A 71,872-nucleotide genomic window follows, 5' to 3' on the forward strand; every position below is an offset into this window, starting at 1 on the left:
GGAAAGGGTTCACTTTCCCCAATGATCTAGTAGTAGTGTGGTTTCCCATCAAGTATTCTCACCAAGATATTGGCTTTCCTGGTTGCAGAAGAACTGTCTTTGATTTGGGGAAGGAATGAGCCAATTTCTCTTCAGTTGCTAGGATGGGGTTTGAGAAATAGTGGGTCTGGTTTCCTTCTTCTGTTGAAGACAGAAGACACTCTGTTGCTCATTCCTCTAGTTCTAAGTCACAAACGAATTTGCCTTGTTACCATACTTTAGACTCCTCTTTTGGTTGCTTTTGGCATCATTTCCAGGGTGTATAGTTGCACTTGGTGGGGGAGAAACAGAGAAATAGTTCTGCATCATCTAGTCCAGACTGAACACTACAATTTTTCCCCTTTATTGTTGTGATGAGTAAGGCTACATTGTGGCATTTATACAGGTTCTTACAATATATCAAACATATCGTGCATGAATTCACCTCCTGAATCCTTCTCCTTCACCACCCCCGCCCCCATTCCCGGAGCAGTTTCAACAGGTATCATTTTTGCATTTACTTACATGTGTATACATTTTACTGCATGATATTCACCCTCCTATCCCCCTTTCCCAACACCTCCCCCTTCCCACTGGTGCCAGCCCTTCTCCTTGGGCAGGACTTGTTCTATCCTCCTGTTCTCTGATTTTGTAGGAGAAAAGAGAGGAAAGATAAGATGAAAGACATGACATTTTATCTTAAGATAAAGGTAGCTATTTCCATGTATGTATGTGTTATAACCCTAATTGATTGATCTCCTCTAATTTTCTTCATTCTTATGGTAGTTTCAGTCAGTTTAAGACGTCTATATTCCATCTTGTATAGTGGATATATCAACCTTATTCACATTCTTAGTTTCCCTCCCCTCTCTTGCATGACCTCCCCTTAGTGTGACCAGTATTTCATAATATTGCTACATTTGTGTTAGGTCTATTTTATGTCTCTTATAGAAAACATATTGCTGAGTTCTCTTTTTGACGAAAATTCAGTGTGAATGATTCTGTCTTTGTTATAATTTTGATTTTTGTACTCCTTTCCACTATCTCATTTCAAGTCTTGTAATTTTCTACCCACTCCCTGGATTATGTTCATTAATTTGTTTTCTTTTCCTGGTTTCAGAGGTCTACAAGAGGATTATACATTCCTATCTGTTTCTGTGTGGCACATAACAAGTTCCATTTGATGGTATTCACCTGCCCTGTTGATATCAGGCACGCATGGCCTGAGATATGCTTGGCAAATGGAATATAAATCAAAAAGATTTGTTTTAAGGATCATTAAAGTTTCCTCCAGTGCCTTTCCCCTTTACCGTGAGACTGAGATAAAGGCCTGTTCCTCCAGCCGGGTTGTGGAATGAGAAGATATGAGGAAAACATCTGTCCTAGCTGGCCTGCAGCCCACATCTGAATGAGAAGTAAACCTTTGTCATTGCAAACCAGGAGGTAGGGCAACTTGTTACTGTAGCATAGCTTCACACAAGCTGACTGGTCAAAAGCAATTCATCATATTTAAAAATTTTCCAGTGGCTGTGCTATTAAGACTTCTAATTATATTTATCTTTCTTAGTAAGTTCTTCAGTATATCTCTTCTCTTCAAAAGACATGGACCTCCCACCTTCATGATGATTCTCACCCACTAAGATTTGTTTAGAATCTTAGTCCTAGATAGTTGTGGGTACACTTTTGTTTTTGATTCTGACTTTTTCATATTACTCATGTATTTCCCAACATAGTCTTTAATTTATTTATCTTCTTGCCAGAGTTCTTCCTCCAAGAGTTTTTCAAAGAGAATATTCTAGGCTGGGGGGTGTAGCTCAGTAGTAGGTTGTTTGCCTAGCAAGTGCAAGGTCCTGCGTTCCATCTGCAGTGGTGTTGCAAAAAAAAAAAGCCTATGCTCAAAGAGAATATTCAGGGTCTCATCTATCTGATACTATCCTGTATTTTGGTCTTAAATATAGGATACTTTAAACAAAATTCTAGGTTTGAAGTTTTTTTTCTTTCACCTGTAACACTAAAAATATTACTTCTTTTTTTTCTTTTTTGTATTCAGGATCACTGTTGAGAAGTTTGATGTTGATTTGATTTTTGTTCACATGTAGTTTATCTGAGTTTTCCTTTTCTTTTTCATTTTTTTGTGGCCTGGGGTTTGAACTCAAGGCCTCATGCTTGCTAGGCAGGCTCATGTAAGAGCTTGTGCCACTTTGCCAGTCCTCTTTTTCTTTTTTGAAGTGGGGATTGAACCTAGAGTCTTGTGTATGCTAGGCAAGGGCTCTACCACTGAGTTAATGCCCCAGCACTTTTTGACTTTATTTTGAGATCAAGAAAGGTCTCACTAAGTTGCCAAGGCTGGCCTCAAACTCTTCATCCTCTTGCTCAGCCTGCAGAGTGCTAGGGTTACAGGTGTGTCACATGCCATAATGGCTTACTGCTTGCTTTTGATCCTAAATTACTTCACAATGTGTCTAGATTTTTTTTAAATCAATCTTGTTAGCACACCTGAGTCTTTACTCTCTAAGGCCTTTCAACTTAAATTTTGAGAGGTTTTCAATCATTGTTCTTTGAAATCTCTCCTCCCCTTCATTTTTGTGTCCTCTAGGCTTTCTATTAAATTTATATTGATATTTCTATTTCTGTGCACCATATCGTTTCACTTTTCTTCTATATCTTTCAACTCTTTATCTCTTTATAATACTGTTTAGCATCAATCTGATCCACTTCACCTGTTTGTTCTTTAGCTGTATCCCTTCTGCTGGTCAACTCACCTGCAGAATTCTTTGTTTCAGTTCTCCATACTGGAATTTCCAATGGCCTCTTCTTTATACTCACCACAGGCCCCCAACATCTATCCTTATCTCTGAGAATCTTTCTTACAAAGTTATTTTAAATTCTTGTCCTGTCTAGTTCTTTAGTTACACAGGCTTTTCAATTTCTTATCTTTTTCAAATTAGCACTACACTCCTCAGGTATGTCCTCATTTTTGCCTGTGAATGTGTCCTCCCCAGAAAGGGCAGCCATTGTGGCTGTGCCATAGATTGACAGGGAGATGAGTCCTGGGCTCCAGCTCCTGTCTCTCCAGGGCAGTGTGGGGTGTATGGGTGGGAGGGTGATTAAATATAATTTAGTTGTATTTAATTTCAGTGTGCTCAATGTGCAGAACTTTGGTCTAACTATTGCTCATGGATCACTATCATTCCCTTCCTCCCACCAGCTGATTTTAATCCCGTAGGAGGCTGCCTTAGGTTTTAATCCTACCGGGGATTTTAATCTATGGGGTGTGTGTGTGTGTGTGTTGGGCTGCAGGGGCCCTCGAGTTCTGACTGACCTGCTGTACCCACTGTCAGTTGCTCCTCACCCTATCTGGGCTCCTCACCTGCTGACTTGGGCTGTCTTTGGCTTATGCTGCTCTTTTCTGCAAGAGGTGGTGACAAAGTAAGCAGGGGTCCATCCTCATGTCCTCTCTTTTACATACTTTCTTGTTTTTCTCCCTCTTGCTTCATCATGTCCCCAGGATTGGGGAGGGAGCCATTGGTCACTGATAGTTCAATTACCTTTCTACAAATAGAGGTGGTATTCTGATCTTTCTTTCCATCCCCTGTTGGTTGTGATTTTCAAGCAATTCTTTCCTTAAGTGGGATTGTCTTTTGAAGGAGTGGGCAAAATTTGGGGAGTGGATACACTGTTTCTGAGACGAGAGTACCCCAAGTGGATGAGGGAGGGCAGCTGAAGCAGGAAGAGAGCTGTGTAAAGTTGGCCAGGATAGAGTACCTCTGGGAGCCAGCACAAGTGCTGTGAGCATGAATCACCTTTCCTCCACATGTTGTGACTCAGTGCTGAGTGAGGAACCTCAGGAACACTAGTGGGTGAGGTATGGGAGATACTTGAGGAAGGTTGGGGCTCAGGAGATGCATGCAGCTTCAGGGCAGGACCACTCGACTCTCCTCTGCCTCTGCTCAATCCTTGGTTTGAGAGAATCCATGGAGGCAGCCTAAGAGATGCCAAAGAGATGAGAGAGCAGGAAGGAAACTCTAAGTCCCCAAAGACAAGTGACATACAAGGCTAAGAAGTCTGGTTCTTCATTTTATCCATCCATTCACTCACCTGCTTATTTTCAATAAATATTTATTCAGGCTTCCACTGGGCACTATTTTGGAGGTGTGGGAGACTGCTGTGGAGAGTAAGCTTCAAAACCCTTCCTGGTGGAGCTGAGTCTAATAGGAAGGGCAGGATCTGCAATGTTTGGGGGATGCTGGAGCAGGATCCAATTCCTCAGGGAAGGGCTGGTAAGAATCCTGATGGGAAACTGAAGTACTGGGAGAGGAATCACCTTGAACTGTGGGCCTGATAGGCAGGGAGTACACTGACATACATATTGTGCCTCGCATTATAATAAGTATTCAAACTTGAACATGGACCCACTAACTGACTGACTACAGCCTGAGGTGGAAGCACCTTGACATAGACTAAAAGAGTAGAAAGCCACAGGTGAGGTGGGCACCTGAAGGCCCAGGCCTATGGGGCCAAGGCTGCTTCTGGGCCTCATCAGTACATCCCTGCCCTGGTGGGTCTTTCTCCAGGACTAGCCAGGACGGAGCCTTTGTGAGAGGGCACCGGAGCTTCTAATCTGGAGGAGGGAGGCTCTGGAGAAGGCAGAGCCTGATTCCCAGCCCTTTTCCCCCAAAGAGACCAGAAGGGCCACTATGGGGCACAGCCCCTACCCAAATGCTCCGTACATTGAGTCACTGTGTGACCTTGGGAAGTCCTCCAACTATTTCACTTTCACTTTTCTCTTCTGACCACAAACTAAACATCCCTTCGGGACACTGCCCCCAACCCTGAGATTCCCATGTAGAGTGAGGACTCAATCTTCATCCCCTCCAGCTGCCCCTCCCCATCTTCAGAGCGCTGGGTGAAGCCCTCTGTGCACCTTTCATATGACACATGATTGAAAAGGGCACTCCGAGCCTCAGCTTCCCCAGGCACCCTTCCTGCTGTTGATTTGCAGCTCAGAGTGGGTTGACTGCCAAGCCAGTAATCAGGAGGTAATAGCCTAGTATCGGATGAGTCCCCAGAGCTGGCAGCCGAGGCTGGGAAACGCCATCCTTATGCTGCCTGCACCACTCACAAGCAGGAAAATCATTGTGTAAAGCAGGCTGGCTCGGATCAAACCTGGCTTGACACAGCACGGGGCAGGGATTGCCGGCCCCTGGTCACATGTGGTTATTAGCACCTTGCTCGGGGGCGAGGTTGCCCAGAGTGCCAGGCACACTGTGATTCATTTGCTGGTGCAGAGCAGATGCTGTTCCTGAACCTGCCGGGGATATCTCTGTCGTTGCTTCCTTGCCCAGACTCCCTGCTTTTCCTCTTGTTCTTCCCCATCCCCTGCTCTGGCTGCCTCTTGCCTTCCCCTGTCCGTCCATCCTTGCTGAAATTCTCGCAAAGTACTGATTTTATTGAGTGCGACAAGTGGCAGTTCATTAAAAAGTGGGAGCAGATGGGGACCGGATTGTGGAAGAAGATTAATGATGCACACAGATCACTAAATAGGGCCAGGTTTGGGAGTAAACACAATCACTCCGGCTCCCTCTGAGTGGGTAATCCTGCTCTGTCAGATCTGTCCTTGTTAGCTGGCTAACGGTGCAGGGCCCAGGGGAATTACTGAGGGGAGCGTCAGCTTGCCGTGGTAGAGGTGGCTGTTCCCAGCCAGGACAGCAGGGTGGGTGGCTGGGGTGTGTGCAGGAGGAGGCACTGTTCTGGCTGAAGGGTCTGTCTGGGCATCTTTTAGAGGGGGTGAGGGGGAAAATGGCAGCCTTTTTAGGCTAGATCTGGACATAGGAATTGCCCCTTTACCCCCGGGGGTGGGGTGGGGGCTCCTCATGAACTTCCAACACCTGATCTCCTGAGTTTCCTGACTAAACCTAGTTTCAGGGTACAGAGGCCTGTTGCTTCTCCTTCTTGTAACCACCCCTTTTTGTCCTCTGTGTCTTCCAACTTGGAATAGAATTCTGGGCCAAGACTTAAGAGCCTTGGTTGTAGGAGGGAACCTGCTCAGAAACCAAGGTGAGCCGCCTACCAAGAATCCTGTGTGTGCTATCCAAAAATCCTTCTAGAGATCACTGGCCTAGACTAGACTCCTGCCTATGGTTTGGGACAGAATCAGGTGGTCATTCCTGATCCTGAAGGGGAGGGACAGTTACAGCAAGGCTAACACTTCTTTGAGTGACTCTCTGGAACTCATGTTAATTTAATAAATACATACTGGGGTACCTATTAGGTGCTGGCCAGGGTTGACAACTGGTTGATGTCTCTTCCACAACCCTTCCCTGTTTTCCTGTGACTGACATGAGAAGTTGTTTCTAGAATTCATTTTGGATCTTCTCAGACTCCTTCTCAACATAGCATTGTAGGTAGTCACTAATGGTTTACTGGCACTGGCTGGTGAAATGACCAGCCAGTTTCTTAACCCCTGTAATAGACATTTTGGGAAGCCCAAACACAAACTGTAGAGGGGAGCAGAAATATTTCAAGATGAGACTTTCTTTGATAAAAAGCTGATCGGAAGAAGGGGTGGTATTCATTATGGGCATTTGAACTCAGGGGATACACTTGCTAGTAGATCTTCAGCCTGCATATCTCAAGTCCTCTGCTGGAGAGGAGGAAGAGGGGGAGACAGAAAATGACTGTACCAGTTTCTCCTTCTCCATGTCTCCAGTTCTCCCTACAGGGAAGACATGTGGAATGTGGCTATGACCAGAAGTCCTGGAAGTCTCCTTGATGTGCCGGGACAGGAAAATTTGTTCAGCCTGCTCTGTGGGTGCCTTGCCTGGCAGGGGAGCACCCTGCACCTCTAGGGAATGCTTCCTGGAGGTAGCATGAGGGATATCTGACTACAACAGCTCATTCCATCACTGTTTTTGCTTCATCAAGTGACTCTGGCCCTAGGGTCCCATTGGCCTGGTCTCTTGTTGCCATGTAGCTCTTGACATGTGATGTGAGCTTATGTCACCCATCCCTCCTCCACCAATATGGTGAGCAGAGCTGATGCTTGTCTCTCACCCTGGACAGAAGGTTCTAGGCTCTCATGTCCTCTTTCCCAACCTCTCATCTCCATGCCCTCTCTGTGGCCAAGGGTTAACTTCAAGGCTTGAACCCAAGACTGGTGGGAGTGGGAGTCCCAGGCTGCTCGTGGAGAATAGACTGAGCAGATATCCTTTCTCTGGCATCAGAACCAGGCTTCATCTTGACCCCCAAACCTCCTTTTTCCTTGGATTCCCTTTTTTTTTTGTTGTTCCTGGACTCATTATCCTCACAGGTCCCTGCACTCACAACCTCAGAATTGTCACTGATTCTCTGTGCTAGAGACTAAGGGTTCCCCCCCAGTAGCCCACTCTCTTGTTGGAGCAAGCTTTCTCTCACTCCTGGTTATTATTGAACCCAACTGGGGCTAACTGGGGGCAACTGGAGATGCAGAAAAAACAAAGGATAGAGAGACAGACAGAAAGTTGGGGCCAGGTGTGTTGGGCACTCAGGTGGAGATGCACAACCCTCATTGCTTCTTTTCTCTGTTATTCTCTTCATTTACTCTGCTTCTTTTCTCTATCTTTATTCTTTAAGGCCTTACTCCTTTACAGTAAGTAAAGTCTTCTAAAGTCTTCTTTAAAACCTTGCTATTAAAGTATTCTTTCTATTCTTTAAAGTCTCTTTCCTTAGACTCACTCTGTCCCATGTTTTCTCTTAGCTTTTCTTTAGCATCATCTCTCTTAAAGTCTTTGTCCCCAGACCTGCACTGTCCCATGTTCTCTTTTTTTCTTTTATTTATATGTGCACAAAATGTTTGTGTCATTTCTCCCCCCTTCCCCCACCCCCTCCCTTACCTACCCCACCCCCTCCCTCTCCCCCTCTACCCCCTCGCTGCCAGGCAGAAACTATTTGCCCTTAGCTCTAATTTTGTTGAAGAGAGAGTATAAGCTATATTAGGAAGGGTTTTTGCTAGCTGAGATAAGGATAACTATACAGGAAGTTGACTCGCATTGCTTTCCTGTACATGTGTGTTACCTTCTAAATTAATTCTTCTAAAACTAACCTTTTCTCTAGTTCCTTGTTCCCCTCTTCTATTGGCCTCTGTAACTTTAAAGTATCTGCATTAGTTTCTATGTGTTGAGGGCAACAAATGCTATCTAGTTTTTTGGGTGTCTTACCTATCCTCATACCTCCCTTGTGTGCTCTCGCTTTATCATGTGATCAAAATCCAATCCCCTTGTTATGTTTACCCTTGATCTAATGTCTGCATATGAGGGAGAACATACGATTTTTGGTCTTTTGGGCCAGGCTAACCTCACTTAGAATGATGTTCTCCAGTTCCATCCATTTACTTGTGAATGATAAGATTTCATTCTTCTTCATGGCTGCATAAAATTCCATTGTGTATAGATACCACATTTTCTTAATCCATTCATCGGTAGTGGGGTATCTTGGCTGTTTCCATAACTTTGCTATTGTGAATAGCATTGTAATAAACATGGGTGTGCAGGTGCCTCTGGAGTAACCTGTGTCACAGTCTTTTGGGTATATCCCCAAGAGTGGTATTGCTAGATCATATGGCAGATCTATGTTTAGATTTTTAAGAAGCCTCCAAATTTTTTTCCAGATGGTTGTACTAGTTTGCATTCCCACCAACAGTGTAAGAGGGTTCCTTTTTTCCCCGCATCCTCGCCAACACCTGTTGTTGGTGGTGTTGCTGATGATGGCTATTCTAACAGGGGTGAGGTGGAATCTTAGTGTGGTTTTAATTTGCATTTCCTTTATTGCTAGAGATGGTGAGCATTTTTTCATGTGTTTTTTTGCCATTTGAATTTTTTCTTTTGAGAAAGTTCTGTTTAGTTCACTTGCCTAATTCTTTATTGGTTCATTAATTTTGGGAGAATTTAGTTTTTGAGTTCCCTATATATTCTGGTTATCAGTCCTTTTTCTGATATATAGTTGGCAAATATTTTCTCCCATTCTGTAGGTGGTCTCTTCAGTTTAGAGACCATTTCTTTTGTTGAGCAGAAGCTTTTTAGTTTTATGAAGTCCCATTTATCTATGCTATTTTTTAGTTGCTGAGCTTCTGGGGTTCCATTGAGAAAGTCCTTGCCTATACCTATTAGTTCCAGAGTATTTCCTACTCTTTCCTGTACCAACTTTAGAGTTTGGGGTCTGATATTAAGATCCTTGATCCATTTTGAGTTAATATTGGTATATGGTGATAAACATCCCATGTTCTCTCTTTAGCTTTCTTAAAGCCTCCATGCTCAGACTTGCACTGTCCCATGTTCTCTTTAGCTTTTCTTTAGCTTAGTTCTTCTAAAGCCTATGTATAAAGTTCTCAGTGCAGACTTGCACTGTCCCATGCTCTCTCTTTAGCTTTCTTAAAGTCTTGACCCTCAGATTTGCTACCAATTCCCCTTTGGCAATTCTCCTTCAGCAATTCTCCTTCAGCAATTCTTTTCTCTTCAATTCATTTTCTCCCTTCATCAGTCTTCCTCCAGCAATCTTTCCTTCCAAAGCCTCCCACACCAAAAGGCCAAAAGCCAGAAACCAAAGCCTCAAAGCAAAAGCCCCCAAAGCAAAAGCAAGAGCCTTGTGTCCAACTTCAGTGAGTCTTTTATATCCAGTGGTAAACAGGGTGGAGCAGCAGTTCTTGGGGAAGGGTGTAACATTGTAACAAGAGGAACCTGCATTCCTGCTTCTCTGAATGTAAACAACTTAGAAGAAGCAGCTGTTCTGCATTTTCCTCTTTTGTGGCTGGGGCTGTGCCAATCTCAGCCTACATATAAACATCTTAGGAAAAGCAACTGAGCTGCATCTCACCTTGCTTATGTCCAGTTCTCATAGACTTCTCATATCCACTCTCCACACTCCTTTCTCCTTGGTACCAAATCCTGAAGGTATTCAGGGCACAGTCCGTCCATCTTACAGACTACATCTTCTACCCTCCCTTGCAGCTAGCGTTGGCCCTTCTAGTCCATGAGACAGGAATAAGATGAAGTGTTTTAAAAGCTGCTGGCTCAAGGGAGAATTTTGTCTTCTCCCACTTTCTCCTATTGTCTAAAATGTAGAAATGATAGCAGCAGCTCCAGCAGCTATTTTGGTCCATGAAGTGACCTTGGGGATAGAGCAGAAAGAGAAGGAGCCTGGCTCTATGATAGCCTGGAGCTGCCATATCAGCCATGGACTGGCTTCTTGTCTCCACATGAGACACTTGATTTTGGGTCTCTGTTATATTCAGTCACCCTGAATCCTAAGTGATGCACTCCTCTTTCTGTTTCATGCCCTTTGCCTAGAGAGTAGTGAAGTCCAGTGGTCTCTCTCCAGTATGCCTCTTGCACTCTCCTAGCTGTTCTCATGGTTTAGGTCTTGTCATTTCCCAAATCAAGGAACACTGATTTGGAAACTAGATCCCCACGGTCTTCTAAACAATGATCAAACACTTCCCCTGGCATCCAGAACCTTCCATCACTGGGTTTCAACTTTCTCATCTTATTTCCAATGACACTGATGTCTGCAACCCTCAGACACACCAAGCTTTGCTTCCTCTTCCTTTTCTCTAATCACTTCCCTAGCTTGAGATGCCCCAGATCCTCTGTCCTGCTGGTCAAAATTCTATCCATCATTCAAGGCTCATCTCAAAGTTGCTTCTTTCATGAAGTCTTCCCTGTGCTGCTGGGCAGGAAGTGATGGTTTCTCCTTTGTGCTCCCATAGAAAATTACTTGGAGCTGCCAGGATCTACCTGATATTATTGTTATGTCTGTGGCCAGACTGGAGCCTCTGAGGAGCTGTGCTGAGTCATATTCAAATGGTCTGGCCCAGGCACATGTAGGTGGGTCTTTGGTGAATGCTGATTTATCAGGGTAATCCTCACTTCCTACCTCCGGCTCCCTCACAGGCAGGACCCATGCAACTGCGCACAAGTCCCTCCTGAGGTGGGGCTGGCCCAGACCTGGGTTTTGCTCTCCTCAGCTCTCCCTCTCATTGTCATGTGGTCACTTCTTTGCACTGGCTGCCAGGAAGGGGGATGAGTAGGAGTAGTGACTGGGCTGGCAGATGGACGGGTGCTGCCACCTGGGGAAACAGAGATGTCAGGGTTGACGTGGGGAAGCTGGCTGCTCATTAGATCTGCTGAACTGCTGTCACAGGTGCATTCCCCTGCAGTGACAGCTTTGCTTCTCCCCACCTGAGTCCTGTGTGCTGGTCACCCCACCCTATCCCCTGACAGCAGTGACCTATAGGGCGCTGCTCTCACTCACTAACCCAAAGGCCACTGAGTGTCAGGGCTGTCTCCACAGAATACAAGGCCATTTGTCTTTCATGAGGGATGGCCCCTCCCTCATGGGACAGATTATGGCTTCCTGTCTCATTGTGACTGCAGTTGTCTGTGGAGGAGCTGGGGCGAGAATACTGGCTTGGGTCGAACTTGGCCTTGGATTTTGGGGGTTTTGGACCCTCTTGTGCTTGCAGCAATGAGTTCTACCTAAGTGAAGTCTCAATTAAAACAATAAATCATTACCAGGAGAAAGTGTAGTGGGGCCACAGAGGCTTGAATCCAAATTTGAATATGATAGACCTAATAAATTACAGTGATGACATGGCACTGCTTATCAGGGCTCCGGGGACTAATGAGTGTGTACACACCCAGCTCAGGTGCAAGTGGCTTGCATGGCCACATTTGGAAGGATATGTGTTCTTCAGAAATTTTTCACTCTTAACGGTGCACAGTAATATAGCAAGCAAAAGCTGAGGCTTTGAAGTCAAACTGCCAGGGTTCAGGTCTGAGCTGAGCTCAACAATCACTGAATTTGAAATTTTATGGACCTCTGTATTCTTATCTGTAAATATGCATTTACAGACCTCTCATGGAGATAAGATGATATAGTAAAGCACTTGGCAGAGTTTCCAGCACACGGTGAATACTTTGTAAGTTATGATTATTCACTAGAATGTAAGCTCCCAGAAGACGGGGATCGTATCCATATTGGCCATCTCACATCCCCATCCAATGAGCTGGGCCTACTGCATGCTGGAATCTCAATTACTGTGGATGGAATGAATAAATGTGCACCTAGAGAATCAGCTTCATGGAGTTCAGCCAATATCTCTTCTGTCCTCTCTCATCTCCCATAATACTTGCTGTAGCACTCCGCATGCAAGAGCTGCTTAAACATGAATGATACATTTAAGGGCAAAGTGTTCTTGCAGTATAGGAAAGTATCTTGTATATAATAAAGGGTACTAAGTGGTCTCAACTAAATGATGCCCCCTGAGGATTTCTCAGTCTTCCCGAAACTCTGCTGGTTCTCTACCCAAGTCACCTCTCCTACAACTTGGCAGCTTGACCCAACAGCTTGTGTCACAGAAGGTCCAGGCCTGCATGTTGGGAGATTTGGGTTCTATTCCCAGATCTTCAGTGCCACCCCTGCCACACACACAGAGACTTTTGAGAAGGGTATTGTCTAAGTTCATTCCTGCTGCCATAATCCACTCATGAGGGTGAAGCCCCCATGACTTATCACCTCCCAAAGGCCACGCCTCTTAACACTATGACCTTCTACACTGGGGCCCTAGGGACCTGGTCAGAGGGAGTCTGACCAGGTGGGAGTCCTGTCACAAGCCACCCTCACTGTGGCAGGGCCCCCTGCAGTGCTCTCCCACAGATTCAGCTCTCAGGGAGTAAGGCTGTCCTTCCTGGCCCCTGGACCACAGTCATGTGTGTACTTGACTTGTTCCTGACAGGCACAAAGAGAGTGGAGGTTCCTGAGCGCTGTTTTTGGGGACAGAAAAGCAGAACCACACATAGGACCAGAGTTAGATCCTGAGAGAGCCTGATAGCTCACAAACAGAATCTTAGAAGATTGAAACTGAAAGGAACCTGGTCAAGCCCTCTGACCAGCCCATTGCATTACAGACATGCAAACTGAGGTCAGAGTTGGGGGCAGGAATTTCTTTAAGAAGATCAAGCTGGGGTGGATGGTGAGGACAGTGACAGAGTGGGGCTACAGGCATTGGGAGAGGAACAAGATGGATGATGGGAAATGGCAGGGAGTGAAAGAGTGGGACCTTACCCAGAACACCCGGTGGGCTATTCATGAGCTAAAACACTCCATCCCCAAGAATTTGCAACAGGAGGTTATTGTTATTATTATTAGAGACAGGATCTCACTATGTAGCCCAGGCTGGCATCCTGAGTGCTGGGATTACAGGCATATACCATAATGCCCACTTGGCAGGAGGTTATTACTGGTTATTGCTAATTGTGTTTTATGATGGAAGAAACTATGGCTGAGCTTTCAGGGGTGGCAGATGAGTGGGCAAGTGGAATGGGAGGAGATGGTGGGGCTGGATGGGAAATTCTACAAAAAAATCTGCAGGGCTGGATTCATGTATTTGTGTATTCTTACACCCTGGTGGCATGGGCATGCCAAGAAGTAAGGACTATCCCTGTCCTTTGAGGATGTCACTGTCCAGAGAAGATGGCAGAAGAACTCTCAGGTGAATACAATGCAAAGTGGGGAGTTAGCACTGAAGAGGGATGTGCGTGCACTGTGCTGTGGGAATCCTGTGGAAGCTGTTGATGAATTTCCTGATGATGGGGGCAGGTGCCAGGAAAGGCCTCATGGGGGAGGGAGCTTTGCTCTTCTTGGTTTTTAGAGTGTTGATTTAGGTCAGTAATTTTCTAGAAGGAAGGAGAGCTTGCCCTGTGTTTTACCATGCTCACACGTAGGATTTTTATCTCTTGAGTCTGTATTCATACCTCCACATCACAGAGGGAAACACTGAGGCTTTCTTGAGGCGACATGGATTGTGACTTTCCTACCTCAGTCCACTGAGTCCTTGTGGACGAGATGTTTTGGTGCTTCCAAACTGTGGACTGTGGTGAACAAGAGCATCAGCACCTTGGACGGGCCAAGGGGCCTGCAAGGTCCAAGTGTCAGACAGTGAGATGGAATTCGTGCTCTGGTCGACAAAGTGTCTTCCCCAAACCCAAAGTATCTTGCCTCATGGAGTGGACACTATCATTTGTAAGATGATGTAATTTGGGGGGTACAAATGAACCTGAGCTCAGACCACTGGACAGAGTGACTACTGTGCTTAGAGACAGGTCTGCTCAAGCAGAGGGGAGGGCGTGGGCTCGGGCCATTTCGTCCCAATCATCCCAAGGACACACGATCTTTGAGAGGCTGAGAAAAGCTTAAAGCCTCCATAAAATGCAAACACAGTAGCTGAGGGGAGGTGCATTATGAGTCAGGGATGCGTTGATGCTCTGGAGTGAGGTGGTTAAGGGCCAGAATAAGGGTCCCTGTGGCAGCTGAGGAGTGGCAAGAGAGGGCCTGGAGTGGGTGAGGTGAGGGTTGGGAGTTGCTGAAGACAAACATAACAAATTTGGCCCCTTGTGGAAACAGTACTGGAGGTCTTGCTCAGTGGAATGGGTCTTGCTCAGTGCGTTCTCCGCTCCTGAGAAATTCATAAATGAGAGTGGTCACACAGACACACACAGTCAAGGAGACATTGGGGAGAGAGGAATGAGTGCACATGCATGTACCTGTTATTAACATGTGCAGGAATGAACCAAGGACCTACTTGTACTTCTATCCACACACTTGCTATTGGCTGGTCATCCAGGGTAGCATCTGAAGGTCGAGAATAGTGATGATGGTGATGGTGATGACTTCAGTTCGCCAAATCTTATGTTCTGTTTTCCTTGATCCCTTCTAAAAGTCCTGAGAAGGAGAACGTATTCTCTCCATTTCTCGGTTGAGAAAACAGAGGCCCAGGGAGGGTTAAACAACTTGCCTTGGCTCATACCATTAACTGGATCAGATTCTAATTCCAGGCCCAAAACCGCTTCTTCTTCATCTGAGGTGAAACTGGTAATTGCAGCATTCCCCCCACCCCGAAATCTATGGCCCAGAGCAACTTCTCCAGGGCACATGGTGAGTCAGGCTGATGCACTTGGGAGGGTTTCTCTAAGGAACCCAGGCATGGAGAAGGCTAGATTTGGGTTTGCACTTTGGCACCTCCTCTCACAGCTCTGTGATCATCAGCAACTTAATCAGCTTCTCTGAGACCACCTGTTCTCAACTGCAAAGAGAATAGCAAAATGTACCCCATAATTTGTGTGGAATAAAAGAGGAAACAGAAATGACCTAATGTGGTGCTTACAGTTACAGAGAATTCTGATATCTTGAGTGTCCAGAACCTGCCCTATTCCCATGGGAAGAAGGCTACCAGTGAGGTAGTGTGCCCTTCTTTGGAGGAAGGTCAATGGTGGAGGGGTGGTAAGGGGACTTCAGAAGGGCTTTCCTGACCTGGGAACCTGACCTCTTTCTGTCCCAGGGACCTCATTGGTGGAGATACAAAGCAAGAACCTCATGGAGGTGTCTTATTCCACTGAGGCTGCTCCCCAGGCAGTGGTAGAGTCTTTAGCGGGGGCAGACTGATGGGGTTCTGAGCCCAGAACCCTAGTATAGGGGAAGAGAGCCCCTCAGGTTCTGCTTGGGGCTCTGCCTACAGTTCCCTGCCGTCAGCAAGCAAGACAGGGCGGCCGTGTGGGCACCGGTGCATGCAAGGTGATTACCCCTTTAATGTTTAATGTGCTGAAAAACCATTAGACCCCGAAATGGACAAGTTCTCAGTTGGTAACTTTAATTATTGTTAAGACTCGGTCACGCCTGCTTATTAGCAATTATACATGGCATCTCCCAGGGTGTACTGGCCTTCTCCTTCTCCTGGGGAGAGTAGATTGAAGACTGCTGCTTCCTTTTGCCTGGAGAAAGAAAGCCACCCAGGTGGCTCCCATTTTGCTCGTCTCTGAGCCTGGCTTGCTTGGGACCAAAGAGGGCTGCCTGTTTCCTCTCAGAGGCAGGAGGGAAAGATCTTTCCAGAAGAATGGGAGGGTCCGAGGGGGTATTGCATGGCAGGATGCCCTTCACTAGATGGTTTCACCTCCACTGTCTCCCTTCCTTCTATCATCATCTCCATTTTGCAGATTAGGAGACTGAGCCTAGAAAGGACACGTAGTAGCAGAAACCTCTGAGCACCTGTTGCCTGCATTCCCTTCTTGCAGAACGGCCCACTGAAGCCTTGGCCTCAAGTGCTAGGAAATTCCAGGTGACCTCAAACCTCTCTTTCCTCCTATTCCATCTCTATAGCTACTTGGACCAGGATGGATCCCCTCTGCTGAGCTGGAAATAGGGACACAGTCAATTAATCAATTGCCTGGTGAACCTGGGAGGTGATGTAGGACAAGAAACACAGTAGAGATGGATGCATGGGAGGAGAGAGAGAGAGAGAGAGAGAGAGAGAGAGAGAGAGAGAGCCCCAGAAAAACACAGCCTTTGCTACAGACTCTCTACCACTTGAAGACCTGGCTGTTCCCCTCAGTTTCCTATACATATTTCCTTATCCTCCCCATCAAGTCCCCCTCCACCCTTGCATGACATGGTTTCCTATCCTGAGTCCCAACAACCTGGTGGCCAGCAGGGGATTAGTGGGCTCTAGTGTCCCTTCAGACTTCAGAGGTTAGGAGGGCACAGCTGTAGGATTCCATCCAGGAAAAATGGGGGCACCCCTTACCCCTGACGGTCAGAGTCCTCAAACCCTGGGAAATCTCCCTGAGGGGCCCCCTCTCTCTCACCCAGTCCAGGAAACGCTAGATGAATGCTTGAGGCAGCTCTGCCTCTAGTCCTGATTTTTAAGAAGGGGAGGGGGAAAAAAAAAACAAAAACAGAAGGGAAAAAGTGAACATGAGTAATGGGCCTGGAATGAGGCATACGAGATAACACTGAATAATAACGCGTCAAAAACTACAAGATGTATTTTTTTTATTTCCCAGTGGAGCTTCCATTGCGTTAATCCATCACTGTACAGCAGGCAAGATTATGCTCCCCCCCAAAAACTCTGGGAGATAAATGTGAGTAAATTAGGGTTTATTATATTATTTGGGGTGATATAATTTCCAAGCGGGCCTTATTAAATTACTTCCTCTGGTGCTGACACCTCCTGCCTCACGGTCTCTGCACCTTCGCTCCACTTTCTGTGTCTGCAGTGGCTTTGTGTTTTAATGTCTGGGATCATTTGTTGTGGGGTGAGTGCTGTGGAGAGAGAGCTGGAAAAAGTGCTGAGTCACGAGCAGCCATTGGGGACGAGCTGCTTCCTTGCCAGTCTTTCTCTGATCATAGACCCCCCTCAACATCAAGGCTGGAAAAAAAAATTGAGAGGTGTTCAGTCTATAACCCATATAGCTGGGGAAACTGAGGCCCAAGGAAGAAAAGTGACTTGCCTTAGGTCATGCAATTGGGTAGGGACAAAGTTGAAACTGGCAGCCCAAGTGCTGATTTCCAGGCCAGGCTAGGTTCTCTGTCTGAGCTCCTTTTTTCTGTTTGGCCAGGCTTTTGTCTAAAGCCTGCTTCAAGTCTAACAGCAGAGGCCCTTGGAATTTAGGGTCTTAGTCATCTAATAAGAGCGACCCAGAGGGAAATATAAGAGAAGACCTGTAATCTAGCCTTCTAGATTACAAATGCCACAAATGCCTATGTGAGTTTAGGTGACTGACTTCGCCTCTCTGAGCCTTTATAATAAGTATATCATTCTTATAGCAGATTAGTAATTTTCAAACTTTTTTTTTTAACAGTCAAACCTCTTAAAAATGAGATGTTATTGAGTAAGCTCAAACATGTAGAATATTGAAATGGTTAGTTAGGTGTACTTATCACAATTAAACATTTAAAAAAGGAAAGAGTGAACAACAGGAACAATGTCAATAAATGCTTGCAACACCACAACTCCTATTTAGGATACCTCAGCTCTGTAGGTTGGAAATCTGGCATGGCTAAGAGTATCCACAAGGCCAACCTCAAGGTGGTGGTGTCCCAGGGGAAGAATTTGGGGTAAGAAGTATACCTAATAGGAGAGGGGATCCTCCACTCAACTCCCCAATTACTGCTCTCACTCTTATCCAAGACTCTTGAATTCAATGATAAAAAGAATTTTGAAGAGGTTCAAAGGTGAGACTCATAAGGTAAGGGCACAACAAAGATTGATTTAATAAAGCAGAATAAAGCTGGGAGAAATAAGAGGGGTAAGAGAGCATCCTGTAACATGCAGACGGTGGGAGCAAGGCCTCAACATGTGGTCCTTCTCCCAGGTGTGTTGGTACCATCTCAACTGAGCGGGGGAGTTCAGTTTAAACTTTTCGTAGGGAAGTGGTCACCTAGCAACTTTCCAATTCCTCTGCTATTGTAGTGTTTTGATGTTGTCATCCAAGCCTGGAGACACTTCACAATCAAAGGGTCTTGAGACATGGTGTCTGCTTCTTATGGTCTTTATGAGCATTCTTTCTTAGTCAAAGAATTACTAAACCAAGCACCTTCTATTCTCAGACCAAGTTATTTATCTGAGGAAATTGTAGCTCATTGATCATCTACAGGAAGGGGAGTGTGATGGAAGGAATGCATGCATGTGCTTTCTTTCTTTCTTTTTTTGGTGGTACTGGGATTTGAACTCAGGACCTTGCATTTGCTAGGGAGGCCTATACCACTTGAGCTAAGCCCCTAGTCTGCAGGGGGAGCTAAGAATCTTTTTGATTTCTTAAAGGATTAATTTAATCATAATCTTAGCCTCTCAATCTTTAGTCTCTCAATCCTTAATCTTAGTTCCTGACTCTGGCTTTCTTGCTGATATTTTATGATTTCCATGTCACCTAATCCTAACTGTCCTGCTTCCGTGGGCTGAGTTCCTATCTGGAGGTTCTGGAAGGAGAACCACTTTTAAGCTTGTTCATATGTTGGCAGTTGTAGGACTGAGGTTCCCATTTCCTTGCTGGCTGTTAGTGGCGGGTCACTTTCAAGCTCCCAGAGACCACTCTCAGGTCTTGTCTATGTCCCCACTCTACCTGCACTCCTCTAAGACATGTGGACTCCCTCTTACATGGCAACCTCTGGGTTCTCTTTTGAGACTAGCAGGGGGAAATCCTCCTTTTATTTTAAACATTCGTATTTATTTATTTTTGTGGCACTGAGGAGTGAATCCAGGGCCTCTCACATGCTAGGCAAGTGCTCTACCATTGAGCTACATCCCAAGCCCAGAAGCTCTGCTTTTAAAGGGCTTGGTAGTTAGGTGAACCTGGATAATGTCTGTTTCTTAAGGTCAACTGATTTGTGACTTTAAATACATAACCAATTCCTTATAGCAGTCCCTAGATTTGTGTTTGATTGCTCTAAGGGTAAGGAATCTTGGGGAGCAGTTTAGAAACCTGCCTACCATAGGAAGTGTCTTTAGCATGGGATCTGAAGGGCTACTAAAACTTAGAAGGGTGCAGATAAACAAAAGGTAGATGTGGGAAGACAGAAGGAGCGTCTGGGACATTCCGGGGGGCCCTTTGGACCAGCATCTCCTGGGAGAGGCAGAAATGTCTCTTTTGCTCTCCTAAAGAACATGGTTCCTTTCTTCACTCCATGATTCTTCATCCATTCGGCAGATCTTATGAAGCATATGCAACGAGTCTGGCCTGTGCTAGATTCTCATGGCAGAATGGTGACCAAGATGGACTTGATCTATGTCCTCTGAGGCTAAAAGTCATCTGGAGGATGACAAGAGGGGAGGAGATTCCTGTGCACAGGGCCTGCAGTGGGAAGGAAGGTGTGGGTGGTCATAGGATTCCTAGGAGGGCCCCTAGTCCCAGGTCCTGGTTTAATGTGTGTGTGTGTGTGTGTGTGTGTGTGTGTGTGGAAGCAGGAGCTCCTCATCCCTGTCCAGGAGCTTACAAGGTGGAGAAGGGACAGAGACCCTGTGAAGAGCTATTCAGGGGATGCTTGTGTACCCTTTGCTTAGGAGGAAGTCTGGGCTGACACTGGGGGAGCCCAAAAGCACAATTGTGGGGATGGGGAGCAAGGAGGAGGCAAACAAAACTGTTTGATCAGTTCAACCCCTGGAAAAGAGCTAAGTGTCTTTTTGCTGGCAGCTGCAGCAAAAGGTGCAATCATTAGAAGCTGGCATTTTGCATTAAAATTGTCCCCATCAGCCAGTGACATTTTCTTGTTCCTTCTGGTCAGGAGACCTTTTAGTGCCACAGATTCAAATGACTCAGGCATCAGAATTTCTTTCCCTCTGGGAGAGAGAGGCAGTCCAGTCACCCCGGGGTGGGTGTGCATATTAGCCAAGGTTAAAAAAGCAGATGAACTAAGAGCATGGCAAGGACCCAGGGCTGTGCGTGAGGACACAGCAGAAAACAAAAGTGAAAACTGTCTTGTGCAACAGAAGCATTTTGTTTCTGAGGATGACAAGTCTGGGTGTCAGGTCCAGCAGCTCTGTGCTTTGCACATACATTCATTACCGTGGAGAGAATGATCTATGCAGAGGGGGTGTGTGTGTGTGTACGTGTGTATAACAATGACAGAAGCAGGCAAGTGTGCACACTGCACACACACGTGCAGGTAGCCACCCATTTGTGCCTGTTTATGTGTGAGCTGCACAGTTCACAGTGCTGTCATTAGGTAGTTCTCCTAGAAGGCAGTAGCAGTTGACCCACACACATCCCCCAGCCTTCCCCATTTCAGTAAGGGCATCCCAGGTGTCAAGCCCCAAATCCAGGAGTCCTCCTTCCTCCTGTCTTCAAGTTCAAATGCATCCTCTTCAGATAGGTCTCTCTGGCCACATCCATCAAAATAGCTCCCCTGCCCCCTCCATCTGTATTCTCCTTCATAGCACAAATCTCCTCCTTTCCAATATTATCTCCATGGAAAAATCATCTCGTCATGAATTGATGGATATGAATAGTGTCCTTCCGCCCACAGAATGCGGTACCCTGATAGCAGAGCCATCTTTCTCATTTACTTCTGTGCACAGTAGGCACTCAGTACAGTAAATGCTTGATAGGGTGACTGATGAATGTGTCCTTATGCTGCCTCGGGGCTGATTTAGGTTGTGGGGGAGTAGGGCTATTGCCTCAGTGCAATGAGAAGCTTATGAGGGAGCTCCTTGTCACAGACTGAAGAACAATGCTAGCCGCCCACTCCATGTTACCACCCAGTGCCATATGGTAGGATACAAGGCTTGTCAAGGGCTGGCCCCACCAGCCCTGCTCAGCCTCTGTTTTCTCATGTGCTGTGTTCTTTCACACCTCTCCACTGGCATGTGCCCTCACTATAGCCTCTCTTTCTTGACTGGATATTCATTCTCATCCTTCCAGCCTGAGCTGAAATAGCCATGCTCTGTGAAGTCCACTTCTCAGACAGAACCAAGGCCTCCTTTGACCATGCTTCTGGGGTTGGGGGGGGTGGGCATTTTGTGTGGCTAGTTGTAGTTCTGACCACTGTGGTTACACTTGTTTTTGTGTCCTCATAACAGACCTAAACCTCTAGCAGGCAAGACTTGTAAGTTGGTATCCCTACACCTGACATAGGGGTGCCATGGAATGCAAGAGATGCTTGACAGTAGACAAATGTGGGAGGTCTGGCAGGAAGGACTCTTTGGCATCCTGGCCCTCCTCTCAGCCCCTCTGACTTTGGAGCCACCAGAGGTTGGTCCTTGTGATTCCTGGGCTCTGTTTAAGTACCTCTGCCTTATCCAGGAGAAGATGTTAAGTGGGTCATTGTCCCGGGCAATTGGCCAAGGCCATAACTTGTGGGGCACCTTCCCCAAGCCTTGATCACCAGGCTTGGACATGGGACTCAGGCCACTAGAGGAGCTTTTGTGGATCTTTTCTCCAGGATCCAGATGGGTTGTTCTGGGGAGACCGCCACTTGCAGGAAGAAGTAACACTTTCTGAGAGGCCACAGCTGGGTAAGGAGAAAAAAGTGAGCCCCAAAGATTCCCCTTCACAGTCTATGTTCCACCAGCGATACAGAGAACAGACCCAAGAGTGAGGGTCAGGTCAGGCCCTCTGGGGTGGATCAGCATGGGCTGGCCCACGCTGAAGGTTCAGGGCAGGTTGGGCCAGCTGAGGTGGATACCAGCCCTGGGCAAGGTTGAGCTTCTGGGCTGTGTGTCTGCAGCAGAGAGTGCTAGAGGTATACTGCAGGACAGCACCATGAACCTGAAGTTCGAAGCTGTGAGTTTCAGTCTGGCTCCTTCATGTCCTGAGCACACAGCCTTGAGTGAGAGTCTGAAAGTCATCAAAACCTCAGTTTTCTCATCTGCAAATGGGGAACCTAGACATTAAGTACTGTGCTACTCGTATCTCGTTTGATGTCTGTGGCATCTCTGTGAGGCAAGCACTATTACCTTTTCCACTTTTTAGATGAGGAAACTGAGGTTTAGATCAGCCAATTTGCTCCAAGTCACACAGTTAGCCAGTGCTGGAATCTGAACCTGAGTTCTGTGAAGCTCATGTTCTCAGCTCCTGCCTCGCATAGACTTGAAAATCCTGCCAGGTCTGGTTCTAGGATCAATGAGAAGTTCTGAAGCAGTAACGACTAGCCACACGGTTGAGGGGCTCAGCACAGTTCTTATATAATACCGTGGGGATGCCAGGGGTTCAGGCTGTCTGCTTTTCCCTGGCACAGTTCCCCTCCCCCTCCTACCTCTTGCCAGGCTGCCCTGGCGGGGAGCAGGCACAGACTGGAGCCCTCTCTGCCTACTTCTCCTGCCACTAAACTTTACACTGGGTTCTGTCATTAGCCCAACAACAAGCTCCCTGTTTGACAAGCCCTGTCCAAATTTGCTTGGTGAGAGCAGGAGCCCATGGTAAGTAAACGGTTTTCTGTTGATATTTGAGCACTAATGAAGAGGCAGCGAGCGAGGCCCATTAATAACTGAGGAGATGATTGTGTTTGCAGAAGGCCTGTGTACAGCGTGTCAGCCTGCCCAGGCTCGGCCCGCCTCCTATTGATTTCCCAATAAGCCGAGTGAGCAAGACTCTTGTTCTCATCCCAGGTGGGGCCTCCTCCATATAGTCCCAGGGTTGGGTCTCCTTTCCCTGGATGCTGGGACCCTGCAGAAGCATTTAGCCTGGGTCTCTAGTGAGGGGAGGGGCTTCATTTTGTTCTTCAGTAATTCACTCAGCATAGAGCATCTTTTATGCATGGGTCACTTTATCAAGGACCAAGTTCTTATTCTTAGAAACAGAGCTTACCAGCCAGGCATGGAAGCTCATATCTGTAATCCCAGCTACTTAGGAGGCAGAGATCAGGAGGATAGTGATTTGAGGCCAGTTTGGGCAAAAAGTTAGGGAGACCTCATCTCAACCAATAAACTAGGTGTGGTGGGGCATGTCTATCATTCCAGCTATGTAAGAGGTGTAAATGGGAAGATCTTGGTCCAGGCTGGCCTGGGAAAGAACATGAGACCCTATTAAAAAAATCGCTAAAGCAAAAAGGACTGGAGGCATGGTTCAAGTGTTGTGGTAGAGTGCCTGCCTAGCAAGTAAAAGACCCTAGCAAGAGGTACGAGGGGGAGGAGAGCTGTGGCAGGCAGAAGCAGACAGCTCGAGCCTCCAGGCCTCAGCCGTGCTGATGCACCAGAACTGTTTTAAGCCCCTCAGCCATGTGGCCAGTCATTACTCCTTCAGAACTTCTCATTGATCTAGAACTGGGCCTGGCAGGATTTTCAAGCCCGTGTGAAGCAGGGGCTGAGAACATGAGCTTCACAGAACTCAGGTTCAAATCCTGGCACTGGCTAACTGTGGCTGGGTGCACATTGGCTGATCTAAACCTCAGTTTCCTCATCTTACTTCACAAGATACCAAAAGCATTAAGTGAGATAGTGTGGGGCCCAGTACCACCAAAAAGCAAAAACAAACAGAACCTGCCTTTGACCTTAGCAGGGGCCATGGTCCACGACACTTGTGGGAAGACGCATGCATGAAAGTTGATTCTGTCTGCTTGGACTTCTGGCCGTGCACCAGATGGTACCCTGGCATTACATACTGCCCATCAAGGGCCCTCATCTTGAGCTGACCCACTGCCTTTGATGGACAATGACAGGCGGCATTGTCTTTCTTATGTTGTTCTTACCCTTAAATCCAACAGGCTTAGCACGGGAACGTCTTGCTTTCAGTTGGGAGAAAGGGTTTAGAGCAGAGCTGGAGGCCCATCTGCCCTCCCAGCTGGGAACATTCCAGACTGAGCTTTCTAGGGAGATGTGGCAGCAAGTCTTAGGCGAGGGCTCCAGGAGGGCTACGAGGACCCCTAGCCTGAGCCTGGTTTGGGGGTATTTTCTAGCCTGCCTTTCAGAGGACTAAGGATACCTAAGGCAATATCTTGCCTGATAAGTTTATAATCTGATGGAGGAGGCTGACCTGTAACCAAATGATTGATTGGAGAAAACAATTATAATACATTTACAAGTGTGAATCCAGGGCTGTGGGAACAGAGAGGAGGGTGGAAGAAGGCAGGGAGGACTTCCCAGAGAAGGTGACACTTAAGCAGATTCTCTAACGCTGGCAATCAGCATGTAGAAGCCACAGTGACTTCTCCCACTGGCAGAGGAGGAGAAGAGTGGAATCTGCCATCATTGGCTGCTGTCTTGTACAGAGACCCAGACTTGTGTCTCCTGGCCAGGGTAAGTTTCATGGGAGGGCTTTCTCAGGAAAGTCTTCGAGTTGGGATTGGGGTCTGGGGATTGTGGCTGGGGTGAGATATCCCTGAAACATCTCATCCTCTTTGATGGGGTGTTGGTGTCCACAGCTCTTCTCCCACTGAGCACTTCTGGGAAAGGATGAAGGAAGTTGTGGGGTGGCAGCTCTGTAATTAACTGGGAGATTGGTTTTCTCTTTGGAATTTGGGGTCTTGCATGCAGGTTCCCACCAGTGTGCTGAGATTCTGTTTTCACCCAGACTGTCTTCCTGTGGAGGTGGACTTGGCATGAGCTGTGGACACCAACAGAAAGTCACTGAGACATGGGGACAACCACTCTGAGAGTGAATTGCAATTTGGGGAAGAAAGAATTGGATGAAGCACGTGAGGAGACAGACATCTGGGGCATTAAGTGAGGAAAGAAAGACAGAGACAGACACAGAAAAAAGAAAGAAAGAAAGAAAAGGTCTAAAAATTCTTCTGTAAAATTATCAACTGGAGATGAAAAAAACGTAGCCTCAGCCTGGGGTTGTAGCTCAGTGGTAGGGTGCTTGCCTAGCATGTGTGAGGCCCTGGGTTCAATCCCCAGCATGTACCCTCCCCCCAAAAAAGTTGCCTCTAATTTCCTAAAGCGTCCATCTTTTTTTTTTTTTTTTTTTTTTAATTTTCAGGGAGAGGAGGTCAGAGCAGGAATATGGAACTGATGCCTGGTGCTGTCATCTGAGACGGACCCCCTGGGGGCCTGATTGCTGATGTGGGACCAGATGCTGGGGGTCAGCCAGCTCTGGAATCACTATGCAAACCACTATTAGAACTACCAGCTCTTTTGGAACCTGGAGAAGGCTGCTAGGCATATACTGCTGAGAATAAGAGGAAGAGATCTGAGACATGGTAGAACTCGCACAGTCACCCAGGTGGCCAGGTGGTATGAAGGAGAGGCTGCTGTTTTTATACCCAAAGTGCTGACTAGTGCATCCTTCACAAGGGGGCTGTTTGCAGACCCAGAGTCACTGATGTGTCTGTGCAGCACTGGCTCCCTGCCCAGGAATGAGCATGTGGCAGTGTGGGAGGAATGACTTTCTCCCTCATTCAGCATTTTACTGTGTCCCGTTATGAAAGAACTCCTCACCTTTTGGGAACGTTGGTAAGTGTTGCTTCTGCTCTTCGGTCCAAGTAGGCTGATGAGGCGGGAAGAGGAGCCTGCACAGAGTGGGCTGGGTGCCCTTCCTTTCTCTCCAGTCAGGGCTTTCCAGCTTGCAAGGAGCCTGCAGAATTCCTCTCCTCCTCCTTGGGGCAAAGTTTACCCTTACACAGAAAAGATTGCAGTTTTGAGTGCAAGGGTCAATTCTGAGAGTTAAGAGACCAGCTGTGGTTGGAGATCTGTTCTGTGTGCCAACCCAGGCTTCTCAGTAACACAGCTGATGGTTCTGTCTGGTCCTATGGGGAGAACTGTCCTTTGAGCCAGATGGCAGGGAATGGTCCAATTGGGCTGGGGTAGATAAAGTTTTCCAGGAAAGGAACATGGCATGAGTGAGTGGTGGAAGTCCCCAGAGAAGAGAACTAGCAGACAAGGCTGAAGGAGGATGGAGGCCAGCCAAGGGGACCTTGGACACCAAGCTGACTTTGAACTTTATTGATCAGACATATAGGAAGCCACTGAAGTGTGTGTATGACAAAAATTTAATTGAAAATGTCTAGAAACTTGGCTACTGACTAGGAGGGAGGTGCAAAGGAGAGTAAGGTGTTAGAACTCTGGTGTGTCAAGTGGAGCTGCATGGGAAATGTGGATGGTATCCTGAGCTGGTACTAAAGAGAGGAATTAGGTAGGGTGGGAAAAAGGCATTGGCTTTGGTGCCACACTTTTGAGGCCTGAACTCTTTTCAGGAAAACCAGAATTCAGGATCCAAGCCTTAAGGAGGGAGGCTGGGCTGACTCAGGAGGTGAGGGGAGGATCTGGGCATTTAGATAGGAGAGCTATAGTGGTGAGAGAGAGAGAGAGAGAGAGAGAGAGAGAGAGGGAGAGAGAGAGAGAGAGAGAGAGAGAGAGAGAGAGAGAGAGAGAGAGAGAGAGAGAGAGAGAAAGGTGATGGATGAGAGGGAGGAGGAGAAAGAGGAAGAAGAAGAAAGAGGAAAGAAGAGGAAGAGGAAGAAGAGGAAGAGGAAGAAAGAGCAGGAGGAAGGAGGAAGAACGAAGAAGAAGAAGAAGACAGACACAGCATTGAAGAGCCCTTGCACACATGGAGCTTAAGGACAGAGAATGGTGGTGAAAGGAGCAGCAGGGAATGACCAGAGGGACAGGAAATCAGAAGGTGGCAGCTCAGTGTTGCAGTGTTACAAAGATCAAGGTCTGGGAGTGCATCGCATGAAGTAAGGGTTCAGTACTCTGTGTTGAACTTAAAAAGGGGATTGTCCAAAATGAGAAATGCCACTCACAAGTCAGAGTGTGCAGACCAAGAATGGCTCTTAGATGTGGTCACTGGGCGGGCATTAGTGGCTGTGATCATATTAATAGCACAGTTGAGTGGGAGTCAGGCTGCAGGGGCTTGAGGGACCAACTGGTGGTAGAGAAATGGAGGAGCCAGGAAAGTTGCCTTTTGGAGCTGGTGAGGGAAGGGGAGAGAGGACCAGAGCTCAGGAGTTCACAGGAGAAACAGGTATGTTTGTGAGAGGAGTGGGAAGTGGGAGAATGGGACATAGGATGTGGATACATAGCTTATGGCTTCCTCACTGGACTCTATCATGGGAACTCCATGTTTCCCTTCCTCCTGGCAGGGGTGAGCTGCTGACCAAAGGGCACCAGTGGTGGAGGCAGCAAGCTACCTTTGCTGAGCTGGGTGGCTGAAGGTTCTGTGGACAGCACAATGGATGTGGGGACAGTGAGACTCATTGGGAAGCAGTTGGTCCTGTGCCAGGTCTGTTCCTCTTTATGTGTACAGTGTCCTTCCTCTTCATTCTGTGCTACTAAGGAGCTTGGGTTTGTTCCTTTGCAGAACTATGCACAGGGAGATAGTCACAGCTGCCCACCTGGTGTTGCTGCAGGTACCATAGACAGCTTCAAGAACAACCAAAAGTCCTAGTGGGGCAGGAATGCTGAGAGGGATGAGGCAGACCCACAGTTGGAAGTACTTTAACTCACTCACAGTTATGTGGGAACATTCATTTGGATTTTTCAGTCCTCCTGTCCTCCAGTTCCAGGCCTGCCAGGCCTCTCCTTGTTCTTTGAACACTTCACTGAGCCCAAATAGTGCTAAGTACAAGAGCTTAGGCTCTTGTTCTCTGACTCTAAGACCCCTACCAGACCACAACACAGTGGGACCCAGGGGCTTCAAACCTCCAGCACTCATAAATCGAGCCTTTATATCCTAAGTACAAGCACTGTCCAAGGGTCTAAGCCTGGAGGAGCTTCTGCATCACACATATGGTTCTCCATTTGCCCAAACCAGCCGGCTCCCAGGAAACCAGCCCTTTTCCCAGTGACCTGGGGTCGCTGGAGCACTTAGCCAGACACCCTCTTTCCTTAGGATAGTTCTGGTCTATGGGCCTAGATTTTAAAGCCCTTAGTTGAGCAATAGATGCCCCTGACTTTGAGTCTTAGCGAGTAGCGGTTATGCCTTTCAGTTCTTCTTCCCCAAAGACTCTGGGGTGTGCTACATGAGTTGAGCTTCTGCCCAGCAGTCAAAGGATGAGGCAAATTTTGCTAAAAGTACAAAGTAAAAAAATCAGAAACCAAAGCTCAGATTTTGATGTATCTTGATCTCCTCAACAATGAACTTCCTCTAGCGTCATCTTTGCTCAAGTGAGAGGGTTCCTCAAGTGACCTAGAGCAGGACAACAAGGTGGGTAAGATGAGAAAACTTACTGAAGAGCTGTGAGTGATGGAGTCTATGGAGTTGGGGGAGAGGCAAAGGAGAAAGGCTGCAGAGAAGTGAGACCTTAACAAGGATCACTTTCCCTCACAACATTTTATTTTGAAAAGATTTTAGCATGCAAAGGAATTGAAAGAAATTTTCAGTGAACATTCACCCCAACACCTAGAATCTACCATTCCCAATACATGCTTGTTTTATTGCAAGTCTATGCATTCATCCCTTTATCCATCCATCAGTTAGCTTTACTGATGAATAGCTTTACTAATAATTTTCTTCATACCATAAAGTTCACCCACTGTAAGCACACGGATGAATGATTTTCTAGTAAGTTTACACCACTGTGTAGTCCAGTTTTAGGACAGCGCTTCCACCCCCCCACCCCCCAGAATCCCTTCGTGCCCACATGCTACCTCCAGCATGAGGCATTCCCCATCTGCCTCCAGCCTCTATGGGTTTGCCTTTTCTGGAAATTGCATGTACATGGAATCCTACAATCCACTGTTTTGTATGCTTGCCTTCTTTCACTTCGCATAGCGTTTTGAGGTTCATTTTTGTTGTGTGCAATTGTAGTTTGTTTGCTTCTTTGCGTGGAGTAGCATTCCATTGCATAGGTGTACTGTGCAGTGTTGGTACATTACCATTCAGATGGTCCTGAGTTTGGGGCTATTACCAGTCATGCTGCTGTGAATCTTCCTGTCCAAGTCTTTGTGTGGAGTGAGGGAGGTCAAAATTGGCAACCCCCAATGTACTGTGTTAGCGTATTTCTGGATGGTTCTTCACAGGTGGGTTAGATATGAGCATGGCCTTGAAAGGCTGTGTTTTGTATAAAGATATTCACATCTAATAAAAGGCAGATTGGGTGGGCTTTTCTATCAGATACCTGTTAGGGAAGATCTTTTCACAGGAAGAAGAGATTGGGTTATGACAGCTGGCCTAGATGGAGAAGACCAGTGGTGCCTGCTACCTGGAAGACTGTGTGAGTAATATGACATTGCCTTTCTGTCCCCATACTCTTCTATAGCCTGTCTTCACCTCTCTCCAGAAGTCCCAAATTTCTTTCTGTATAGTATGTAAGTTTCAACTTTTTTGAATCTAATAATTTGTATGTTGCTCTTCTGTTTTTGTATGTTAATAAACTTGTATGCTTTTCTCTCCACAAATCTGCCCATTGTCAAGTTATTTTGTACACCAAACTTATTAAAATGTCAGAGAGGAGAGAGAAAATTTAAAGCTTCTCTACAGGACTTGCTGTTTCTTTGCAGGGTTGTAAGACCACATGGGAGCTGACCAGGTGGTCAGAGCCAGAGAGAAGCATTCCTGGAAGGATGCACAGTATTGCAGAGGCTCAGAAAATGAAAGCCTTTGGAGTGTACAGGGTATATATCCCAGGATCCTGGAGGAGTGGGAAAAAGAGGTAAGGTAGGGGCAGAACCACAGAACCTGAGCACCATGCTGGGCAGTTTTATAGGAAACAATAGGACCAGAAGTTCTTTTTAGAAAGATCATTGAGGATGGACCAGTTGGAAAAATGACTCTAATTGTTAGGTGAGTGATACAAAGTCTTAAACCTGGTTCTGAGTTGTGATTGTTGGGATCAAGTGAGAGTATCAGATAGATCACTCTGTGTGCTGTCGAGGAGGGGAAGACATGGGGTGTCAAGGGGCAGATGAGTGTTTCAGCCTTGTCATAGCCCTGTGAACACCCCTTTTCTAGTGAGGAGGCAGCCCCAGCTCTCTTCCTGCTACAGACTTGTGTGTGGCTCTCAAGGTTAGCGCCATGGGGGTCAGTGCTGTTTAAATGTTGATTACAGAGACGGTGGGAGCTGCTCAGATTTCTAATTAAGATTAAAGAATGTACCTAGCTTATAAATGGTTCTCAGGAATGTATAATTTGATTAGCCTGTTTTCTCTGGGCATTTTAATTTCTGGATTAGTGAACATGGCCTCTGACTACAGGTGGGGCCTCTTGCTCAATAGACAAAAAATTGGGGGTCTTGTAGGGCACTGAGGGGGAATATGGGAGGCACTAGAGCAAGAGGACTGCAAGCCCTGGAGAAAGAGTCCAGGCTAGACTGATGCTTTTTCTCTTTCTTATCCTCCTCTCTCTCCCCACTTATGAAGACGAGTGAAGAATGTCCAGTCTGAGATCAAAAAGGACCCAAAATATTGACTAGAAAGAAAATGTGCTCACCTGGATCTCATTTGCATTCATTTATTCCTATTCAAAGACAACGAAGGCCAGCTCCTCTCCCTCCCACATCCATCCTCGTTGGTCTCCTTTCTCATTTTGAGCCTAGTCTTTAGGACTGAGGTTGCATCAGTAAGCACTTAGCGAACACCACTGGGCATTCACAGGATGCTCTAGTGTCAATCATAATCGGCATGACACTTGTAGGGCCCATCCATGCCTCTTCCCATTTTCCCTGGGCACTGCCACAGTGAGGGACCAGATTGACTGCAGCTCTGGCTGCCACCTGAAGTCATGTGGGGAGCTGAGTGCCAGTGGCTCATGCCTGTAATCATGTAAACCGAGATTGGGAGGATTGTGGTCTGAGGTCAGCCTGGGCAAATAAGCTCATGAAACCCCATCTGAACAGAAAAAGGCTGGGTGTGGTGGTCATGCCTGTCATCCCAGCTATGGCAGGAAGCCTAAAATAGGAAAATCACTGTCCAGGCCACTTCATGACTTTTGTGGCTCCATAGGCACTTTTGCTTTCATGGGTGCCTTTCTCCATTAAAAAGAATTTGCTTTACAACTGCTTCAGTATACAGATAAGTAAATTAATATTGTATATTCAAACACTTTATTCTCTCTGAAAGGTCATTTCATTTTTTTAAATGTTTTTCTTTTTGATGGTACTGACTGAGATTTTCCTTGTACTTGCCAGGAAAGCACTCTATTACTTGAGCCATGCCCCTAGCCCTTTTTCCCTTTATTTTTTCAGGTAGGGTCCAACCTCAATCCTCCTATCTATGCCTCTCAAGTAGCTGGGATTACAGGAATGCACTACCCTGCTCAGTCCATTTGTTTTAAAAGGAATTAAAACATTTGTAGAGACTCAGGCCTCTGGTGACTAATGGATAAGGCAGACCTGTCTTGTTCCTCAGAGAACAGCACACTTGCTGCCTGCTGACAAGTGACATGTCTTCTGGATCTGGCAAACCACCTGCTGCTCTGCCTGCAGATGGCAGGCTGTGTGAACGCTGCCCTCAGGCTGGCCCTGCAAACAGGGTGGCTCACTGTATGGTAGGCCTCAATCTCTATGGCCTCTTTCTACCCCCACTTCTAAAATCTGAGGTACTCCTGTAGAGAGGACCAAGTGTTCCCCACTCTCTGGCCAGACCTGCAAAGTGGCCCTGTTCCCTGGGCTATGCCAGCTGTCTGCTTGAACTGGTGTTTCCCCTCCTCTTGTACTCCTGAGAGGCTGGTCTCTGGGGGTCTCTGTACAATGCTCAGCTCCTGGTGGTCAGGGGGTGGTCCTCAAAGAGTAGTTGGAGGAATGTGTGTGTGTGTGTGTGTGTGTGTGTGTGTGTGTGTGAAGAGGGCACTTCAAGAAGATTCAGGGCCTCCCCATGTGTTTTCTTCCTTCCTTCTTTCCTTCCTTCCTGTCTTTTTTTTTTTTTTGGCAGTACTGGGGTTAGAACTCAGGGCTTCATGTTTGCTTGGCAGGGACTATACCATTTGAGCCACGCCTCCAGCCCCTTTTGCTCTGGTTATTTTGGAGATAGGGTCTCACTTTTTGTACAGGCCAGCCTGGACTGTGATCCTCCTATTTTAGGCTTCCTACCATAGCTGGGATGACAGGCATGTACCACCACACCCAGCTTTTTTCTGTTGAGATGGGGGTCTTACAAGCTTATTTGCCTATGGTGACCTTGGACCACAATCCTACAGATCTCAGTCTTCCAAGTAGCTGGGATTACAGGTGTGAGCCACCCATGCCTAGCTCCCCAGGTGATTTCTATACATATTTGAGAATCCTGGTGTCAGGAAAGACATGAACTTGGCCTTCTTGACTTTCCTTTCTTCTCACAGACCTCAAGTTTCTTGTTTCTCCCTTTATGACTGCTTGGAAATCAACAAACATTATTGAACGAGTTAGGAATTAGAAGGATAGATAAAAGGGGCAGGCAAAGTCCATCCTTGCATTGTGGAGTTTATAGTCTTTTTTCCAAGAGTGAGTGGGGCTTACCCTCTTCCCAGCCCAACTCAGAGAACTTACCTTCTGTGCTTGTGAGGAATGTGTCTATATGCTCAACCCCACCCACCTAAAATGGGTGTTGATGGATAGATGCTCAATTCTGGGAAAACAGTGGTGTGCAATAGAATGTGCAAGAATGATATGCGTGTAAGGAAATACAATTGCAGCCTCCCTTCCAGGGTGGATCTGAAGTTCTACAGGTCTGCAGAGAGCGCGTGTCTGGGCTCCTGTCCCTGGTGGCTGCTGATGAAAGTATGTCTCAGAACCAAGTCTCAGCTCCTTGTTCCTTGCTATTCAGCTCATGCATATAAAGGCAGTTGGTAAACTCTCAGGGCCTCTGCCCTTGGTTCATTATTATTTTCCACTGGAAAGAGTTCCAAGTATCGCTATGGGACTGCAAAGAAGCCGCAAGCTGTGTCCCCAGTCCTGGATTTGGCTCTGCTCCCAACTGACTGTGATGGGAGGACCCCTCACTGGTCCATCTGGCCGTGTATGCATTATACCTAATAAAGGTGGGAGAAAGAACTAGATAACATTCAGTGTTGGTTTCATGACTCTCAGGGCAAGGCTGAGATCTGCCAGAATCCCTGGATACCCTGGACCCACCCTGAGCCCTGTTTGTTTCCTATGGTCCTTTAGTTCTGGCCTGGGCCTTACAGGAGACTTAGATTGGGTGGCAGGGTTTCTGGTTGACGGGGCAGTGGTTCTGGGGGCAACCAGGGGCTAACTTTGGAAGACTTAGGAAATACACTTCGTTACGGTGCGTAGCCAAAGATCACCACGCGCAGGCGTTCTTCTGACTCCTGCGCCTCCAAAACATGTCAGGAGTCAGGCCTTCCTGGACCCATGGTCCTTGCCTGGGGTGGGGGTGTGGGGATACAGATGGATAGGGCTGCATTTAGTACCGTCTTGCACCAGCTCCTCTCCCTGCCCTCTCTTCGGCTCAGAGGGTCTGTGGAAGGGGTGGGAGGTCAAAGGGGTGGGCGGTGCGGTCTGGCAACTCCCCTGCCCCGCCCTGTCCCGCCCGGCCCCTGCAGCGCAGGCTGGCAAAGGGACAGTCCTGGCGTCTTGAGCTGCTCGGGAAGCGCGTTGGGACGAGGCTAATGATAATTAACACTTGGGGCGCGTTTTGTCTTCCAAGTGCTTTACAAACACGACCTAATTAGCCCGCGGGGAGGAGCGTAGCCACTGAAACGCTCTCTTTATTAGTCATTTCTATACAGTCTGAGCGTGCAGCCTGGGAGCATGTGTTGGCAGAGATGATGGCTGTTTTCGGCGCCCTCCTTCCACCCTAGGTGGTGGTGGTGGTGGTGTGTTTGGGGGCGGTGGGGTTGCCAAAAGTCCAAGGGCGACTGCGCAGGTAGGCCCGCTCTTATACATCTCATGTAATCCTCGCTGAACGCTATAGGGACGTGTAGGCTCTAGGGCGCAGAGAGGGCAAGTGACATGTCCAAGACCACACAGCCTGTACCCGGGAGCTGCTCTTCAAACCTGAATGCCCGCAAAGTTCCACGTCTTCGTCCACTGACTGGTGGACTTGCGGGTCCTGCAAGCGTGAGGCTGGGTCAATCCGCCCTGCATGCTGCATCCGGGAGCTAGGACGAAAACGGGCGGCGGCGGCGGCCAAGGCGGGCGGCGGGCGGCAGGGTGCGCGCGCTCCCCGGCCGGCCGAAACTGTTGCCAGCGCAAAACTCCCCGCTACACCTGAGCGGGGGGACAGATGTGCATCAATATTTATTCGGAACTCCCAAGAAACCTGGATGAAGTGTAATTATCTCAGCTCAATCAGCTCGGATTAGCATAACATCAAGTCACCCATCAGACGGAGGGTTTGATTTCGGGGATCAAAGCGCCGCGCTGTAGCCGCTGATTAATCGGGGAGAAGGGAGCGTGGAGAAGAAAGCGACGCCGGCTCCGCGAGCCACAGCTGCACCGCTTTGATGCGCCAATTGTGCCAAGTTAACTTTCCCGGCCCGCTCGGCGCCGCCCCTGCCGCATCTCCGACCCGCTGCGCCCGCCGGGTCTGCGGGGATTTAGCGCCGCTTCTCCAGCAGCATGTCGCCAGCCCTACACAAACCATGGCTCTGTACCCCTCACCCTCTAGGAGGGGGGCTATGGTGGGAAGCGGGTGCCTGTCTGTCCATGATCTGCGTTGAGTGCAGAGGGGCTGCGGGGCTTCCCCGCATCCTCTCCTTCTCCTTCCAGGTGTGCATCACTTTAGGGAGGCTGGCCCCGGACTGATAGGAGGAAGGAACCCATGGGGTTCAAGATCCCGCCAACCTTTGGGACTGCTTCTGCCCCATCTATCCCACCACACAGAAATAATTCGACTTATGTACCTCCCCCTTTTTCTTGATTCTCTACCTTTGTGTGTACCCCTGTTTTCCCTGCTGGGATGCAACTCTGTCCCTTTCTTTCGCTAAGCACCCCCCCCCCCACACACACACATCTAGCTCAAAGGCATCTTGTCCTGGCAAAACCTGTTTTTTCTGTTCCCCCAGAGTTAGGGGAGCCTCTCCCAGCCAGCCACCCCCTGGATGGACAGCACAGTCATGACGTGAATACCTCCTCTTCCCCCCCCCACTGTGAATTTTGTACTGCAAGTGGGGAGGCAGTCCCAGAGCTCTGGTTTGGCCCTGGGGAAAAACATTCTCTAAGACGTGAAAATGGTGAGAAGCAGATTGGATTTGTGTTGAAAATGAATGCAGCTGGCCCGGACTTCAGGTCTCCCCTTCCTGGTTTGTCCTGGCTCTCCCTTTCTCTCATCTCTGAGCTCCAACCTCTTATTCTCTTATATGTGTCCCCTAGGCACACAAAGCAAGTGTGGATTCTAGCTCTTGCCCTCTGCTAACTCTGGTTGCCTGACCAAGTCACTTGACTTCCAGAAATGCAGGCTCTTGGCCTGCCAAGGTCTTTGTGACTGTGTCCTTCTTAAGCCACTGTTCAGCCAAGCCACCTCAGGAGAGAGCACCCTAGATGAGGCCAGAGAAGAGGGAGTTCATGGGTACCTTCCATGCTCTCCTGGCCATGGGACCTCATCCTTGTTTGGGAAGATAGCCTGGGTAGAATGGGAATCCAGAGGGTCTGCCCCTCACCTGCATACTTGGGAGCTTGCCCAGCACAGTCGAGGCAGGGGGACTGTAGAGAATCCACAGGGTCACCTTCGGGCCATCACTGGCTGGTGGGTTGAAGGCACCAGAGTCCCATTCCCAGTCCTTCCCAGGCATCACACTCAGGAAACCAGACAATTAACTAGCCATATGGATGTGTAAATGCAAAACAATGCTTCTTTACAATGTCCCTGACCAAGAATTTTACCTCCAAAAACCAAAACCAAATCCCAAACAACACCCCCCTACCTGCAAACCTTTAGAATTCCAAAGCTTCTACTTTTCAGGTGATGTCTCAATTTTCCATCTCATATTTTCTCTAAGTTGTTTTAAAAGTGTTTACTCCTGTAACTTTGATGATCTTGACTGTGGTGTCTAGAGGTCACCATAAAAATGATTGTATACATGTGTCCAGCATAAAGTCTCTCTCAGCTGTTGCCTCTTCTGATCTTCCCAAGCATCTATGAAAGCTGGGAAAGATGGCAGTTGATTCCAGCGGACAGGAGAGGGAATGGAAATATTAAGAGATGGAACGATGTGCTGGTCATGGAGCCAGGAGGAGCCAGGAATGAGCACATGTCCTCTGATGGTTCAGGCTGGGAATCTCTCCCTCATACTGCAAGGCTGTATATTTTTGTTTTAGAGAAGGTTGCATGACACAGCAAGAGGCAAAGAGACTTGTTCAGTCTCTGGCCAAGTCATTGCCCGTCTGGATGAAGACATCATTCTGCCAGTTCCTTTCCCCCTCGATACCATGGCATTGCCTAGGATATCTGGATGCCAGGATTTTCCTTCCACTCTCAGGAGGCCTGGGGGGCAGCGGCATCTCAAGCTGAGACTGGCATTCTTCTTTGTACTGTAAGCATCTTGAGAGCAGAGTCCCATCTATTTTATTCTCTGTTGTGTCCTAGAATGAAATCTCAGTGCCCAGCACATGGTAGGTTCTCAATAAAGAGAGGTAGAATAAATGAGAGAAGGAAGTAATGAAAGAAGAAGGAAGGAAGGAAGAAAAGAAGAAAGGAGGGAAGGAAGGAAGAAAGGAAGGCAGGAAGGCAGGAAGGAAGGTAGGAGGGAAGGAGGGAAGGAGGGAAGGAGATTAAAGGACTGTCGACTCTGGCAGGGGGCCCTTGTCTCAAGAGTGGGTGGGTATATGCCCAGTATACTGGCAGAAAGATGATTTATTTCCATTCCAAATCTCTGCTATGCAACATCGTGGATTTTTCTCTCCCCTTTAATTAAGAACTAAATATAGATCTTAATTAAGACACTGATGAATTTAATTTAGAGTGGCATTGGGGCCTTAACTTGCAGAGCTCAATGCGTGTTTGTATAATGTGGGATATAAGCTAAATGAGTGCTTGCTTGTTACCGCCATAAATAATTCCCTTGCAAATCCCTTTCGAAGCATCACTAACACTAATCCACCCCCATCTAGAGGATGTTCTTGGACTCCCACTGCCTCTTCCCTCTTCATTTGGCCATATCTGGTGCTCCTGTCTTGCCTCCCGGGCTCTGAGCAAGCTGACCTGTCCTGTCATACCACGGCTCCCTTGCCCATCTGTGTGTCTTGGCTCACTCAAGTCCCTCTCCTGGGAATGTCTTTCCCTTGCTTTTCACTCTCCCTCTATCAGGAGCCCCCCATCCCCCACTTCCTTCAGTTGCAACCCAAGTTCTTGAGTCTGATGGAGCCCTCTCTGCTGGTTTCTCAGCCTACAGGCATGAGCTCCAAACTCCCCCAGGATTTTGTCCATTCCAGCACTGACTGTACCACATACTGTTATGATTTCATGCCTGTCTTCTTGCTCTGGCTCTCTCTGGGTTGTGAGTGCCCAGCACAGAGCCTGCACATAGCTGGTGAGCAGAGAGGTGCTGTCATGTATGCTTCCATCCAGGGAGCTCAAAGACCCAGCCTCTCCATTTCAGCTCACTTCTAAAAACATTTTTTGAGGCTGGCTATGGTGAATCATGCCTGTAATCCCAGCTACTCAGGAAGTGGAGATTGGGAGGATGGGGGTTCAAGGCCAGTGTGGGCAAAAAGTTAGTGAGACCCCATCTCAACCAACAAACTGGGCATGGTGGTATGTGCCTGTGATCTCTGCTATTTGAGAGGTGTAGGTAGGAGAACCCAGGTTCGAGGTTGACTTGGGCAAAAAGTGTGAGACTCTATCTGAAACATAACCAAAGCAAAAAGGGTTGGGGGATGTGGCTCAAGTGGTAGAGCCCTAAGTTCAAACCCCAGAACTGGCAAAAACAAACAAATAACCAAACACCACATTTCTCGAGCACCTTACGTATGCCAGGGCAGCAGCTAGATGAAGACACATGATACAGGCAGGTGTCCTGTTCAATTGCACAGTGTGGACCCATTTCATTCATTCCCCCGTCTATGACACCAAGAGAGGAAGTACACCTGGTGTGGGTCTAGAGTCTGGTAGTCTGGACATGGTTAGCTCATCAGAAAGATAGGGTTGTTATGAAGCTAAGTGATGCACACAGCACAGAGTAAGTGCTCAGTAAACAGTGTCAGTGTTCATGATGGTGTTTGGTTGTCATGGTAACCTAGAAGGACACTGAGCACCTTTGGATCAAATGGAACGCAGACTCAGTACCTTCTCTAGAGCACAGTATGTTGTATGAATTTCTTTTCCCCAAGAGTGCTTGGTGTCCCTTTAGCTAACTGGTGTCAGCCAATCAACACAGTGTCCACAATTATTACCTGCCAGTGTGTTCTGTTCATCTAACATGTATGAAGTTCTTACATGTTCTGTTTATCTAACATGTATGAAGATTTTACTGGTGTCTGCAGCAGTCTTTGGGGCTGAAGAAATGAAGATAAATAAACACAATAAATACATGTCACTTACAATGCCAGTGGGACGGTCACTTGCAGAGTCCAATACTGTGTCTGGGTCACGTGGCCGAGGAACTAAATGGATGCAGTAGGGTGTTGAATTTGTGCAAGACTGTAATCTTTGTGGGTAGAGAGCAATTGATTATCTTAGTGTTGGATTAGGAATCTTTGGGAGGGGGTGTGGTAGGAATGCTGATTTGAAGGAGGCAGCAAAGAGACTCAGCAAGGTCTTCCCTGTCCAGAAACAGCTCAAACTCTTTTTTGCCTGAGTTTTCTATTATAGAAACTTGCAGCAAAGAGGGTGGCGATATCAGGGCAGTTTGGAATTATTTAGAGTCTGTCCATTTGTAAATTTCATTCCAGGTGAAACTGGATGAGTAGAGTAGGAATTGCAGAGACAGAAACTACTAGGGGATCACCTCTACTAGCATTTCCAGAGACCCCAGTATTCTTCTTTCCCACTTCCATGCTGAGCCCTTCCTCTCAGCACCCTGGAGCTCCCAACCCCATAACCCCCACCATGTCAGCTGACCCTGCCTGATCGCCCATCTTCCTGCTCCAACGCAACACTCTCCGAGCTCAGAAATTACTTGGTGATATTGGAAACAATGAGGCCTGACTCTGTTAGTTCAGAGCAAAATGGCTTTTTTTTAAGAAAAAGGGTATTGCCTTCCTAGTGATGTATGGACAAGTCAGGAGAGCAGGAGGAGGGCTGGGGTGGGAGTAGGAGGTGATAAGTCGGCTTGAGTGCAGAGAAGATGGCAGTTGATGCATGGGTTCTTGGTCAGTAATGCAGGGCCCTGGCTGAGTCCAGTTAGAGGAACGTCCTGAGTGCTTGCTTGTCTGGGAGTGAGAAAGCCATCAGGGCTGTGGACAAGCCAGGGACTGTGGAGAGCTTATTCCTTCCAGGGAGGAAAGAGGGGAATCAAATTTAGCATCTATCCTGCCCTGTTGAACAAGAATGAGGCAATGAGGTGGGCTGGAGATTTCACTAGGGGGCCACAGTCAAAATCCCAAAACTGCAAGGGATTTGCCTAAGGTCATACAGCATGTTAGTGACTCTGTTACTAGAATCTAGAGCTGTGTGTGTATATGTAAATGGTTTGTTCATTTTTATTGCTGAGTAGCATTCCTTGATGTGTTAGTCAGCCTTCCATTACTATAACAAATGCCTGAGACAATTAATTAAAAAAAAAAAAAGAAAAGATTTACAGTTTTGGCTCATACTTTTAGAGTTTTTGGCCAAGGTTGGTTGGCTCTATTGCTTTGGATCTGTGTTGGGGAAGTATATCACGGTAGGGAGCATGGTAAAGCAAAGCAAATTACCTCATGGCCAGAAAGAGAAAGAGACAAGGGTCCCCTGGTCCCTTTTGAGGCCACACCCCCATTGACCTGAAAGATTCCACCAGGTCCCACTTCTTAAAGGTTTCACCTCCTCCCAGTGCCACAGGCTGGGACTGGTTCTCCAATACATGGGTTTTTGGGGGACACTTCAGACCCAAACTATAGTGCATGGTCTCCATTTAACACAGTTTGTTTAATCCTTCACGTGTTGAAGATCATTTTAGTTGTTTACCAGTTTTGGCTTTAAATATTTTTTGGCTTAATTAATAGACTTTTTTAAGAGCAGTTTTAGGTTTGCAGTAAAATTAAGTGAAAAGTACAGTGATATCCCATATACCTCCTTTGTCTCTCTCTCACATTTGAACATACTCACATCTTGCATTAGTGTGGTTATAATTGATGAGCCAGCCTTGACACATCGATATTAACTAAAGTGTGCAGTTCACTTTCGATTTCACTCTTTGGGTGGTGTGTTCTTTGCACTTGGCAAATCCATGATGCCATGTGTTTGCCATCACAGTGTCATACAGGGACAGTTTCACTGCCCCAAACACCCTGTGCTCCATTATTCATCCCTCTCCCCCGCAAGAACCCTTCACGACACAGATATTTTTATTGTTTCTGCCAGGGATTTTTTGAATTTTCTATAGGTTTTCCTTTTGGATCCCTGGCCCAGCCACACCTAACCAGAGTCTTCTTGGAACCAAGGTCCCATGGGGATGGTGAGCCCTGTGTGTGAGCAGCCTGCAGGTGAATTGGAATTGTTTTTTTTAAAAAGGACTGACTATTGCTGGAACTGCTGATCCAACCCCATTCCACTGGGTGAGCTGTGGGATGAGGGACAGCAGCAGAGGGGAGAGGGTGGCAACTTTGTCACCAGGAGCTCTTCTCTGGGGCCTTTTCCAACCTGAGGCCCTGGAGACCCTAAGCACTCAACTCCATTACAACTCTGCTTAGAAGCCAGCTGCCGGTCTCTTCCTCCCGGTGCCTCTGGCTCAGCCTGGGGCTGCCTTCTGGCTTGCAGGCTACCCCCTGAAGTCCCACTTTCATTTCTAAACAGACAGGAAAATAAGCAATTGATTTTTGGATATTACATAATCTGAGTAAGGGAAAAGTTAATAAGGAAAAGAGCAGAGGGAAGGGTCTAAAGATCTTAAACTCAAAACTCCAAAAGCCAACCATTTTCAATGCAAACCCAGGCAGTTTGCAAACCTGCTATGATCAGAGAGATGGTGCAGGTGGCTGCAGGTCATTGGAAGAAGACTGGCCCAGTCAGTCAGGACTCCGGGATGTCCTACTGGAGGCTGAGCCAGGCAGGGCCCTTCTTCCCTCTCGCCCCAGCCCCCGAGGCCACGTCTTCTGTTGTCCACCCTTCTGCACCATTTGATTCTCAAATAATCCTTAGAGGCAGGACAGGCAGGAACTTTCCAGACAGTTGGAAGCACTCTAGATGTGAGTGTGGAATGAACTCCCTCCATTTTCCAGGTAAAGGAACGTGCAGTCAGGACATGCTGTTAGTGCAAGACAGGGTATGTCCCAGGACGGTGCACATGCTAGATGAGGAAAAGGAAAGTTACAAGTGGCTTGCCCTTGCACAGAGCCTTGGACTCCTGGCTTGATATTCTTGACTATTCCATATTATCTTTTCTGTTTTGTTTTTTTTGGCAGTACTGGCGGTTGAACTGAGGGCCTCATGTTTACCATACAGGTGCTTTACCACTTGAGTCACTGCCCCCAGCCCTTTTTGCTTTCATTATTTTTCAGATAGTCTCACACTTTTGCTTGGGACAGCCTCAAGGTACACACCACCACATTGGCTTGTTCCTTTAGATAAGATAAGGTCTTGCTAACTTTTTGCTCAGGCTGGCCTCTAACCTCAATCCTCCTATCTCTGCTTCTTAAATAGCTGGGATTATAAGTGTGAGCCACCATGCTTGGTCTCCATGTTTTCTTTATGGTCCAAACTGTCTAGCCAATTTCAAGTTGGGAAGAATGTTATTAAGTGTGTGTGTGTGTGTGCACACGTGTGTGTATGTGTGGTCTGTGCCTGTGTGTGTAGGGTGGGGAAAGATAAGGATTGTGGGCATAAATGGTAGGGAGGGGTGCTATGATTTGAATGTGTTCCCCAAATGAATACTTAGTCTCCAGTGCAATAGTTTTCGAACTGGAGAGTTGACTAGGTCACGAGAGCTCTGCCCTTCTGAATAACGTTATCACAGGAGTGGGTTTATTATTCCAAGAGTGGGTTTAGTATGAGAGCAAGGTCCCACCTCTCTGTTCTCTTACTTTCTCATGTTCTCATCCCCTTCTGCTTCTACTAAGAGACAACCCAGAAAGAAGGCTCTCACCAGATGCCTAAATCTTGATATCAAACTTACCAGCCTCCAGAACTGTAAGAAATAAATTTCATACAAAATACCTGGTATTCCGTCACAACAGCAGAAAATGGAGTAAGATGAAGGGTTACTGAGACTTGGCAGGAGAAGGGAACCAGGGTAAAAGGGCCTCAGTAGCCTGCTGTTTTCTTGGACATACACTGATCTCTAGGTTCAAAGAGTCTCACGTAGTGCGTATAGCCCCTGAGAAGGCACTTGGGGGCAAGCTATAACTTGCTGTTATAGCTCTGCTTCCCCTTTTGTTAGACCCCTCAGCTCTGGAGTCCAAAGAGTGCTGGCAGATTGGCCCATGGATCTCACATCTCCCTTAAACTGGCTGTCCCGTGAGCGGGAACCCAGAGGACTTAGAAGGACGGGTGACATTCCTGCTCAGGGCCATTGCTGACTTACCTTGAGGTTCTTGGCTGTGTTGGGTTGGGGCCAGTAATGAAGAGGAATTGCCATGCCCTTCACCTCCATGAGTGCAGAGGCATCTGATGGCATTGTACTGTTCAGAGTAACTAAACCCTCACCTAGACTCTTGGATTCATTTTAAGAAAATATTTGGAACTGTAACAAAACAGGAAAGATTTGATGTTATGGATTGAATGTTTGTGTCCCTCTCCCCCTTCATATGTTGAATTTCTAAGTCCCAATATGATGGTATTTGGGGAAAGGACCCTTGGGAGGTAATTAGGTTTAGATGGAGTCATTAGAGTGGAGTCCCTAAGATGGGATTGGTGTCCTTATAGGAAGAAGAAGGGGGACTAGAGTTTGGCTCATTCCACCCTTTGAGAATATAGTGAAAAGTGACCATGTGAAAGTCAGAAAGAGGGCTTTTCTAAGAACGAAGTCTGCTGGCATCTTGACCTTGAACTTCCTAGTCTCCAGAACTATGAGAAACAAATGCCTACTGTTTAAGCCATCCATTCCATAGTATTTTGTTATAGCAGCCTGATCTGTTAAGCACAATTAATGACCTTCTTTTACTGGACTAGAGATAAAGATGTCCTTGTTTCAGAGGAGAATAAACTAGTGCATAAGAAAGCCCTGAGATAAGAGGCAGACTGTGGTTAAACACCTCAATGGAGGTGCCAAGTACTCACAGGCTCAGAAGTGAAAGCAGCCCCTTCTTGGTGTGGACCCACCAGTTGGTAATCGAGCTTGACCTTGACTGATGGGGTAAGAATTCAATGTATGGTGGTGGAAAGGAAAAGTGTTTCAGGTGGCAGGAATGGCATAGAAAAGAACACCAAGACAAGAAATTGTGGTATATCTGGGAACTGGCAAAGTACCAAACTTTATTGCATAGTGGAGTGCAGTTGTGAGAGATGATAGGCAAGTCTTGGGTGGAGCTCAGATGACGTCCTAGATAAGCTCTATGTCCAAGCCAAGGAGTTTGGGTCTTTGCTGAATAATCAGTGGGGAGCAAGGATGGGTTTTGGCTGGGGACACCATGATAAGGTGTTGCTTGGGGAAGGTGCATTTATCAAGGTTGCATGGGATGCATTTGAACAGTGATTAGGTTGATTAGGTGATGTTGGTGAACTGGGCAGAGTACAAGGTGTGCATGGGGGAAACTTAGAGAAAAGAAAGACATGGTTCCCCCTTATAAGCTGAGATGGAGAGACAAGGCTAACAGTAGAAATGAAAAGTGGGAGAAAAGTGTACAATAAGACTAGTCAGTGAATTGCTGTGTTTATGGTCAAGTGTAAAAATGTGTGTTTTGTGCTGATGGAAAGGGATGAATTGATTGGAGTGGAGAGAAGGAAAAGGTTTGTTGGCCTAGGTGAAACTTGAGCTGATTCTTGAACTCAGGGATCATTTGAGTAGAATAGGAGGAGATCAAGGTGGAGGGGGTGTCTGTGGAACAGTGTGAATGGGTGTATGCGGTTTGTCCCTGAAGGCAGGAATGGGGGCCAGGCCAGGCCAGGCCAGGCTGAGCTAACCATATGATTTCTGGGTAAGATGCATTGTTCACTTCTGGATTTCTGGAGCTTGGAGGCCGAGGATGTTGGGAAGACCCAGGTGAGAGTCACCAGTCCCTGTTCTTGGAAAAGTTCTAGGTCTCTAGGTGTACCAGTCCAGCACCTCCACAAAGTCTTGAACAGGCTGGCCAGTCAGCATCTTGGACTTTCATGCCATCCTTTTCCTAAGGATTGTCCCCTCTATGGAACCACTGAAAGGAGCGCAGGGAAGCAACATAGGTCTCAAGCCAGCCTGGGTTGGATGAGCCAATGAATGTAACACCTTTGAGATCTTGTCTGGTTCTCATACCTGGTCAAGGTTTTCTGGGTGCCCGGCGGGGACCCCAGATTTCTATGGGGAAATATACTCTTTGGGACCCAAGGAGACAGCTGTTGCTGGCATCACATTTCCCCTCCCACTCTGCCTTTGGGGTACGCCGTTGTGTACGTAGATATCAAGAGACTTCTCTTTTAATGTCCCCTTTGGCTGTTTCTGAAATGGCACTTTGAGGAGAGGAGATCAAGACTCAGTTCACTGCTATCAACCTGGCCTGGTCCTCTGGTGCTAGGCACAGGGGCAGGAGAAATGATGGGAATCACCCCTGCCAGTTGTCCATGGCAGGTTAACACTCCACCTGCCAGTGGGCAGGCCAGGTAGACTCTGCCTCCTTGTCCTGGTCCAGAAATCCAACTATAACTTCTGTAGACCTGTGTCAAAGACTCTGGTTTTGATCTTGGATATATATGTTGGGGAGGTGGTCAAAACTGGGGAGATAGATCCAGGATAAGAAAAGAGATAAGAATATTTAGGATCAGGCTATTTGTCTCTCCACCCCTCTCCTTGCCCACTTTCTGCATTTATTCTGGTGGCCAAAAGTTATTTTGATGGCTCAAAACTCAAGTGTCTAAAGAAGATCTTGCAGCCTAGGAGGGGAGGGAAGGCATGTCACAGTTCTGTATGCATGTCACAGGATGTGTGGTGCTGTTCAGGGAGGCCTCTGCGTTCCAAGCTCTCTCCCGCACAGCCCGCTGAAGCAGGGGTCAGGGCAGAGCCACGGAACTGCTTCTCTGGTTGGCTTTAGAATTGCACGTACTCATCTTGACATTGTTTCGGGAGGGGTTTTTTCCCTCTGCCCAGGGTTTGCAAAGGCTTTTATGCTGCCTTTGGCCTGTAGCTCATCTGCAGATGATTCGCGTGCTGTTTACAGAATAGTCAGGTCTCAGTACTTGCTGTTGTAAAGAGCTGACACTTGGACCCAGGCACCCTGGGATCAAATCCCAGCTCCCTGCCAGAAACAGAGATGGGGCATTGGTGGGTCAGGGCTTCCTAGAGTGGGGGTCAAAGGCCAGCAGGGACATGCTTTGGCTATGGGGTAATTCTGGTGGGGGGCAGCCTTGTGAGAAGTACTTCCCGGTGTGAAAGCACAAGGGCTCCCACAGACCTGGGACTCAAAGCCTTCCATCTGCATCCTGGACACCGGCCCAGCATTTCTGCATTCTCTATGCAACCTGGGAGATGAAAGAGTACAAACTGCCAACCCTCTGGCCCCTGGGCCTCTGAACTGAGGAAGTAGCTGAATAATGAATGAGACCAGCGTACTTCAGAGAGGTGGCCCTGGGGACTGTGTGGGTAGGGGGAGAGGTATGGACAGATTAGGGATGGCAGACCTGGCATGTGGAGAGACACAGAGCATGGATGAGGTCTGTGGCTGTGACTTCCACTGTGGGTCAGAGCAGCTGACTTTAAGACGTGTTGCAAACCCTCAGCCTGGCGCATATCAGACCTCTTACTGCTGCCTCTGTTGTAGACCATGTTTTGGCTTTTACCAAGAAAAACTCCTGGTGGATTTTGCCTAGGGTTTGTGGAGCTAGATTTTGGCTGCATGCAAGGAGCCCTTCCAAAGAGCTGTGGGATGGGAGACTCATTCTGGGGCATTTTGAGAAAGCCAGGTTAGCCAGAAGCACTGGGATGTGCACAATGGCTTCCAGGTGTTGGGCAAAGGTAGCTGGAGGTGCAGTCCCAGTGGGATCTGAGGGTCCTCAAGGGCATCCCTGCCAGATACCTGCTTCCTTCTGGTGATGTGGCATTCTCTTCTCTTAAGGCTGCCCTTTTCAAGCATGTGACCAGGGACCCCATTGTCCCTATTGTCCTTATGCTTTCTGTATGGCCTAAAAGGGGTGACAGGTCTAAAACTCATCCTACAGACATAAGGGAACATGTGTTGCCAATGGTTGCTGCTTCTCAGGTTCTTTCTCTATGGAGTGTACATAATCACATAACAGTTCATGTAGGAACTAGTCACCTTCTCCCCTCCCTCTTTGAAGTACTGGGGTTTGAACTCAGGACCTTGTGCTTGCTAGGCAGATTCTCTACCACTTGAGCCAGACCTCCAGTCCAGCATCTCCCTTTATAAAGAGGAATGCACTGAAGCTGAAGTTGGCCACCTCCACCAAAATCACACAGCTGATGAGTAGGGGAGCTGGATCTTAATTTCTGTGGCTGTGCTGATATTTGAACGCTGGGCCGTTTGTGTGTTAGACTGGACCTTGGGGAGCTTCTCATTCCTTTTGCTGGGCATTTTGAGGGCTTTTTGGTTAAGCTCACTGTTGGGGCAGCTTTTCAGGTGTGCCTACCACCCCAGCCCCTACTTTGTCAATCCTCCCCTTTTTGGTGGGGCTGGGGTTTCAACTCAGGACCCTGTACTTGCAAAGCAGGTGTTCTACTGCTTGAGCCACACCTCCAGTCTAGTTGTGCTGGTTATTTTGGAGATGAGGTCTCATGAACTATTTTTTTAGGCTGGCCTAGAACTGTGATCCTCCTGATTTCAGTCTCTTGATTTCAACTAGGATTACAGATGTAAACCACTGGCACCTAGCCCTCAAGTATTTTTTGGCATAAAGCAACTTCTAGAGTTTATTTTGGATGAGGAAGCCTGCTGGTCTTGAACCCCCTTCCCACAAGCTCCTTTTCCTCTTTGCAAAGTCAGGTTGGAGCAGGGGGACTTCCTGTATTTGCTAGGTTGCTGCCTCCTACCTAACTGCTTGAGCACTTTCTCAGGCTTGCTTCCTCTGTGGAGGATCCCTTCCATCACTTTTTAGCTTCCAGCAGTATGAACAGCATCCTAGGGCTCTGATTGGCTTGCCGCTGTCCTATACACCTCTACCCCATGTGGCAATCAGCCTTGCCCTGTCTGGTTGCAATAAATACCAGCCCTGATCAATGCTCCTTTGCTGAGAAAATAATGCTGTGCATTGCGACTCCTGCTCCCTAGATACCTGAAAAACTCAGTTGAAGAGCTGGAGTCAGTAGTCCTAGCACTGGCCCTGAGAAAAGACTGAAGGTCTTCAGCATTGGGGACCACTGGTCAAGATCACAGGAGGACTGGGAGTGTCTTGGGAAGCTCTTCTTTACACACAGTACACAGCTGGGGAAGAATGGAAGAGACAGGTGGAACCCCTTGCCAGGGAATGTGCTTAAACCCTGCCTCCCACTCCAAGGATCTCCCTACTCTACTGCTCAGCCAGGCCCCATCTACTCCAAAGGCTCCTCCTCCAAGCTGGTCCCCTGGGATCCTTGCCCAGCCCACACCCTCTTCCCTTGGGGCTTTCAGTGTGTCCACACAGCTCAGAGGCACCTCTGAGTAGGGCCATGTCAGAACAACCCTCCATGGCTGGAGATTCCCTTTAACCCAAATGCACATATCACCATATCTCACAACAAATTTCACTGTCGTTCATGTTTTATTAGTATAAGTGCCTTAAAAGCAGATCAGAGATTCAACTAATTTGCTCATTAGTAAAAGGAAATTAGCCATTTGAGATCTGTTCTAATAAAATTAGCTTGGTGACAAACGCTTTGTTGCTGTGTTTATTAGATTACCATACTCCCTGCATTTGAAAGGCCAGAGCAGTGTAGGCAGCTCTTCAGGGTATTCTTGTAGCTTCTCTCTCTCTCTCTCTCTCTCTCTCTCTCTCTCTCTTTGTTCTTCCTTTCAGGTCTGTGGAGATTTTTTTTTTCCCTTTCAAGGCTAATTGAGAAGGCCTGACCCAAATCTGGTTCTAGTTCCAACTCATACAATCCCAGGATGCCCTTCCCCCTCTGTGCCCACTCTCCTAGCCTCTTGACTTATTCTGCCCCCATCCCCATCCCCTCTGGTTTTCTGCATTGCATCTGTGCTGCTATAACAGACTGAGTCATTTGTCATAAACAGGAATTTATTGGCTCACAGTTTTGCAGACTGGGAAGTCCAATATCCCAAGGAGCTGGCATCTGGTGAGGGCTTTCTGACTCTGCCATAAGATGGTGGGGAGCTTGGAAGGGGAGCGATAGGGATAGAGATAGTGATAGATAGATGATAAGTAGATAGATAGATATGAGAGAGAACCTACTCCCTCCATTAGTCCATTCCTGAGGGCTGAGCCCTCATGACCTAAACACCTCTTAAAGATCCCACTTCTTAATACTGTCACAATGGCAATTAAATTTCAACATGGGTTTTGAAGGGGATGAACCAACCATAGCACTTGTCCTTTAAATGGAGCCAGCATCTTTCTGCCCCCATTCCAACCCTTAGGCCACTGACAGGCCTGCAGCAAGCAGTCCTCCCTGAGTCCTCTCATGGCTCCATGGGCCCTCATTTGGGTCTCCTTTCCCTACAGGGCCTTCTAGATTACACTTCATCTCAAGAGCACCCATGGATGCATGTCTGGCTTCACCTGGCTGTTCGTTTCTATTCCGTTGGAAGTGACCTGTCCTGTCAATGGGACTACAGTCTACTCATTTGTTTCTGTCCTGCATGTGCCTGGCTGTTTGGTGCTCCACTGGTGTGGACAGGAAATGAGGCCATGAAGCATTCCATATTCACCAGGCTGCCTGGAGGATCCCACATGCCTGAGGTGTGTGTGTGGGGGGGGGGTGGATGGGTGGAAGGTGAGAAGGTTCTAGCTTCCCCAAAACTGTATGATTTGAGAATGAGTGCCCCCATCATCACCATGGCACTCTGAACTCTGCCAGCACCTCTGTTTTGCAGCATTTCGGCCCACCTGCTGTGTCCTTTTCCCAGCTATCATGAGTACTTTGTGTCTGGGACTGGTGGTGGGGGTGGGTGTCCATAAACTTGACCACACTGTTGTTCTCATTTTAAAGACACAGGACTGAAATTTGGAAAATTTGCCAAGGTTACCTGCTTGTAAGTTGCAGAGTAAGAAGCTGAAGCGGGCTTGTGTATCTCCAAACCACCTGACTCTAACCACTAAGCTACATGGTTTGCTTGGGTAAATGTGGGATGTGAGCTTTCTGAAAGGGAGACCAGGGCATCCTTCCCAGGGCCTGGAACACTGGGCTTGGAGGGAGGGCTCAGAAACATCTACTGATGAACAGGTCTCTAGGGAAGGTGTGATCAGGCGTGCAAACTATTACCAGGGTGGGAGGCCTGTTGCAGGAGATGCTGGGATAGTCCAAAAGACTATCCCATCTTTCCCATCTCTCCCTTTGCCACCAGCAGCCCTAGACTTTGCCTCTCCCCTGGCCCTCCAGGATTCCTCTTATCCTGGTACAAATCATTGGCTCAGATAACACCGATGTGTTTATCCCACAGGATGTGACTCTGAATATTAGAATGTCAGAAGTGGCTGCCTTCCCAATAAGTCGCTGTCAGCAAGGAAATAAAAGGGGAGTTGTACTTATTTAATTTGGAAGATGCAGGCAATAGGCTGGGCATGAGGACTCGCTGCTGTTTCCCTTGCAGCTGGGCAGCAAATCCTGCAAGACATGATGGGGGCTGGCCACACCTTCCTCTAGCCCCTAGGTCTCTCATAGGTTGCCATCACAAACTCCCCTCCCTCCAGGGCTCTGCTGCCCCTTTCCCCACTCCAATCCCACCCTGCCTCAAGGGTTTTCTGAGTCCTCATCCCTTTTGGTCCTTCATGTGCCCTGTGTGTCACTTCTGCCTGGTCCACTCTTCTCCTGGGACCCATAATGTATTTTCTTACTCAGTCATCTTACCATTCCCGGGAGGTGCATTGTTTCTCCTGTCTTAAAGAATGAGGAAATTGTGGCTCAGAATGCAAAGTATCCAGGTCTTCTAATGCCCCATAGATAGGACACAAAAGGAAGCCAGGGACAGTGGTTCAGCAGCTGCTACTGAATGCCTCTTAGGGGCAAAGCTCTGGGAATATCATGAGGAAAAAGACCTGGGTGTGTGCCCTCAAAGCTGTGGGCAAATATGCCACTGAACTCTTGTTCTGGGAGGAGGAGAGGGCCTTCCAGCCTGACATTCAAACACCCTCATGATCTGGACCCCCATTTACTCTCCCCTCACATGGTGCTCCCTGCTGTTTGAATACACCCTGCCGTTTCAAACCTCAGGACCTTTGCCTATTCACTCCCTTGGGTCTGGAATGCCTTTATTCCTTCTCCTTCCAGAAACCCTCCCTGTGTGACCCATCTCAGTTGTCCCCTTGTCTGCTAAGCCATCTTTGATTTCCCTGCACAGGGTGCTGTCCCCTCCTTCACCCTGCCATGATACTCTGCTTTGCCCTGTGCCATCTGTTAACACCATCACCTGTTGTTGTGTCCACTTCTTTCTCTGGCCTGTGAGAACTTGAAAGCAGGAACCATCTTTACCCATCTTGACATCCTAGGGTCTACCACCGTGCTCAGCACATACTAGGTGCTTTATTAAGTGTGTATTAAATGTTACAATGGCCTTTCTATCACCTTTCCTGACAGAAGTCAGTTTTCTTGATGACACCCTGTGGGTTTTGAAGTCTTTGGAGTATGATTTATAATCTGATTATATTCAAATGTGGGATCTACATGACAACATTCAATTAAACTCAATTTTTAAAATCATTTTGGGTGGCTTTTAACTTATTTAATATTCATCGTCAAGAGCACAGGATGCCCTCCCCCTCTTATTCAGGCTCTAGAATTTGCTTCATTTAGTTTTGTCCATCTCTTCTAAATAGCTCTGTTTGGAGTTTAAAGAAACAACACCCTCCCTCCTTGACCCCATCTTCACCCTTTGAGATCAGGGGTCCTGGTACTCATTGCTGCTGCCATGGGCTTTTCTAGACATTGGGTGTATGCGTGAGTGTGTGTGTGTTTGTGCAGCAGTGTTTGTGCTCAGGAGGAGGGAACCTCATCAACTGGTGGGGGATCAACTTTTTATTTTATTATTTCTTCTTTTTAATAGCCAAATTACTGATGCTGGCAAGTATTAACAATTAATCCTGTAAATTCCTCTCTAAGCCATAGCGAGCGATCCCTTAAACAGACTCTTTCCTTGATGGAATTCATTTTGGGGAAGAGAATCTAGAATGAATCCTGCCCTTATTAGAGGATCTGTGACTTTGGACCCTCTGCTGACACCTGTTCCACTTAGAAGCAGGAGGGTGGCTATCAGGGAGGGAGTGCTGGGACCCTGGTTGAACCCTGCTCCTCTGCCCCTCCTCCAAGCCAGTGATCCATTGGAGAATTGTGCTGCTGCTGACCATGCCTGTGGCTTAGAAGAGAAGATGCCAAGGGCTTTGGGGAAACTTGGAGAGTTGAGCTGGGGACTCCTAGAATTGTAGTCCTATGAGGGCTCAGATAGGTCACACAGGTCATTCCCCAACTTTCAGAGAGGTCTAAATCCAAGCAATTCCTGCCTGGCAGAGAAAATTTGTCTCCAGGCCTACGGATGAGTTGAGTAACAGAAATCCTTTCTGGTTCCCTAGTTCTTAGAGAGAAATTGATAATGCTCACTGCACCCCCTGGAAACCCTTCCCATTGCACCTCCAGACATGGCACCCCCATTTCTGTGCATGTCAGCTCCTTAGCACACACACTGTCTCACTTGTTTTTGTAGTTCAGTGCCCAGCTCTGTGCCTGGGACATAATATGACGATTTACTGAGTGAAAGAAAGGGGAGGTTGGGGACACAGTTCTGGTTAGTTAGAGAGGGCTGTTTACCAAAGTGTAGGCAGGTTAAAGAAAATCAACAAGGTCGATAAAGCACCCCAAGTCATAGTGATGGGGGTACATCACCAGTCAGGCCTGAAGGGCACAGGGAGAGAGCAGTCACTATCAGGTGATAGAGGTCTGTATGGTGAGTAATAAACAACCAGTATTTCCTCCTTCACCCCCTGGTGTCTCTCCTGGCAAACTTAGATAGATTACTAGGAGGAAGGAACCTCAGAGTATGCAGCCCATAGAGGGGAGCTTCCAGGGACATACAGGAGTGGAGAAGGGTGCAGAGGAGAGAGCTGTGATCATACCCAGCACACAAAGTATAGAGTGGGTGAACAACATTCAGTTCAGAGCACGTGTGAATTTCTTGATCTTACCTCACCCAAGGGCTGGACTGGGGGTGGGCAAGTGGGTCCTTGTGCCTCCATCCTGGAAATACAGAGCCATGAAGTCAGTTCATCCGGCCACTCAGCACATCCCCCAACCAGTCTTCCAGGTCTCTGATTCCATCACCCAAGGGACTTTCCCCCTTTCTCTTCTGTCTACTAAAGACCAGCTTGCCCATGCAGGAGAAGCGCTGGCTGTCGATGAAACGCGGCTAGCCTCACATTCTCTGAGTCAATACTGGAGGAGAGAGGGAAACAATTAGCGGCTTTTTATCTTCCAAGAAGTGGGCTGTCTTGCACAGGGCAGAGGTAGAGGGCACCCGCTGGGGACGCTGAAGTGCTTCATAAATCAAAAACTAATGATTTCTGGGACTTGTGGGATCCAGGCCAGGTTGGTGTCTGGGTTGATTGGAGGGGGGAAGGGGAGGGGTGATCAGGAGACCCTGGTCCTAAGGGAGTGAGTGTGGAGTGGAGGGAGGGAGAAAGCCAACTAGCTCCAGACACTGCTCCTCAGTGCCTGATGGTGACTTTTCTTGGCCCACATGAAGCTTGGCCATGAGTTCCCCAATCACAGAGAGCAGGATGTTAGACCCTGAAGAGATAAAGTGAAATTATGACACAAGTTTCATGTGTGCAAGATTTTCCCAGGTCACAAGGCATAGTCATAGCAACATCACATGTTATCTTATGAGATCCTTTTACCAAGCCTACGAGGTAGCCTATTGGCCCTGTTTGTTTGCTCATTTCCAGTGCTGGGGATTGAGCCTAGGACTTCACGCATGTTAGGCAAGTTCTGTAATAATGAGCTACAGCCCCAGCCTTTTCCACCCTGTTGTCTGGCTCGGGATGTAACTGGCTTGAGGTCACACAATCAGTAAGCAGAGAAGCCCAGGTTTGTCTGGCTCTCCAATCTATGCCCTTCCACCAGACAAGCCTAGATAGTTTTTCAGGGCCAACCTGAGGCCATCTCCTCATCTTATGCCCTCTGAGCAGAGCATGCATGTTTTATTTTGACCATGTCCTAATCCCATATTGCTAATTGCTATTGTGTGCCTGAAGTGGCACCACTTTTTGGGTGCCTGAAGTGTTTGGGATGATGCCTGAGGGTCACTTTAGGGATAATGAATGGTCTTCATCTTCCTTTCCTTTGCTCAACTGAACTCAATTTGGGTGATTTTCATTAGTCCATCTGGAGGCCTCATCCCAGGCAGAGGTGGGAGGCTAATGGGACCGTCATACCCCAGGGTTGCCTGGTCTGCCACAGTGCAGTGAATGGACTTGGTCATCCTTGCGAGGGTGGTTGAGACAGAACTCTCCTACTTTCTATGGAACAGAAGGACATCCTTGAAGGTCCTTGAAGGACCCAGTCCTGGGCACATGTGCATATGTGAAACAGCTGTGCCTTGGTACTCTGGTTCGCCCTGGGGGCTCTGAGATGAATGGGAGCAATGTGATTTGTAATAGTTGAGCCCTCCTACAGCACATTTTCTCCCCCAAACCCTTTCCTAGGCTTTACTTGCACACCTCCAGTGACAGGAAGCTCACTAGTCCTACCCTGGGCTAACCCAGAGGGCTACCATGGAGCACATTTTGTGAACCCAGCAGCAGGGCTACCATTGGGCAGTCAGCTAGGGCTGTGGACAACCTCATCCATTCATTTTCCCCAGTGAACTGTGCAGATAGGATCGATTTCTGTGAGAGCCACAATGGGAAAGTGTGCATCACATTTTTAGCACTAACTTCTGGGTCCTCATCCAGAACCTGCATCGTTTTTTTTCTAGTTTCCAACTGAACTCCATCCTTGATGGGCCAGAGGGTCGAGCCCATTCCCTAGCAGCTCTTTAGATACTGGATAGTTTGTCCTTGTAAATTTTCTACAGTATGGATAAGCTCAATTACTTTAATATTTTTCCTAATGTGTGATGTGAAGTTCATTGCTATCCTGGTTGTACCCCTATGTTTAAATTTCTGTAAAGGATGACATTTAGCAGTGAACCCGGTTCCCAAGAGAGGGCTGACCTGCAGGGTCTGACAGGACCCTTATCATCTTCACCTTGGATCTTGTGTCCCCATGAAAGAAGCCTCGTCCCATTAGATTCACCAGAAGCCGCTTCAACAAAGTTGACTTTCTACAGTCTGGAGCCTCCAAGTAATCGCCCCAAGTGCCAGATGAGACTTTCTCTCAGGATCAGTATACATTGGCAGGAGATGCCTGTCACTTCTCTCCACTCTGTGTCTTTAATTAAGAAGAGCCAATCAACAACCATATTCTCAGCAGTGGTTATGTGTGCAGACTTTTGCTGCTGCAACCAGGAAGGGAGAGACACCACCAGAGTGCCATGGTCACCTGAGTGTCCTGGGAGCACAGAGCTGTCTCTCTTGTTCTTCTTGGTCAGTCTTTTCTTCTCCTGCTCTTCCTGGGGTCTGTGCTCCACTCCTGCTGCCCCATGTCACTCTCTTTTCTGGCTCACATTTGCTGGAGGGATCCTTCCTGGACTTGGGGATGCACTTGAGGAGTGGAGGGGAGCTGAGGTCTAACCAGCTTTCGTTTTCCACCCTTAAGGCAGGTCTGGTAGTCTACCCTCCATCTTCTGGAGGATGGATTGGTCATTTCAAGTGGGTAGTCAGATCCCAGAGAGAGAGAAGTCTGAATTTATTGGCCCGTAAAAGCTGTGAGCAGCCCTGGTCAGTGGCCCAAGCTAGAATCTGAAACTTGCATGCTGAATGGTATATGCTTGCTCTTTATAATTGTGACACTGTCAGCTTGAGGCAGACAAACCCAAGGCCTACCCTAGGCCCTCAGGAAAGCTACCCAGCACCTTCCAGCCTCAGTGTTCAAATCTGTAACGTGGGGTTATAATTTCCATTTGCCAAAGCCAGTGTGAAATTTAAGAATGTTATTTGGCCTGGTGCTTGCAGATAGCTAGGTATGTTCTTCAGCCTCAGTTGTCTTTTTATTGGAATCTTTTGATGGATGGTGAATCCAACACTTTCCAGGGAATGGAGTTTGAGCAAAGTTGAATGGGGTGGTTGAGGTGCAACGTCCCCAGGCTGCCCCTCTCAGCCATCTGGACACAGGAGCTGGAGAGTTTTCCATGTGAGGTACGGCTGCTGCCTCTGGTGCTTTGGGTTCCTGCAGGAGCTGTCGACTCTGCCCCTGGCTCTAGTGACACTGCCAGTAAACAGCAGTTGTCAGAGTCGATTTAACGTTGATATTTTTATCACATATCAGGGCCTGGTGCCATGGCAAGGAATGACAGAAGCAGAATGCTAAATAATTTCTCTAAATAATGCAGGCTCCCCGGGCTGCCTGGAAGGAGGGGGAGCCGAGGGAGAGTGGGGCTTCTGGCTGGGTTTTCAGAATTTGTGAGAGGGACACATTTAGTTTCTCTTCCCTAGGGGTCCTATTGCTGAGTGCCTCATGGAGAGTGCTTCCTGGTGAGTGGAGGCAACCATAGGGCTGTGGTGGGAGACAGAGTGGGGGACAAGCAAAGAGAGAGGGACTCAGACTCAATAAAGACTTGTTGATTTGATCTGGAGGAAGGGGAGAAGGAGGACAAAGAAGCAGAGGAAGGACCTGGGAGTGGCAGGAGAGGGGAGAGGGAGGCATAGATGGAGGGAGTCCTAAGGGGCAGGGGAGAGAGATAAAGAGGGTAAATGGGAGAGACAGATGAGCAGGAGGGAGGATGCCCAGAGATGGAGATGCCCATGATCAGGGAAAGGGACTTAGTGAGGGGCCAAAGAGGGGGTGGGCAGAGATGAGGCAGGCAGAACAATAAGTCAGGAGTCCTATAGGGCTGCGGCAGTGGCGTCAGGCCTGGCAAGGGTCACCAGGATGAACACCCTGTCATTTGCAAAGTTCCATTGCTCTACTCCCCCTCTCCCTTGACCTCCAGCTTTCTTCTGGGCACAGTTATTCTGGCCTTCAGGGAACACAGGGAGGTCAAAGTTGTGCTGGTTCCAGGCCTCCCACCTCTTCTTCATCTCATCCAGAGAAGAGGCCACTTTCCCTGGGAAGGGTCCTGGGTCAGTCAGCTTTTCATCACTGTGACAAAATACCTAAGATACTTTGGCTCATGGTTTCGTTCTATGGTCACTTGGCCCTGTTACTTTAGGCCTGTGGCCTCACAGTATATCATGGCAAGATCTTGTGGTAGAAGAGGCCTGTTCACTTGGTGATGGGTAGTATGAGAGACAAGAAAGGATTGAAGTCCCAATATCCCCTTCAAGGACATACTACAGTGACTTAACATCCTCTCACTAGGCCCCACCTCCTGAAAGATTCCATCACCTCCCAATAGAGCCTCAGGGTGAGGACCAAGTCTTCCAGACATGGGCCTTTGGACAGCATTACAGATCCAAATGATTTTAGGACCCATTAGCTGCTGAAAACTTCAGGGCAACATAGGCCAGTTCTTGAAAACATTAGCAGCAAGGAATTCCAAGGGCATTGTTTCTCACCAAAATGCTTTCCATTTACAGGCTCCCTCTGTGGCTAGGGCAATGTCCTCTTCATCTCTGATCCCAGCATCTAATGAAGTACCTGGAATATGTTAGGTGGTCAGTACATAACCATTATCTGAATAAACAGGCCATCTCAGAGTGACAGAGACAAGGGAAATGGAAAGAGATTCAGTAGCCTTGTTCCATAGCACGCTTGTGGAACAAGGACCAATGATCCAGACTGAGAAAAATCTTCCAATTTTTCTGTCACTATCTCTGGAGTCTGGGGAAACCTGTAGCCCAACCTCCTTTTTATAAATGGAGCAGGTAGAACTGGAGCCCTGACCAACTTAGGGTATGGCTTAATCCTTCCAGGAAGGTTTGAATCTTTTTACCTTCCCACCATTCTCTCATATGTCCCTCCTCTGCCAACCCAGTCTGCTGGAAAATACTGTGATCGACTCTCATGGGAACCTTGAAGCCAGCCAATTCCTCTGTAGCTCTCACTTGTGCATCCTTGGTTGTCACACAGACAGGCTATGCTGTAGAAGCAATCATCCCCCACTCAGCAACTTAGCACAGCAAAGGTTTATTTCTCATGTGCCACACTGCCCGATGCAGGTCTTGGTGGCTCTTCTTGGAAGATCTTCTTCTAGGAATAATGCAGGAATCCTTGACCCTTCCACATTGGCATTCTCACATGCCACCTGGAAAGGAAGGAGAAGAGTGAGTGTGAATACATGGGGCTCATGTATTCAAGCTAGGAAGTGGCACTGACCACTTCCTAGCTTGAAGTACCAGCCAGGACACAGTGAGACAGCCCCTGCTCAGCTGCAAGGGAAACCAGGAAATTTAGTTTCTTGAGTGTCCAGGGAGAAGTAGATGCTATGGGACCTGGTGAACACATTGTATTGACTCTGTTACACCACCTGAGAGGTAGCATCTGTTGTCATCTTTCTTTTCTGTCCACCCAACCTGTACTTCTCTGCAAGACTTGTTGCTAACTCACCTCTCTTTATTCCCTTGTCTTCCACACCACTCCTGCTGACATCTGGTATTCCATGCTATGGTTTATAAATCATCCTACATAACCCACTTTCTCTTTGAAATCTCTCTCCACCTCCTGGCTTTCACAGAAAACTGGCTTTCTTTGGAGGACACTGTTTTTCCCAGCCACATGCTTCAGGGATAGGAGGCGGAATTGACTTCCTCCATACATTCCACAGCCAGGTCTGACCGTCTCATAAGGAACGCCCCCAATAGTCTGGTGTTGACTGGCTTTTGCTTCCTCTTTTCTTCCTCACTATGGTCACTTACTGACCTCTGGGTCACTTTCCCTCCTTCACTGAACACATGGCATCTGGTGTATTCTTCATCCATATGTCAGTTTCCTGGGAACTTTAATGCTACATGGAAGACTCATCCAAATCCTGGCCAATCTGTCCTCTCATCTCTTCACGTACATATTGGTCGTCATCTTTGCTCCTCTGCAGGCAGTCACTTCCACAGTGACATTAGGTTCTTGTTGCCCAGAATTGCTCCCCTCCTGAAATCTTACATTGAATATCCTGTTCTTTCACCATCACTTCCTGTCAACCAGGAGTCTTACATGGAGTGTGTTTTTCACTCTCATGGAGTGTTCCTTGATTTCTTTCCCTTCCTTGCTCTGACTTCCTTTCTTATCCAGTTTAAATTCTCTGGTCTATCATTTAACTATGTATTAGTCAAGGTCCACCAAAGAACCCAACTAATGAGCGTATATGTGTGTGTGATACATATATTTCTTACATATATAGCATAAGGAATTGATTCACATGTTATGTAGCCTGAGAAGTCCTCAAATCTGTAGCTGCCAAGCTGGAGACCCAGGAATTTACTGTTGTAAATTCCAGTCTGAAAACTGGCAAGCTCAAGACCCAAGAAGATGTAACATCTCCAGTTCAAGTCTAAGGCAAGAAAGAGCCAATGACCCAATGTGAAGGAATCAGGCAGGAGTTTTCCTCTGCTCATGGAAGTGTTGTTCTATTCAGGCCTCGGGTGATTTGATGGGACCCACCCACATCAGAGAGGTCTAACTGCTTTACATAGGCTATCAATCCAAATGTCAATCTCACTCAGAAACACCCTTCTAGACATGCCCAGAATATTGTATGCTCTAATGTCTTGGCACCCCAATATCCAGTCAAGTTGATGCATACAACTAACCATCACTGTCATTCTTGTATTTTCAGATACTTTGCTCCATTGCTTCTGTCTTGTAACCTGGAAAAGCTCTAAACTCTGAATCAGTACAATGGTCTACTTTTTTGTTTCTCCTTTTCCTTAAACTCTTGATATTTCTCAGTGTTTAATTCTCAGCCTTCCTTCACTTTTGCTAGACAAAGTCTCTCTGGGTGTTTGAACCCAAACCCATGCTTTAATTCTGATCTATCAGGAGATGGCATCTCGTCTCCACCCAGACCACTTGTGTGTCCTCCAGTTGTCTGCACATCTCCAAAACATAACTCATCCTCCCAATCTCAAAAAACTTGTTACCCTCCTGATATTCTTTCTCTTGGCAAATTAATTCATTTTACAAGTAATTTCGGAGTGCCTGCTCTGTTCCAGGCATTCAACCCTCTACCTGGCTGCCCAAGCCAGAAACTCTGAAGTTGCAGTTGACTCTTCTTTCACATTCCATCTTTTTGCCAAATCTATCTCTGTAATATCTGTTAAATGCCTCCTGTCTCTCCATTCCTATTGCTTCCTGGATGCTGTAATTTGGATCTTAAATGTCCTCTAAAGGTCCATGTGTTAAAGGCTTGGTCCTCAGTGTGACACTTTTGAGAGGTAATGGACTCTTTAAGAGGTCACGTCTAGAGGGAAATCTTTAGACAATGGAGGTTATGTCCTGAAGGGGATAATGGGAGCCCCCCCCATTCCTTCCTTTGTCTCTCTTTCACTTCTCAGCCATGAAGCTAACAGTTTTGTTTAGCCACACACCCCCTCTGTGATGTGCTGCCATTGGTTCAAAGGAATGGGGCTAACCAACCAGGGATTGAAACTTCCAAAACCATGGGCCCAAGCAAACCTTTTCTCTTTATAAGTTGTTGATCTCAGGCATTTGTTACAGTGATGCTGAAAAACACACTGGATTACTACCTTAACTTCCAAATTTACCTTCCTTTTTCTAGTTTTTCCCTTTAAATCCCTTACCTCTTTTAAGACCATATTATGTTCACTACTCTACTCAGACTTGTAGTAGATCCCCATTCCCCTCCAGCTCCCAGGTGCCTGCATATTTACCTGCTTCTGTGGACCTGACCTCTGCTTTTTTCTCCAGCCCCCATCTCTCATTGTTTGTCCCCATCCTGGTCTATGCTACATCCAGGATAAAATATTTGTAGTTGCTGGCATACCACACTGTCCCCTCTGCGTGGAGTCCCTTGCCTTCTCCTCTTTGCCTGATGAAACTTTCATAACTTAGACAACATCTCAGAGACCTTTTTTTCCCAGAAGCCCCATATCTTCCAAGACCAGTCTATGAGTTATGACCTAGCGTCTTATCTTGCTTTGACCTGGAAACTGAGACATTGTACCTTTACGGCTGCTTTACTCACTGTTTCCCACTCTAACAAAGAGCTCTTTCTAGAAAGGGACTGTGTATTGTTCATTTGTATTTCCAGCACTTCACATAGTGACTGATACATTGTAGGTGTTCAATATATGCCAGTTAAATTAAATAATAAGTAGGGCAATAAGAGAGGCAATGCATCAAATGACCCAGAGTCTAGTCAGGACCATGGTAGACAAGAGCATCTTTGGATAAAAAGAAGCTCCAAGGCCAGGCATGAGGATGAAATCATCATTACAAATACCAGGACTTGTTTGGCGATACCAACGGTCATGGAACTAATACTGAACTCTGGGTCAGAGAACTTGGATTCAAGTTATGCTTTTGCCATTTTTTAGCTATTAACGATTCATGGCAACTCACTTAACTTTCCCAAGCCCTTATTTTTCTCATTTGTTATGTGGGGAAGTGAATGGCAAACTCAGAATTAAATGAGGTGAGAGTGTGAGAAATGCTACATATTTTACAAGTGTGAGGAAGGTCTCTTCAGCATCTGTTAGTGACTTGGGTGAGTGGCAAGCCTCAAGACAGGCTTGGCTTGATTCCCACACAGAAAATAAGCAGCCATCCCAGGGCAGCTGCTCCCTGGCGCTGGGGATGGAGTTTCAGCAGGACAAAGAGCACCAGCTGTGTGAAGCTTTTGTGAGCACCAGAGCAGGGGGAGCTCAGCCTGGACTCAGCTCCTGTCCAGACCCAGGCCTCCTGCTTGAGAATAGACCTTGGAGGTTGGAAAGAGTCTGTCCCTGGGAGGAGGGCATGGCCTAGTGGCAACAGGACAGCCAGGGCCCTCCTTCTGAACCTTGCAGGCTCCCAGACCCTTTCTTCTGTGCTGCCTTTTCCTGGGACTGTACCTGTCTTTTCCTGATCTGTGCCCAGAGTCCCAGGGAGTCCACCTCTGAGTCTAAAGAAGTGTGGCCTAAGAGTCTACTACACTTAGGAGGAAATCCATGAAGAAGAAGTCTTCTGTTAAGCTTTGGGTTCCTGTCCCAGGTATGCCACCTGTCAGCTTTGTGGCCTGGGCAGGTGTTTCTGGGCCCTTTCTGCATCTCAGTGGGGTTACAGGCCCACCACACAGGCTGTTGTGCTGTGAAAGAGCTGAAACCACTCTGTGGATCATAAATGCTATGCAAAGAGCAAGAATGATGGGTCATCAGCCTTCATAAAGACCTCCAGGGAATCTGTGCACTAGTCAAAAGATGAGCCTTGGGCAGACCTGTTTCATCCTGGCTCAGAACCAGATGTGTGAGACAGGATTTCATGAGAATGGATTCCAAAGTAGGGAATTTTTCCCGCTGTGTGTCCTCCAGTGTTGGGATATCCTGGGACATACCTGTGGGGGAAGAGGACCTGCTCAAAACTCTCGAGAGTTTCAAGAGGGAAGTGAGAAAGTGGGAGGCCAGAAGGGAGGGTGGCAGTGGTCAGGAGAGACCAGGAGGAAAGAGGAGGACCTGCTGAGCTGGCCAGGCTGATGCCAGGACTCAGCAGAGCAGTGCCAGAGTTTTAAACTGGTTGCTTATAGTTGAGTGTTTAAAGCAGTTTACTTGTGGTGCCAACTGTTCTTGGATGATTTTCCCCAAATGTTTTATGTTTTGTACTTGTGCCCAGAGGCAATTTTATGTGGTGGGGGCCCTTCTGTCAATCTGTCACCATGAATGATTAGAAAAAGGGAGGAGAGGGAGGAACCCATGTCCTCCCAAGGGGCTAGAGGAAGTCTGTGCACACAGATGGTCAGTTAAGCAGACTGTCCATTGGTCTGTCCATCTCCTGGACTGAGAGCCAGTAAATCCATGAATGCAGCTGGATGGGAGTGCCTGAGAAACTAGGATGGCATCTTTGCCCTTGAGGTGCTTATGAGAGTCACACACACACACAAACACACACTCACACACACATACACAGAGGAAGCTTGAGTACCCAGCTAACCTTCTTTACAAGCTGTAAGCTAGAGCCTTCTGAGAGGATTCTCCATCACAAAACCTCTCCCCGATCAAGTTACCTGGAATTTCTTTCCCTGGAAGGAGTGATTTTGATTTCCCTAAATCTCAGCAGCCAGGGCAGGCACCAAGTTGTCAGCTACCTAACCTGGGAGGCTACTTGCAGGGCTCCTCTCTCTTTGGTTTCTGACTTGACTGCTTAGGGGCTGAGTGGTGGCCACTGTGGGCTCAGAGGAGGGCCATGCCTAGGACCAATCAGTGGACTGATGTCAAAGGCTGGAACATGAGCCTTGGGAAACTGGGGATCTGGTCTGATGTGTTTATTGCCCAAGACCATGCCTGGGCACTAAACATATACAGTTGGCATGTAGCATATGTTTGTTGAATGAATGAATGGATGATGATCTGTCAGGGTTCCAGAGTCATGCTTTTGCTTTGTGAGTGGGCTCTTATAAATTGCAAATGCCCAGGTAAGAGGCAGGGCCCCAAGTCTTAGAAGGCAGCAAGCCTTTGAGCCAGACAGGTCTGGGTTAGACTCTCAGCTTGGTCAACCCTGGAGAGTGTGAGATCAGTCTCTTCTCCTGTGAAATGGGATCTCTACATTGCATAGACATGGCATGGACTGCATGAGTAAAAACATGTAAGTTGAGAGTGAGAGAAGGCACAGGAGAAACCCAGGTGAAAGTGGGACTGGAAAGAAGGAGGCTGCATTTCAGGGAACTCTTGCTGCAAGCTGGTTGGGCAGGGAACCCCTGAGGCAGGACTTGGGAGCCAAATCCCATTCCCAGTCGTGAAGTAGTGGGGTGGGGGTGGGGAGCAAAATGGAAAGCAGTTCCTTTATTGGGTCTGTTATCAGTCAGTTCTGCCTCACTGCCCTCCTTGCCTTTCTGACTCAAGGGGTCGAAGTTTTGATAAAGTGATAAAGAGAAAGCAGGACTATTTCAGGTTTAGGGGTGATGTCTCAGAGGCCTAACCAGGGTGCCACAAGCCTGGGAGAGAGTAGAGAAAGCAGATCACTGAGGTTCTATTTTACCCTGGACACAGTTGCTTGGGAACTGGAAAATCAGAATGTGTTAATTCTCCACTGAGTACCCCAAAAGCCTATATTATTTCATCTAATTTTCACAGAAGCGCCGAGAGACTTTCACATGAGGTGTTATTTTCCCTCTTTGACAATGGTAAAACTGCAGACCAGAGAATGGAAGGAGATCTGTATGGAAGCTTACATGGCAGTCCCTGGGACCTGCATTTCTTGGCTGAGATGACCATTAAAGCAAAGAGAACCAAATGACCATTTGTGAGCTTTGACTACTGAAAAGGTCAGTTCTCCCAAGACTGAACACAAATACTGTAAGCTGTAGGGATGGGGACAGTGGGGACAGGCTCACCTCCAACTCTGTTGGCCATGATAGGGGACCAACAGATCTCTGGGGCAGGGGCTAGATCCCGTGAGATGCTGAGGGGGCTGGAGCTAGAGGCTGTCAGTGTGTCACTGGGTCCACCCATCTCTCTCCATGCCCAGGATGGCTTTGTGACCATGTCCCATGGCAGGGTTAAGGCAGGAAGTGATCACCAGCCTGAGTCTGTGATGAAGTCTGCATTCTGTTACTTGCTGGCTGTGTGGCTGTAGGCATAAACCTCAGGCAACTTATTAGCAACATGGTGGACTCCCTGAGAGAGAGTCCGCGTCAGGAAGTGAAGCTGCAAGGACAGAAAGGGCAAGATCAGGAAGAGCCTCTTCTGCCCCAAAGATGTTTGAATGTCAGCTTATAAATGAGTACCCCAGAGTGTGCAGCTTGTCAAAACTCACTGCATGTGGAACTTATATGAGTAATCTGTGGAATCCCTTAGTGCAAAATGAAAGTTCACGGCACCTTGTGCAAAAATGATGAAGACTTTCAACACAGTGGCAGTAGACCATTAGCTAGAGGAGGCCCGCTGAGCATGGGGTCCTGAGTAACTTCACAGCTCACGAAACCAACCCTGATCTTGGGGCAGAGGACTGTGGGAGTTGAGGAGGGGTCCCTTCTTCTGTCTTTGCAGGCTCGGATATGCCTGTGAATCCTCAGTTTGTCTGGGGCTTGGGAAAACTGGGGGCAGAGGATTGTGTGAGCTGGAGAAGATGCACTGCCCTGAGAAGATGCACGGGGACCTTTCCCCACTTTCCACCCAGTGAGATTCTTTCCCACTCCAAAGCTGGCACAAGGTAATAGTTTCCGACACATTTCATTGGTATATAATAAAATATTTGCATGGTATTATTAGATAAATAAGGGTTGACTTGAAGCAGTGCTTATTGGGAAATGTGATATGAAAATTCATTTAATATGAAAGAACGTGGAGGCTTAAGTTTATGGTAATGGATTGATTGCAGATAGTATCTATTAACTCCACACAAATATATTTCAATCACAATATCCTTTGGGCTAGTCCCCGGCTGCAGAAGCATAAGGGGGTGATTGTTTGCCCGACCTCTCTTCCGGGCCAGATTAGAATTAATTAATTGCTAATATTGCAACATTACTTTTGTAATTAAGAAGCCCAGGATTTCCAGTGGCGGTGAGAATGAGAAATGTTTATTGTTGTCTCAGATGAGGTGGGGAAGGAAGAGAAGAAGAAAACTTGTAGCAGACAGAAACCCAGAGGGAGAATCTATTATTTCCTTCTGCCTTGAGCTTTTCTGTCTTGCCTGCAGAGTGTGGAGCTCCAGATAAGAGGCAGGGTCTCAGAGAAGGGCCAAGGGCAGAGCTCCCAGCACCAGCACAGAAGGTCAAGGGCGACTTCTCATGCTTGTGGGTCCCTGGAGGCTGGCATGGGAACCGCTGCATGCAGGGAGGGCCAGTGGGAAGTTGTGGCCTTGTCGGGTGGGGAAGGCAGAAACCAAAGGTGGGTCACAGATGATGAGCAGTGACTCGCCCCTTCCTCCCTTGATAAACTGTGAAATCCATTTGTCCTTGGCCGCAATGAACTCAGCAAGGCGATTGCTGTCATTTCTGGGTGTCTGCAAAGGGGCTGGAGGAGGAGGCCAGGCGCCTGTCGAAGGCCCATATGCTGGCCTGTCTCCCAGTACACGACCCCAGGAGTTTACTTGTCTTTCTGCCTTTTCCCTTCCTGGGGAGAAAATGGAAATAATTTCCTTTGAAACGTGACATTTCCTAATCCGGCGCCCGGCCTGGCTGACAGCAGGATTAGTTTGCTCGGGCTGCCAAGCCTGGCTGGCCATATGCAGGCGCCTCCCGTGGGGTTGTGGTGGCCAGCGCCAGCCCCCTCCCGTGGCTCTTCTCCCATCCTGAGTCTGGTCTCAGCTTCCCCTCCACCTGCACATCAGGGACTGGAGAGCAGGAACTCTTCCTGACCAGGGACTGAGGTCAGATGTGGTTGGTTTCTTTCACCCAGAAAAAGTTGTTAGAATTGTTGGCAGAAAGGAAAGTGAGGGAGCCAAGCACCTGGAGGTAGGTTCCAATCTTGGCTCTGCAGGGGCTCACTGTGACCTGGGGCTCTTCACGGCCCGATCTGGTCTTGAGTCTTATCTTCTGAATGAGAGTGCTGCATCAGCTTGTTATTTCCCATTGGCTCCCAGAAGTCTCTACTGTTCAGTCTTTCTCAAAGCACTTTTGTAAATAGTAAAATCAGTGGTTCCTACTGAGCAAAGCATTCTTCCGGCTCTGCTTCCTAATGTCTGCTCCTGTGACACCTGTGAGGTGTCCAGGCTTCGCCCATGGGTCTTTCTTAGATGGACCAGACAGATAGCACTTCGACCCCTCCTGCCATGTGTCAGCTTCTTAGAAGGCATGACAGCAGTCTGACAGGTAGATACTGTTCACTTTCTTTTCTCAGATGAAGAAACTAAGGATCAGAGAGGTTAAGTCATTTGCTCAAAGGATTAGTGCAAGCAAATTTGAATCTAGACAGCCAATTTCCAATCCCCTGCCGATCCAGGCTGCCTCTCCCAGCTTGACTTGTGAACCATCCTTTCTCTCCCTACATGACGCCCCTGCCATGTCCATGAACTCTGGGAGTTGGGCTACCAGCCCCACCTACCCTGGCTGGGTATAATTTTTATTTTTGCAATAGGGACTGGGGTGCTTCCTGTGGGGAGTGTCTTGTGTCTCCTAAACTCACAGTATGGCTCAGACACTATGATCTCCAAGCCAGGGACCCTTGGAGTTGTTCCCAAATGCAGGATGCCTGATCCCTGGGCCATGAGCACAGATGATAATGAGAACTGGACATGCAGATTGGAAAACTGTCAAGAGGGAACCAAACAAGGAGATCTAAGTAGTTTTGCTGCAGTGGCATTGTATGTGATTGGAGATCTCTTTCCTGGCCTTTGAGACCAAGAGAAGGAGGCACCCAGGTTTTGTGCAGTGAATAAGTAGTGAGGTGTGGCCAGGAGAGAAATTGGAGGTCCTGGCTGCCTCTACCTTGGAGCTCCTTCCCTTCTCCCGCCTTGGTTTCTCCTTGGATCAGTCCCAGACTGGGCTTGGGCCTGAAACTCTTAGGTCTCTCTAAAGAGGTTGGAGGCCAGTGAGGGAGAGAAGGAGAGACTTCATACCCACCCACTCTGCTCCTCTTGAGGACGGAAGTGTGCAGTTAAGCTTAGCCCGGCTTTCCCTTCCCCACCTCCAGCGTGAGCAGCCCACAGTCACACCCCTTCACCACGGTTCAGAATTACAGATGAGCACTTCTTGCACAGGGCGCAGGGGTGGAAGGAAGGCAGCTTGGTTGTAGACTATTTTTCTTGGAAACGATATTTGTTGGGGATTAGAGTAGCAACACTAAAAACAAAATCCAAACACCATGGGCTGGGAATACCAGGCCCACCTGTGTGAGTGGGGTGTGGTCCACTGGGAACCCTCATCCCCACTTCTGAGGTGGATGTTTACCTGGCCCACTTTTCTGAAGTCCAGGGAGCCTTGTCCCACTGTGTGATCTGTCTCTTTCTATGTCTGTCTCTTGCTTTATCTTCCTGCTTGTCCTTTCTTCTCTGTGTCGGTGCCTCTTTCGTGGTTCTGCCCCTCCTTTCTCCTCTCTCATTTTCTCCCTCCCCTATCGATCTCCAGACCTCTGCATTAGCATTCACAACCTCCGGCACTAGCCACTTAGGCCAGAAAGACAGCTCCTTGGAAACACAATTGAAATATTTTTATAAATGACCAGCGGAGTTTGAGTGACATGCCCTTCTTAGGCTAAATAAAATTAAAGTTAAACCTTCTAAAAAATACATGAGCCAAACATCCTCTGCACATTTCATTATGCAAATGCAGCTGTCCGGCGCTGCACAAATTAGCCCTCCTTTTGAAATCCACTGCTGCTTCTTCCCTTCTCTTTGCATTCCTCTTTTTTCCCCCTCTGTGTTGTGATCGAAAAGGCTTTGTGATATGAGACCGACAGCTGGAGTCTGGGGGAGTGGGGGAGACTGGAGGGTGGGAGGAACCACTAATGCCTTCATTTCTTCTTTGTCCCCTTTCTTCCCTGTCTTTGGGGAAAAGGCAGTGAAAAAGCAGTGAGCATAGGATGCCTCACCCTTTCTCTTTCCAAACTGCTTAGCAGGGTCTGGCCGGGAGAGGTCAGTCTGGGGTTGAGAATGGGGGCTCCCGAGAGAGGGGAAGGGCTCAGCAGTCCCTCAGCCTGTGGGCTGTGACTGCAAGTGATCCTCAGGGACTTCAGGATTGAGGGAGGGCAGACCCACACCCACCCCAGGTCCAGTGACAACTTCCCAGAGCCTCAGGTACAATAAAGCTGTCTCTTCTGTTTGCCTGAACCTCATATGGCAAGCAGAAAACTCATGGAGGCCTTCAGATGTGTGTCTTCTGTGTGCCCAGCCCAGTGTCTGGGAAAGTCACAGCCCCTGTGATGGGGTATGGGAGGGAGAGTGGGCAACTGGGATAGATGGAGGCTGGCCACCTGCGTAGGCCAGCTGTCCAGATCGCTAGGGAGGACTATGGTCCTTATAGCCAGCCCTGTACACGTACTGCCCTAGAGTGAAGTGCCACCATCAGAATCTCTTATTTGTCTCAGACCCTGAAGGCGAAAAGCCCTAGGAAAAGAATCTCTGTACTTGCATGTATCTCACAGGGTTTCTGGTTTCATTCTTTGGGTACAGAAACGGAGATCAAAATGGATGTGGTGACATGGCTAGGGCTCCAGGCCTGGTTAGAACAGGCATTCAGTTCAATGGTGTCTTAATTGGTTCTGGCTGCTCTGATGGAGTACAGAAATTTATTTCTCACCATGCTGGATCAAACAAACAGATCTAAGCATGTGTGTGTGGATACATATACATGTATATATGTATATGTTTATATATGTTTGCATATTCTCTCACCTGTTTCTCACTTTTTTTACTCAGCTCTGTTTGTAATATTAATTCATGTTGCTAAGCCTGTCTATTTGACCACTGTTCTAAGTGTGTCTGTTTCACTACTGCCAGCTTGCTGTCTAGTATTTCACCTTAAGTACCCACTAAAGACAACGTTTGATTACTTTGTTGATCAACACCTGGTTGCCTTGAATTCCTTGCTGTGATGAACAGTTGCTGGTGTCCTCTTGTAGGCATCAGTGGAAGATTAGTTGCATCATAGAGCCTAGTAGAGAGTCTGCCTGGTCTGCTCAGTTTCCCTTAGAGCCGTGGGTGACTCTCCAGGTGAGCTCTGTGAGCTTCTTTCTCCCCACGTCTTTCCCAACACTTGTTATCATTTGGCTTTTTAGTGATTGCCAGGCTGATGGGCTTAAAGGTGTTCTTTACTGTGCTGATCACTCTGAGATAATATGTCTCTTCTTGTACCTGCTGTGGGAAAGAACTTGATGGGATTCACCTTATGTGAATTGCTACTCATATTTTTTGCCCTTCCCCACTTGTATTTTGCATGTTGACTTGAAGGACTTCCTAATGTATGCTGGCTACACACACACACACACACACACACACACACACACACACAGTTTTTGGTGATACTGGGGTTTGAATTCAGGACTTTGCACTTGCTAGGCAGGTGCTCCACTCCTTGATCTGTACCTCTAGACTTTTTTATTCTGGTTATTTGAAGATAGGGTCTTGCTTCTGACCCAGGCCAGCCTGGGCACTTATCACCATTGCTGGGATGGTAGGGGTGGGCCACTACACCCAGCTTTTACTCTACTGTGATGGGGTCTCTCGAACTTTTTTCCTAGGCCAATCTGGAACTTTGATTCTCCCGATCTCAGCCTCTTGAGTAGCTAGGATTACAGGCATGAGCCACCAGTGCCCAGCTCAACACATATTCTTCATTTTCAGTTGTTGCAATATTTTCTCCCAGTTGATCACTTGCCTGTTGACTCTGTGGTGTCCTGCTGTGAACAGAAGTCCTCAATTTTATTCTAGTCAAATGCCTCATTTCTTTTTTGCCTTACAGTTTTTGCCTTTTGGGGTCTTATTAAAGAAATCTTCCCATACCAAGGTCACAAAGATATACTTCTTATAGTTTCCTCTATTAGCTTTACAGTTTTACATATCATTTAGGGCCTTAATCTTACGGGTTAGTTCAAGTTTTTATACAGTGCAAAGGGAGACTTAAGATTTTAAAAATTTGCACAGTAAGCCACACTTCTCAGGATTACCTACTGAGCAAACCACCTTTCCTCCAGTGCTTTATAATTTTACCTATATCAAATACCCTGTCTAAAATACAAATACACAGTTCTCTCTCTCTCTCTCTCTCTCTCTCTCTCTCTCTCTCTCATATATATATATATACATATATATCTCCCCTGGATTCTCTCATCTGTTCATCAGAGCCTGGGTCAGTATTACAGTTTCATTTTTAAGAGAATTACTGCAGTAGTTACCACAGTTTACAAGCAGTCTGGTTTTCCTTTCTTTTAAGAAAATGGTAGGATTACATTTCCTGGTCCACATGGAATTAGATGTGGCTTTGCGACTTGATTTGGACAATGAAATGTGAGCACAAGTGACACCTGTCACTTCTGGAAGGAGCCTTCAGAGCTGGTGTGTAATTCACCATGTCCCCTTTCCTGCCATGACAACCTGTGCTGCTCCAGGTCTGGTATGATGCTGCTAGCCCAGATCCCAGAGTGAGGAAACAGAGCAGAACCTTCAGGTGCCTGTAATGGATGTGCAACACTAGCAAGGAACAAATCTTTGTTGTTTTAAATGATTGGAGACTTTTGTTTCTGCAGCGACTTCTAGCCTATACTGACTGAATCAATTGGCATGGTTTGTACTAATTCCGATAGCTGATAGGGCTTCTCCCTTTTCTTTGCTTTTAAAAATTGCTTCTTTGTTGCTTTTGTTCTCAAAGTTTAGTTTGTTAACTTTCTAAGATATTCCAGTTGAAAAAAGCTCCCTGCACAGTTTTGAGCAAGAGTATAACAGAGGTGGCAGGTGGGGGTGTGTATGGCTAAAATACAAAGAAGTTTAGTTTTTACAAGCATCAGTTTTTGAAAATACATGTATTGATACCACATCTCCAGACACTTAAGGGCTCCCAACTCATCCCAACCTTTGCCGCTTTTCTGGATTATCTTGCCCCATCTTTCTGATTCTAGTTCTCTCTCATGAATAACAGCAAATTCCTCCCGAATCTCATGCAGAGAGGCTTCTGCCTCTCCCCTTATCCCAACTCTTGGTGTCACTGTCAGTTGGGCCTCCTGGGGTTCACCTTTTATTCCACATTTATCCAGATAATCTTACAATGACAGTTCTCCCCTGAGTGGGATTCTGATGCCATCTATCAAGATAATACGAAATTATCCATTTTGTTAAACATAAAAGATGCTGGGAGAAATTGAATAGCTTTTGAGGGTGGGATGGTGGTAGGAGAAGGAAGGCATACATCCAAATAATATACCTTACATCATAAAAGAATAATGTATTTCATGAAGATAAAGGTACTAACTATAAAAATTAAATCTTAGAAAAATAGAAGAAAAAAAACTGACCTCTGTTTCTAACCTTAAAAGTAATGTAGAAATCATACATACACTACAGAAAACAAGGAAAAACTGATAAATGTTCAGTTAACATGAGCCGAATTTAAGAGTGTGTTAGTTTCCTTTCAGTCGCTAAAACAAATACTGGAGATAGGTCAACTTATGAGGAGGAAAGACTTATTCTGGCTCACAGTATTAGAGGTTTCAGTCCACAGTTGCTTAGCCTTGTTGCTTTTGGGCTTGTGGTGAGGCAGAACATCATGGTGGAAGCACATGACAAAGGAAACCTGTTTACTTCATGCAGCTGGAAAGCCAAGAGACCATATCCTAATATCC

Source organism: Castor canadensis, chromosome 2 (assembly GCF_047511655.1).
Source record: "Castor canadensis chromosome 2, mCasCan1.hap1v2, whole genome shotgun sequence".
Lineage (NCBI taxonomy): Eukaryota > Metazoa > Chordata > Mammalia > Rodentia > Castoridae > Castor > Castor canadensis.